Here is a 72,089-nt window from a genome sequence, read left to right on the forward strand (position 1 = left end):
CGCCATCGTGCTGACGGAACTCTCCCTCATCCTCAACTGGATCAAGAGCTCGAGGGACGTCATCGAGCTGAATGTGTGCTGAACACAGAGGTGCCATACGTTCGCTACTTGGATCGGTTGGATCGTGAAGACGTTCGACTACATCAACCGCGTTACTAAACGCTTCCGCTTTCGGTCTACTAGGGTACGTGGACACATTCTCCCATCTCGTTGCTGTGCATCTCCTAGATAGATCTTGCGTGATCGTAGGAAATTTTTTGAAATACTGCATTCCCCAACAGTGGCATTAGAGCCAGGTCTATGCGTAGATGTTATATGCACGAGTAGAACACAAAGAGTTGTGGGCGATAATAGTCATACTTACCACCAACGTCTTACTTTGATTCGGCGGTATTGTTGGATGAAGCGGCCCGGACCGACATTATATAACCGCGTTCATGAGACTGGTTCTACCGACGTGCTTCGCACACAAGTGGCTGGCGGGTGTCTGTTTCTCCAACTTTAATTGAATCGAGTTTGACTACGGCCAGTCCTTGTTGAAGGTTAAAACAGCACACTTGACGAAAAATCGTTGTGGTTTTGATGCGTAGGTAAGAACGGTTCTGGCTAGAAGCCCGTAGCAGCCACGTAAAACTTGCAACAACAAAGTAGAAGACGTCTAACTTGTTTTTGCAGGGCATGTTGTGATGTGATATGGTCAAGACGTGATGAGATATAAATTGTTGTATGAGATGATCATGTTTTGTAAAAGTTATTGGCAACTGGCAGGAGCCTTATGGTTGTCGCTTTATTGTATGAAATGCAATCGCCATGTAATTGCTTTACTTTATCACTAAGCGGTAGCGATAGTCGTAGAAGCAATAGTTGGCGAGACGACAATGATGCTACAATGGAGATCAAGGTGTCAAGCCGGTGACGATGGAGATCATGATGGTGCTTTGGAGATGGAGATCAAAGGCACAAGATGATGATGGCCATATCATGTCACATATTTTGATTGCATGTGATGTTTATCTTTTATGCATATTATTTTGCTTAGTATGACGGTAGCATTCTAAGATGATCCCTCACTAAATTTCAAGGTATAAGTGTTCTCCCTGAGTATGCACCGTTGCTACAGTTCATCGTGCCGAGACACCACGTGATGATCGGGTGTGATAAGCTCTACGTTCACATACAACGGGTTCAAGCCAGTTTTGCACGTGCAGAATACTCGGGTTAAACTTGATGAGCCTAGCATATGCAGATATGGCCTCGAAACACTAAGACCGAAAGGTCGAACGTGAATCATATAGTAGATATGATCAACATAGTGATGTTCACCACTGAAAACTACTCCATCTCACGTGATGATCGGACATGGTTTAGTTGATTTGGATCACGTGATCATTTAGATGACTACAGGGATGTCTATCTAAGTGGGAGTTCTTAAGTAATATGATTAATTGAACTTTAATTTATCATGAACTTAGTCCTGATAGTATTTGCATATATATGTTGTAGATCAATAGCTTGCGATGTAGCTCCCCCTTTATTTTTTGATATGTTCCTAGAGAAAAATAAGTTGAAAGATGTTAGTAGCAATGATGCGGACTAGCTCCGTGATCTGAGGACTATCCTCATTGCTGCACAGAAGAATTATGTCCTTGATGCACCGCTAGGTGATGGACCTATTGCAGGATCAGATGCAGACGTTATGAACGTTTGGCAAGCTCGGTATGATGACTACTTGATACTTTAGTGCACCACACTTTACGGCTTAGAACCGGGACTTCAAAAATGGTTTGAACGCCACGGAGCATATAAGATGTTCCAAGAGCTGAAATTGGTATTTCAGACTCATGCCCGAGTCGAGAGGTATGAGACCTCTGACACGTATTTTGCCTACAAGATGGAGGAGAATAGCTCAACTAGTGAGCATGTGCTCAGAATGTCTAAGTACTACTATCGCTTGAATCAAGTGGGAGTTAATCTTCCAGATAAGATAGTGATTGACAGAGTTCTCTAGTCACTATCACCAAGTTACTGGAACTTTGTGATGAACTATAATATGCAAGGGATGACGAAAACTATTCCCGAGCTCTTCGTGATGCTAAAATCGGCAAAGGTAGAAATCAAGAAAAACATCAAATGTTCATGGTTAACAAGACCACTAGTTTCAAGTAAAAGGGCCAAGGGAAAGAAAGGGAACTTCAAGAAGGGAACCGCGGTATCAAAGGAATTAAGTAGACACAAAAGCTTAAGCTTGGGGATGCCCAAGGCACCCCAAGTTAATATTTCAAGAAGTCTCGAGCATCTAAGCTTGGGGATGCCCCGGTTGGCATCCCACCTTTCTACTTCAACAACTATCGGTTAGTTTTGGTTGAGCCTAAGTTTTTGCTTCTTCACATGATATGTATTATCCTTGCAGTGCCATTTTATTTTGTTTAGCTTGCTATTTGAATAATATCCCTATATCTGAAATTCTTAAATGTTAGAGAGTCTTCACATAGTTACATAATGATTCGACTACTCATTGATCTTCACTTATATCTTTTGGAGTAGTTTGTCATTTGCTCTAGTGCTTCACTTATATCTTTTTGGGAAAATTGCATTTTTACCCCTAGTTGGTTCCTAGCCACGGGTTTTGCCCTTACTTTTCGAGCTTGCTTAGTTTTGCCCTTACTTTTTCCGTCGTGGCCCTCGAATGCCCTTTGACCGTTTGACCAAAACTTTGAAAATTCATAACTAATTCATATGAACTCAGAAAAATGAAAATAAGATATCAAAATGTTCAGATAAACATTACCTTTATGTGCATATCATTTGCATTCAGGACAAAAAGCACCGTTTAAACTACCTGAGGTAATTAATGTTATTAACTTATTAAAAATAAAAAGGTATAAATAATATATTTTTCATGAATAAAAATTACATGCAAATGTAGGTGATGTTTTCTGAACATCCAGATATCATATTTGCATTTTTCTGAGTTCGTATCATCTTGTTAAGAATGTTCTAACGACTTTGACCGTTATTTGGAAACTTCATAACAAGTTGATATGAACTCAGAAAAATGCAAATAATATATCTGGATGTTCAGAAAACATCACCTACATTTGCATGTAATTTTTATTCATGAAAAATATATTTTTACCTTTTTATTTTTAATAATGTTAATAACATTAATTACCCCAGGTAGTTTAAAGGGTGTTTTTGTCCTGAATGCAAATGATATGCACATAAAGGTAATGTTTATCTGAACATTTTGATATCTTATTTGCATTTTTCTGAGTTCATATGAATTAGTTATGAATTTTCAAAGTTTTAGTCAAACAGTCAAAGGGCATTCGAGGGACCTCGACGGAAAAAGTAAGGGCAAAACTGAGCAAGCTCAAAAAGTAAGGGCAAAACCCGTGGGTAGGAACCAACTAGGGGTAAAAGTGCAATTGTCCCTATCTTTTTAGAGCGCGGCGGTGGTTTTATTTTGAAGAAATTGATGAACTCTCGTGCTTCACTTATATTATTTTGAGAGTATTTAAACATCATGGTAATTTGCTTAGGTTATGAATTTAGTCCTAATATGATGGGCATCCAAGAGGGATATAATAAAAACTTTCATATAAAGTGCATTTAATACTATGAGAAGTTTGATTCCTTATGATTGTTTTGAGATATAAAGATGGTGATATCAGAGTCCTGCTAGTGAGTAATTGTCGATTGGTAGAAATACTTGTGTTAAAGTTTGTGATTCCCGTGGCATGCACGTATGGTGAACAGTTATGTGACGAAGTCGGAGCATCATTTATTTATTGATTGTCTTCCTTGTGAGTGGCGGTCGAGGACGAGCGATGGTCTTTTCCTACAAATCTATTCCCCTAGGAGCATGCATGTAGTACTTTGTTTTGATAGCTAATAGACTTTTGCAATAAGTATGTGAGTTCTTTATGATTAATGTTGAGTTCATGGATTATACACACTCTCACCCTTCCACCATTGCTAGCCTCTATAGTACCGCGCAACTTTCGCCGGTACATTACACCCACCATATACCTTCCTCAAAACAACCACCATACCTACCTATTATAGCATTTCCATAGCCATTCCGAGATATATTGCCATGCAACTTCCACCGTTCAGTTTATTATGACATGCTTCATGATGAGGACATCAATACCATTGTTACACCCACATCCCCTGCTACTATACATAATGGACCAATTACTAGAGCTCGCGCACGCCAATTAAATTACCAGGTACTTTCGTTTTTTGGTAATGATTCTAATGTTCATGAGAATATGATGCTACCTAAATTGGATACATTTGTTTTGCTTACAAATGAAGGGCCTAGCTTGGAGAAGGATGAACATTGGAGCAAGAACAAGCATGGAGATGATGGCATGAGCAAGGGAAACAAGAACGGAGTTTCAAGTGATGATTTCAGGACTTTGAAGCCACCGTAATGAGTGCATGAAGGCTTGGACGAAATATACAAGATGCCACTTCACAAATTTCATCCAGAGGCTATTATAGGTGTTGCGTGACCTTATTATTGGGGCAGGCCCATGTAATTTCGAACTACATAAGTATAGGCTATTTTTAGAGTCCGTATGTGTGGGGAAACAAAGTTAGGGTTGGTTTCGGACCCCTCCTACAAGGGGTCATGAAATTCCCCCTACCCCTCCATATATACAGCCCTCAGGTGTCGTTTAGACTTTGGGTTTTGTTTAGATTAAAAGTTCACCATAGCTGCAACTTCGCGTACTTCATTTGTGTTCAACGACCAGACCAAGACGTCACAGAACCCCACCTTCATTAATAAAGCTTTACTCTTATATTCGCAATATCCATATTGAAATTTCAGTTTCTTGCTTGTTCTTCATTTTCTTGCAGAAAATAGACCTTCGTGGTCAGGTTGATCGTGCTCCGGCGTGGTCAATAACCTCTCGGAGTTGGTTTAGCGATTGCTAAGGCGCGACGTCTTCGCACGTTCGTAGTCGGATCGTCAAAGTCTACTACACCAAAAACGATAGCCACCATCTCATCGAAAGATGGAACACCCTCGCCTCTATCAAGTGGTATCAGATTTCCAGGTAGCTCGGTGAGATTTTGCAGTTTTTCGCAGTTTAGATCGAGTCTGTTCTTCATACCTACACTCCACGAAAAGCCAAACAAAAAATTAGGGTTAGTTCATCATATCTGAACCAATCTGAGCCTTTGCATAATCTATTTAGGGTTTTGCATTGTTGAATTTGCGGTTGCATCGTCGTATCTAGTTGCTGGTCTTAGTGTCTAGTCCTTTAGAGTTTCGAGTTTTGTTCACAAGTTGTCACGCCGCCACCGCACCATCGTCATCACCGCTGCTATATACCACCATCGCCATATACCACCATCGTCGTCACCGACGCCATATACCACCATCGTCGTCACCACTGCCATATACCATCATCGTCATCACCGCTGCAATATACCACCATCGTCATCACCGCTGCTATATACCACCATCGTCATCACCGCTGCTATATACCACATATTCACCGCCATCACGATAATCCGAGTCCACCTCCATCACAGATTCGCCACCAGTCCGTGTTCCACCGCCCTACATATATCTGTCACCAGTCCGAGTTTCCACCCGATTCATCTCCGCCACCAGTCCGAGTCCAGTATTTGTTCCTTTGTTTTTGATTTCCAGATCACGCCATACTCCGAGTCATGACCAAGTCGGACTCCCCAACTTTAGTGCTACCCGCAGTAGAATTCTTTTTGTTGTGGAGCAAAAAAAAGAGGAAAAAAAGTGCAAAAAAAGTGAAAAAAAGAAGAAAAAAATTCAGAGTGTGCTCCCCCCTTGTTTACGTGTAGCTTTGTGATTTTGTTAGTGTTCTAGGCTCGCGTCTTTAGCACGGTCTAGCCTAGGACCAGCACAGTACCGTCGTTGAGCGTGTATTCAACTTTGCATCTCTGAATTGATTATTGCTGGCCCTTTTTGCTACCATATTATAAGCCTTCCCAGCTCCACACACATCTACGCCGTGCATTTGACTCTCCCTGGTAATCGCTCTATCCAAGCTTTGAGAGTTCTTGACTACAACGGTTGCCGATCACCACCTGCTGTTGGGTAAGAACTGGTAAGAATTTGATATTTGCTTGATGGATTTGTGACACACTGCCACTTTCTAGTAGTCTGTAGGATCATATTCTTGTGTGTTTCTATTGCTGCTAACCATGGCAGGACCACAAGCCGATGAGATTGACTGGGAGAACATGACGAAGAAGGAGCTTCGTGATAAATTTCAGCAAATGTTGAGTCAACAGGTGGAAGACGTCATGGCCAGCTTTCGAAAGGCACTGGAGAGGATTGATGGCGTTGAGAAGACAATTGACACCAAGTTGGACGCCAAGTTCGATGAAGTACTCGCGTGTCTTCCACGTCGCGAAACAGCCCTCCGCCGAGCGGGCCGTGTTCCTCTTGAGCCAGGACAAAATTCTGGTGCCGCTGCTACTGTTGTTGATGCTTCTGTAGCTCCTGCTGCTACTGCAGAGGTGGTGGACTATTACAAGGATGAGGTTGATCAAAATCAGAACTACGTGCAACCACCAGCACCACTACCACCAGGTCGACCTCATGCATATAATCACAACGGTAGGGCTCCAGCACCACCTCAGGCACGAGATTATGACCATATTCCTAAACTAAAATTGAATATCCCACCATTTGAGGGTAGATACATTCCTGATGTATATCTTACTTGGGATTTAGAAACTGAACAACTTTTCACATGCTTACAGTATCCTGAGGATAGACGTGTTGCTGCTGCTATTTGTGAATTCACTAGTTTTGCTTCTGTTTGGTGGTCTGAACATTGTAATCCCTCTGTAAACTAATATAATAGTGTTTAGAATACTAAAGTAGTGTTCTAAATGCTCTTATATTAGTTTACAGAGGGAGTAGATTATATCATGATAATATCCCTACTATTTGGGCTGCTTTGAAAACTGCAATGCGTACTCGTTGGGTTCCACCATATTATCAACGTGAATTACTTCAAAAACCGCAGCGTTTGAGACAAGGGAAAAATTCTGTAGAGGAGTATTATCAGAAATTACAAACTGGCATGATCAGATGTGGTATTGTTGAGGATAATGAAGCTATGCTTGCACGTTTTATGGGTGGATTAAATAAAGAGATTTAGACCATTCTAGAGTATAAGGAGTATAACAATATCACTCGTTTATTCCATCTTGCTTGTAAAGCTGAACGTGAAGTGCAGGATCGACAGGCGTTGGCGCGAACTAATTTTCTGCAGGTCGATCTTCATCATGGAGACCACATACATCCTCTACTACCACACGTCCTACTGCAGCACCACTGACTTCAGCCGCCAATTCCAACCGAGATACAAGAAAACATGCACCACCACCACCATTTGCCAGGAGTACACCTTCCGGTTCCGCACAAAGCTCTTCTTCATCCATGGCATCAATAGGGCAAACACATGATATTATTTTTCGTCATTGCAAGGCTGGAGGTCATTATGCGAGAGAATGCCCATCTAAGCATGTGATGATTTCTACTAAGGATGGTGGGTATGAGTCCGCTAGTGACTATGATGAGGAGACTTTGGCTCTTATTACAAGTGAAGAACACGGTGGAGATGATTCTGATCATGAGACGCAATACATGGCTGCTGAAGATGCTGACAGGTATGAGAGTTTAGTTGCTCAACGTGTTTTGAGTGTGCAGGTCACACAAGCTGAGCAAAATCAGAGGCATGATTTGTTCCATACAAAGGGAGTTGTGAAGGAACGTTCTGTCCGCGTCATCATAGATGGAGGGAGCTGCAACAACTTGGCTAGCATGGAGATGGTGGAGAATCTCTCTCTCACCACAAGACCACATGCGCATCCTTACTACATCCAATGGTTCAACAACAACGACAAGGTTAAGGTAACACACACTGTTCATGTGCATTTTAGTATCGCTACATATGCTTAATTAGTTGATTGTGATGTGGTACCCATGCAAGCATGTTCCTTATTACTTGGTAGAACATGGCAATTCGATAAAAATTATGTACACCATGGTAGAAACAATCACTATAATCTTGTTCATAAGGATAAACATATTACTTTGCTTCCTGTGACTCCTCATTCCATTTTGAAAGATGATATTAATCGAGCTAGTAAAGCAAAATAGGAGCAAAATAAGAGTGAAAATAGATAGAGGCAAAATAATTTGAGCAAAAAATGAAACCTACTAATAAACCATCTAGTGTTGCTTCTGAAATTAAATTGAAAAGTGGATGTTTACTTGCCACCAAATCTGATATTGATGATCTAGATTGCAGCAAATCTGTTTGCTATGTTTTTGTGTGCAAAGAGGCATTATTTTCATTCGAGGATGTGCCTTCCTCTTTGCCTCCTGTTGTCACTAACATTTTGCAGGAGTTTGCTGACGTCTTTCCACAAGACGTGCCACCGGGATTACCACCTATTCGAGGGATTGAGCATCAGATTGACTTAATTCCCGGTGCATCACTACCCAACCGTGCACCATACCGTACCAATCCAGAGGAGACGAAGGAGATTATGCGTCAAGTACAGGAGCTGCTCGACAAAGGTTATATACGGGAATCTCTTAGTCCTTGTGCCGTTCCTATTATACTAGTGCCATGCGTAGATTGACTGAACGCAGAAAGCCTTCCACTGGCAGGCGATCGTGTTTTTCACAGGATTTCTCGTTACCCATGTCAGCATTCTCACTTCTGATATCTCCATGTCTTGTCACCAAAAACCTTCCCCTATTGACAGAACGTCCCGCTACTGACACTTGAAAAAGCTGCTTTCAAGGTCTGGTACGTCGCGTATGTGTGTTGATTGTAGAGGCATTAATAATATTACTAAGAAGGATGTGCCTTTTGTTTGGGGTACCGCAAAGGAAGAAGCCTTCACGGTATTGAAAGATAAGTTGACACATGCTCCTTTACTCCAACTTCCTGATTTTAATAAGACTTTTGAGCTTGAATGTGATGCTAGTGGAATTGGATTAGGAGGTGTGTTATTACAAGATGGCAAACCTGTTGCATACTTTTCTGAAGAATTGAGTGGGCCTAGTCTGAACTATTCTACTTATGATAAAGAATTATATGCTCTTGTTCGGACTTTAGAAACATGCCAACATTATTTATGGCCTAAGGAATTTGTTATACATTCTGATCATGAATCTTTGAAACATATTAAAAGTCAAGCCAAACTAAATGGTAGACATGCTAAATGGTTTGAATTCATAAAGACTTTTCCTTATGTCATTAAACACAAGAAGGGTAAAGAAAATGTTATTGCTGATGCATTGTCTCGTCGTTATACTATGCTTTCACAACTTAACTTTAAAATATTTTCTTTGGAGACCATCAAAGATCAATATGTGCATGGTGCTGAATTTAAAGATGTATTGCATATTTGTAAAGAAGGGAGAACATGGAACAAGTTCGTCGTTAACGATGGATTTGTGTTTCGTGCTAACAAGCTATGCATTCCAGCCAGCTCCATTCGTCTTTTGTTGTTGCAGGAGGCGCATGGAGGAGGATTAGTAGGACACTTTGGCATGAAGAAGATGGAGGATATACTTGCTACACATTTCTTTTGGCCAAAGATGAGACGGGATGTTGAGCGTTTTGTTGCTCGCTGCACTACATGTCAAAAAGCTAAGTCACGACTCAATCCTCATGGTTTATATATGCCTTTGCCTGTACGTAGTGTTCCTTGGGAGGATATATCTATGGACTTTGTTTTAGGTTTACCTCGAACAAAGAAGGGGAGGGATAGCATATTTGTTGTCGTGGATAGGTTCTCGAAAATGGCACACTTTATACCATGTCATAAAAGCGATGATGTTATTAATGTTGCTGATTTGTTCTTTCGTGAAATTATTCGCTTGCATGGTGTGCCAAATACTATTGTTTCAGATCGTGATACTAAATTTCTTAGCCACTTTTGGAGATGTTTATGGGCTAAGTTGGGGACTAAACTGCTTTTTAGTACTACTTGTCACCCCCAAACTGATGGACAAACTGAAGTAGTCAATAAAACATTGTCTACTATGCTTAGGGTTGTTTTGAAGAATAATAAGAAAATGTGGGAAGAATGCTTGCCTCATATTGAATTTTCTTATAGTCGTTCATTGCATTCTACTACTAAGATGTGCCCTTTTGAAATTGTGTATGGTTTCCTACCTCATGCACCTATTGATTTGTTGCCTCTTCGATCATCGGAGAATGTTAATTTTGATGCTAAACAACATGCTGAATTGATCTTAAAAATGCATGAGTTAACTAAGGAAAACATTGAGCGTATGAATGCTAAATATAAACTTGCTGGAGATAAGGGTAGAAAACATATTGTGTTTGCACTTGGAGATCTTGTTTGGTTACATTTACGTAAGTATAGATTTCCTGATTTGAGCAAATCAAAGCTAATGCCACGTGCTAATGGTCCTTTTAAGGTGTTAGACAAAATAAATGATAATGCATATAAACTTGAGCTGCCTGCAGATTTTGGGGTTAGTCCCACTTTTAACACTGCAGATTTGAAGCCTTGTTTGGGTGAGGAAGATGAGCGTCCGTCGAGGACGACTTCATTTCAAGAAGGGGAGGATGATGAGGACATCAATACCATTGTTACACCCACAACCCCTGCTACTATACATAATGGACCAATTAATAGAGCTCGCGCATGCCAATTAAATTACCAGGTACTTTCATTTCTTGGTAATGATTCTAATGTTCATGAGAATATGATGCTGACTAAATTGGATACGTTTGTTTTGCTTACAAATGAAGGGCCTAGCTTGGAGAAGGATGAACATTGGAGCAAGAACAAGCATGGAGATGATGGCATGCGCAAGGGAAATAAGAACGGAGTTTCAAGTGATGATTTCAGGACTTTGAAGCCACCGTAATGAGTGCATGAAGGCTTGGACAAAATATATAAGATGCCACTTCACAAATTCCGTCTAGAGGCTATTATAGGTGCTGCGTCACCTTATTATTGGGCCAAGCCCATGTAATTTCGAACTACATAAGTATATGATGTTTTAAGAGTCCGTATGTGTGGGGAAACAAAGTTAGGATTGGTTTCGGACCCCTCCTACAAGGGGCCACGAAATTGCCCCTACTCCTCCATATATATAGCCCTTAGGGCGTCGTTTAGACTTTGGGTTTTGTTTAGATTAAAAGTTCGCCATAGCTGCAACTTCGCATACTTCGTTTGTGTTCATCGACCAGACCAAGACGTCACAGAACCCCACCTTCATTAATAAAGCTTTCCACTTATATTCGCAATATCCAGATTGCAATTTCAGTTTCTTGCTTGTTCTTCGTTTGCTTGCAGGAAATATACCTTCATGGCCAGGTTGATCGTGCTCCGGCGTGGTCAATAACCTCTCGGAGTTGGTTTAGCGATTGCTAATGCGCGACGTCTTCGCACATTCGTACTCGGATCGTCAAAGTCTACTCCACCAAAAATGACAGCCACCATCTCATCGAAAGACGGGACACCCTCGCCTCTATCACTTCATTATTGTCATATTGCTTTGCATGATCATGTAGTTGACATCGTATTTGTGGCAAAGCCACCATTCATATTTTTATACATGTCACTCTTGAGTCATTGCACATCCCGGTACACTGCCAGAGGCATTCATATAGAGTCATATATTTGTTCTAGTATCGAGTTATAATTCTTGAGTTGTAAAGTAAATAAAAGTGTGATGGTCATCATTATTAGAGCATTGTCCCATGTGAGGAAAGGATGATGGAGACTATGATTCCCCCACAAGTCGGGATGAGACTCCAGACAAAAATAAAAAAAGGAAAAAAAAGGGGGAGTGAAAAGAAAGAGAAAAACGAGGCAAAGAGCCCAAAATAAAAAATGAGAGAAAAGAGAGAAGGGGCAATGCTACTATCCTTTTTCCACACTTGTGCTTCAAAGTAGCACCATGATCTTCATGATAGAGAGTCTCCTATTTTATCACTTTCATATACTAGTGGGAACTTTTCATTGTAGAACTTGGCTTGTATATTCCAATGATCGGCTTCCTCAAATTGCCCTAGGTCTTCGTGAGCAAGCGAGTTGGATGCACACCTACTTAGTTTGTTTTTGAGATTTCATATCTAGTGCACCCGTTGCATGGCAATCCCTACTCACTCACATTGATATCTATTGATGGGCATCTCCATAGCCCGTCGATACGCCTAGTTGATGTGAGACTATCTCCTTCTTTTTGTCTTCTCCACAACCACCATATTCTATTCCACCTATAGTGTTATATCCATGGCTCACGCTCATGTATTGCGTGAAAGTTAAAAAAGTTTGAGAACATCAAAAGTATGAAACAATTGCTTGGCTTGTCATCGGGGTTGTGCATGATTTAATACTTTGTGTGATGAAGATGGAGCATAGCCAGACTATATGATTTTGTAGGGATAACTTTCTTTGGCCATGTTATTTTGAGAAGACATGATTGCCTTATTAGTATGCTTGAAGTATTATTTTTATGTCAATATTAAACTTTTGTTTTGAATCTTATGGATCTGAATATTCTTGCCACCATAAAGAAGATTGCATTGATAAATATGTTAGGTAGCATTCCACATCGAAAATTTTGTTTTTATCATTTACCTACTCGAAGACGAGCAGGAATTAAGCTTGGGGATGCTTGATACGTCTCCGACGCATCTATAATTTTTTATTGTTCCATGCTATTATATTATCTGTTTTGGATGTTTTATATGCATTAATATGCTATTTTATATTATTTTTTGGACTAACTTACTAACCCACAACCTAGTGCCAGTTTCTATTTTTTCCTTGTTTTTGAGTTTTACAGAAAAGGAATATCAAACGGAATCCAAATGAGCTGAAAAATTACGGTGATTTTTTATGGACCAGAAGAAGCCCACGGAGCATCGGAGTTGGGCCAGAGGAGCCCTGAGGCAACTACAAGGGTGGAGGACGCGCCCCTTGGCTTGTCGCTGCCTCGTGGACCCCCCTGACGTGAAACCGACGCCAAAAATTCCTATAAATCCCGAAACCTCCAGAAAGAAACCTAGATCGGGAGTTCCACCGCCGCAAACCTCTATAGCCACGAAAAACCAATCGGGTGCCCGTTCCGGCACTCTGCCGGAGAGGGAAACCATCACCGGTGACCATCTTCATCATCCCGACGGTCTCCATGATGAGGAGGGAGTAGTTCACCCTTGGGACAGAGGGTATGTACTAGTAGCTATGTGTTTGACATCTCTCTCTCTCGTGTTCATGATTTGGCACGATCTTGATGTACCATGAGCTTTGTTACTATAGTTGAATCATATGGTGTTTCTCCCCCTCTCCCTTCTTGAATTGAGTTTTACCTTTGAAGTTTCACTATTATCGGATTGAATACTATTATGGATTTGAAAACACTTGATGTATGTCTTGCGTGGGATACCCGTGGTGACAATGGGGTGTTCTATTGATTCACTTGTTGTATGTTTTGGCACTCAACTCGCAGATTCCTGAGGTGACATTGGAGTAATCTATGCATAGGGGTTGATGCACGTTTTTGTCCTTGTTTCTCCGGTAGGAATCTTGGGGCACTCTTTGAGGTTCTTTATGTTGGATTGAATATTATGAATCTGAAGTTGTTTGATGCATATCGTATAATTGACCCACGGATACTTGTGGTGACATTGGAATATCTAGGTGACATTATGGTTGATTGATGTGTGTCATATGGTGTTATTTTACTACAAACTCTAGGGCTGTTCGTGACACTTATAGGAATAGCTCAATAGATTGATCGGAAAGAATAACTTTGAGGTGGTTTCGTACCCTACAAGCAATTTCATCTTATGTTCTTCGCGATAGGAACTTTGGGGTGACTTTTGTCGCACGTTGAGGGATTGCCATATGATCTAATTATGTTATCATTGTTGAGAGAACTTGCACTAAAGAAAGTATGAACCCTATGCCTTGTTTCAAGCATTGCAATATCGTTTTTGCTCACTTTTGTTACTAGTTACCTTGCTGTTTTTATATTTTCTGATTACAAAAACCTATATCTACCATCCATATTACACTTGTATCACCATCTCTTCGCCGAACTAGTGCACCTATACAATTATCATTGTATTGGGTGTGTTGGGGATACAAGAGACCCTTTGTTATTTGGTTGCGGGGTTGTTTGAGAGAGACCATCTTCATCCTACGCCTCCCACGGATTGATAAACCTTAGGTCATCCACTTGAGGGAAATTTGCTACTATCTTACAAAACTCTGCGTTTGGAGGCCCAACACGAGTCTACCAGAAGAAGATTGCATAGTAGACATCAGGAGCGGCTGGGGGATGGACGTCTGCAACATGGGCTCAGGGGGTGAGCACGTGGCGCCGGCGGCTCACGCCCCTGGCCATCCACCGGTGAGGAACTCCGCCGCGCCTTGCAGTCCCGGGCGATGTGCCCCCAACCATTGCATCGAACACATAGAGTCTCGTTGGTGCAGTCCCTTGAGATGTGGCGGTCGTCTCTGCAGTTGTAGCATCAGCTGTGGAGGGTGGTTGGGATGGGGGTCCACGGCGGGCGTGTGGTGGGGAGGGTTGGTGACAGCTACCGCCGAACAACATGTGGTGGTGGGGCTTCGGGGGCGCCGGTTGGTCTTGGTCTGCCATGCTCGCCCATCTGGCCGCGGGGGAGGGGGGGAGAGAGCTCACGCCAGCCTCACCCTAAACGATGGGGCCAAACGCCGTCCCAAGCACCTCGGGGACGACGATGACAGAGCGGAGGGTGGACGCCGGCGCCGGAGTGGTGGCCGACGGGGCCGGGGTGGCGGCCGACGCTCAGGGGGAGAGGGGGGAAGCGCTCAGGAGGAGAGGCAGCATCTCAAATGTTGGTCCGGACTGTGTTTGGTTGTCCTGAAAATATGTCTGCTGGCCTGGATCGATTGCTGTGGATCTTGCTTAGCCTGAGTTGTAAATCCTGGCACCTTACTGCCTCGGCCAGGCGTCCGAGTTGGGTAGCCTAGCGCATAAGCGCAGCGGCCTGGCACCCATTCCAAGAACAATCTACTGTTGCATAGGAGATTTGTTGACTTTTGGTCCATTTAACAATATGCTAGGCCAGGCTATGATCAAAATGTTGGAAAGTGCCCACGTCTCGCTCGTCAGGTGGCTAGCCATGCAGCCCGCGTCGTCCGCGTCTCCAACAGACGCATACACTTCGTGCTTATCTTCTCCTGCATGGTAGCGCTAACCGGCTAATGCCGTTGTACTCTCCCACGATCTCACTGCTCTCTCTCATGTAACATGTATAAATTTACCCCTGATGGATGAATAGAAGCAGTGTGTGAGATTGCATAACCTAGCTTGGTATTAGACGCCGAGCCTCTCCGACCCTCGATCCTCCCTCGCTTCCGCCATGAACCGCCTTCTCTGTTGCACCCGCTCGGCTGACCTCGACAAGCCGGCGTCCAACCCCTTCGCCCCGATTCCCGCTGTCTTCCCGACGACGCCCGCCGCCGCGCCTGCGCCACACCGCGCGGCCCTCGCCGATCGTGACAAGGCCAACGTCCCCGCGATGCCCGCTCCCGCTGCAGCGCCCGACGGCGCCTCTTCTTCCTCTGCACCACGAGCGGTGTGCCTCGCTTCCCCGCCTGCGGCCGGTGTCCTCCGCACGGCTGGCAGCACCCCTGTCCCTGCGCCGGGCAGGCCAGGCCGCGCCATCGTCCCTCACCTTGCGCTCGGCGGCCTTTGCGGCTCCGACGCCGGCCCATCTTCCGCGGCCGCGGGTCTCCTGCCCTCCATCGCCCACTTCTTCTCTGCCAAACTCCAGCTTGAGTCGGGGAACTATTCCCGTTGGCGCCAGCTCTTCTACACCATCTGCTGCAAGTACGAGGTCCAGCACCACCTCGACCTCGCCGCCGAGCCGCTCGGCCAGAGCGCCGTTTGGCGCAACGACGACCTGACCGTCGTGCTCTGGATGCACGGCGTGGTCGATGAAGAGCTCCTCGACATCGTCTCCACTCCGGCCAGCACCGCCTACGACATCTGGTCGCAGCTCCACCTCCTCTTCATGGACAACCAGCCGGGCCGCGCCGTCATCCTCGGCGTCGAGTTCCGCAACCTCGTCCAGGGCGATCTCTCCATCGCCGAATACAACAGGCGACTCAAGTCCCTCGCTGACGCCCTCGAGGACGTGGGCGAACGCGTCACCGACCGGTCCCTCACTCTCCAGCTCATCCGCGGCCTCAACCGTAAGTACCACATCATGGCCACCCTCTTGCCGATGCAGTCGTCGTTTCCTTCATTTGTGCAGGCCCGCTCAAGGCTACTCATGGAGGAGATCTCGGCCAACGAGCGGGATCGCCTGGACGGGCGCCTCGAAGCAACGGCCACGGCGCTCCACATCGGCCAGGGCTCGGGTGGCGGTTCCGGTGGCTCCGGCGGTTCCTCCGGGGCTCCTTTGTCGACTGCGGTGGCTCCAGCGGCTCCCACAACGACCGCGGCAAGGGCCCGGCCGCGTCCCCTGGTGACCGCGGTGGGCGCGGGCGCGGGCGCGGCGCCCAGTCCCCTGGTGGCGCCCCGACTGGACGCGGCGCTGCTCCGCCTGCACCTGGTGCGCTAGCGCCTCTCTCCACCGGCTACTTCGCTCCCTACGGGGCCCTTCTTCCTGGCCTGCCCCAGCCTCGCGCGCCCTGGGCCACCCCCAACACCGCGGGTGTCCTCAGCCCGTGCCCGCCACCGCCGCACCAGGCCTACCCAGTTGCTGCCGCTCCCTCCTCCGGCGGGCCGACTTGGGAGCAGTATAACCAGCTCTATGCGGCCCTCCATAGCCTCTCCGTGCAGCAGCATCAGGCCGGCGGCGCGCCGGACTGGTTCCTCAACACGGGCGCTACGTCGCACGTCGCAGGTACGACAGACATACTCACTTCGTACGGTTCCCCCTCTTTGCGTCATTCCTTTGGCATCCTAGTTGGTGACGGGTCTCGTCTTCCTGTTACAGCCGTAGGCTCTACCTCCATCTCTAATTTTTCCTTGCATGATGTCCTTATTTCTCCTACAATCATCAAGAACTTAATTTCCGTACGCCGCTTCACTCAAGATAATTTTTGCTCGATACACTTTGACCCGTTCGGTTTTTCTGTGGAGGACCTAGCAATGGGGAAACTCATCATGAGGTCCAATAGCCACGGGGACCTCTACCCCTTCTTCACCAACTCCGGCGTGTAGCAAGCTCTCTCCGTCGTCACCACCGACCTATGGCATCTTCGACTAGGCCACGCTAGCAATAAAACTGTTTCCCTTCTAGCTCGTAATTTCCTTCCAAGTTGTAATAACGACATGCCTAGCAACACTGTATGCCCTTCATGTAAACTAGGCAAGCAGCCAAGACTGCCTTTTCCTCATTCAGTTTCCAAAACCAGTGCACCATTTCAATTAATACATTGTGACCTGTGGACGTCACCCGTCTATAGTTTTTCTGGTTTTCAATATTATCTTGTGATACTGAATGATTTCTCACACTACTCGTGGACTTTTCCGTTGCGCAACAAGTCTGACACCGCCGCTACCGTCTCACGTTTCTTTATGTACGTTCTCACACAATTCCACGTCCCTATACAGTGCATGCAATGTGACAACGGCGGCGAGTTCCTCACTTCCTCCTTGCGCGACCTCTTCTCTCGCCATGGCTCCTCCTTCCGCCTATCATGTCCTCACACATCACCACAAAATGGCAAAGCCGAGCGACTAATCCGTACCACCAACGACATTCTTCGCGTTCTCCTAATCCATGCGAACTTACCACCCCCATTTTGGGTAGAAGCTCTCCATACTGCCACCTACATCCTAAACCGGCGTCCCTCCTCGGCCATCAACTTTGTGACGCCCTACTTCCTTCTCCTCGGCCATCAACTTTGTGACGCCCTACTTCCTTCTCCTCGGCCATCACCCCACGTACGACCATATGCGCGCGTTTGGTTGTCTTTGTTTCCCTAACACCATCGCCACAAGTCCACACAAACTCGCACCACGGTCATCTCGCTGTGTGTTCCTCGGCTATCCTCTGGAGCATAAAGGATATCGCTGCCTAGACTTGACTACTCGCAAAGTTATCATCTCACGGCACGTCACGTTCGATGAATGGACTTTTCCCTATTCTTCTGCCGAGGCCACACCATCCTCACCCGTTCCCTCCGCCGCAGAAAATCCTGGCGCCGTGATCCACCCCGGTCTCCGCGCGCCACAAATCTCGCAACCATCGCTGCCCCAATCCCCTCCGGGATCCTCGCCTGCTCCCTCCTCTCCGGACGCGCCCAACCAATCGGCACCCAGCTCCCCACCTGGCCAGGCTGACCCCACCACCACACGCACCGCGCCTCCCACTCCCTCCGCGCCACGCTCCCCTAGGTCGCCTCCCCAGCCGACCACCGCGTCAGCCCCGCCTGTCGCTGACAGCCATGCAACCCCGCCCACGCCGCCCGTCTCTCCACCGCATGCACCACTGCATGCGCCAGGGCCCGCTGACACCTCCCATGCACCCACTACATGCGCGCCACCTCTTCCCGCCCTTCCGGCGCGAGCCGTTCCCGTCGCCCCTCCCACAAATCACCACAGCATGCGCACCCGAGGCAAATCTGGTTTCGCCCAACCGAAGGTTCTTCACGCCAGCACTTCAAACATCAGCCCCATTCCCTCCTCGTATCGTGTTGCTCTTCGAGACCCAAACTAGTACACTGCGATGCTTGAGGAATATAACGCACTGATGCGGAATAATACTTGGTGTTTAGTGTCTCGTTCTGCAGGTGCCAACGTTGTCACAGGCAAGTGGATTTTCCGGCACAAATTTCATCCGGACGGCACGCTCGCCCGGTACAAGGCGCGGTGGGTGCTTCGCGGCTTCACGCAACAGGTCGGCGTCGACTACGCCGAGACGTTCAGTCCCGTGGTCAAACCGGCCACCATTCGGACTGTCCTGAGCCTCGCCGCCGGCAAGTCGTGGCCCATACATCAGCTGGACGTCAGGAACGCCTTCCTCCACGGCCACCTTGCGGAGACGGTCTACAGTCACCAACCTTCCGGCTTCGTCGACACCGCCTCGCCCTCGCATGTGTGCCGGCTGAACCGTTCTCTCTACGGTCTCAAGCAGGCGCCTCGGGCATGGTTCACCAGGTTCACGACGTACCTGCGGACCCTTGGCTTCGTCGCGTCATGAGCGGACTCGTCGCTCTTCGTCCTTCGGCGGGGTGCTCACCTCGCCTACCTGCTCCTCTACGTCGACGACATCATCCTCACCGCCAGCTCAGGCGCGGTGCTCGACTCCGTCATCCAGGCTCTTCACCGCGAGTTCTCTATGACCGACCTCGGGGCGCTCCACCACTTCCTCGCCATCAACGTCACCACCACTGCGCGTGGCTTGTTCCTTTCCCAGGAACAGTACGCCCTGGAGATCCTCGACCGTGCCGGCATGCTGAACTGCAAGCCCATCTCCACTCCGGTCGACACGCTGGCCAAGCTCTCCACCGACACTGGTCCGCTCTTCCACACCCGTCGCTCTACCGCAGCCTGGCTGGGGCGCTGCAGTACATCACGTTGACACGACCCGATCTTTCTTATGCCATTCAACAGTGTTGTATGTTTATGCATGCCCCCTGCGACTGCCACTTCCAGCTCGTGAAATGCATCCTTCGGTATCTGCGTGGCACGACTCACCTCGGTCTTCGGATCCACCGCGACGCCGGCACTGAGCTTGTGGCTTACTTCGACGCCGACTGGGCCGGCTGCCCCGACACGCGCAAGTCCACCTCGGGCTATTGTGTCTTCCTCGGCTCCAATCTCCTCACGTGGTCCTCTAAACGGCAGAGCACCGTTTCTCGTTCGAGCGCTGAGGCCGAGTACAGGGCGGTTGCCAACGCCGTCGCCGAGTCGGTGTGGCTCCGACAGCTACTTGGCGAGCTTCACCAACCGCCGTCCCGCTCCACGGTCGTCTACTGCGACAACATCAGTGCAGTGTACATGTCGAGTAACCCGGTGCAACACCAGCGCACGAAGCACATCGAGATCGACCTTCACTTCGTGCGCGAGCGTGTGGCACTGGGTGAGATCCGGGTTCTACACGTACCTACGAGCTTGCAGTTCACCGACATCTTCACCAAGGGGCTCCCGACAGGCGTCTTCCTCGACTTCCGGTCCAGCCTCAACGTCGACGAACCCCACGTGTCGACTGCGCGCGGGGGGGGGGGGGGGGGGGGGTGGTGTTGGAACGTGCCCACGTCTCGCTCGTCAGGTGGCTAGCCATGCAGCCCGCGTCGTCCGCGTCTCCAACAGACGCATACACTTCGTGCTTATCTTCTCATGCATGGTAGCGCTAACCGGCTAATGCCTTGTACTCTCCCACGATCTCACTGCTCTCTCTCATGTAACCTGTATAAATGCACCCCTGATGGATGAATAGAAGCAGTGTATGAGATTGCATAACCTAGCTCAAAACACCTCTAGTCCAGGCTAGCCTGACCAGGCATGAAGACACTCACGTATCAGACAGGCTATGAGGCATCAACTTTTTCACGCACAATGGTCAGGACACCATCCAAACTGACCCTTTATCTTCCGCGATAGGCTGGGCCTGACCTAGACGGGTGCGTGATCCACTCTCCCAGTTTCCCCTGTCCACGAGCCGAAACCCCAGCCACCATCTGGTTCTCATCTCTCTGTTCCACTGAAATTCCCGGGGAACAAACACTCACTTCCCAAGGATAAATCCTCAAGGTTGATTTACACGCTAGTGGCTGTGCCGCGACGTGCGGCGAGAGACATGTCTGTGCAGTGCACCGCAAACTCACTCCGGGCTCTTGCTGCCCTCCCGGCGCCATCCCCCTCCCGCCGCCTGGCGAGAAATGAATGCCTTATGCCATGCCGCCCGAGTCGCACCGGTGCGTTGGTCCGAGCTGCGCATTCTTCGCCTCCTGCCGCACCCGCGTCATCGTCCGGAGCAGCCGATGACAAGGCCGTCATCCCCGACGATGAGTTCACCCTCGCCAAGGTGAGTGGCTTGGTCGTTTTCTTGGTTCTTGAGAGCCAGGAGCAACAAGCAAGCGGTAGCGCTGTTTTTCTTAGAATTTGGCGTGCGTTTGGTGCTGAATACCCCTCCATCTGCAGGTGTCTTTTGGCGTGATTGGACTAGGGATAGGTGGCTCCCTCTTGTCGTAAGTTCAAATGTTGCAGATCCTATTGTGCAAATCAGAGAGATCGAGAATGCTTTTCTATCGGTGGCTCATGCGTTTTTTGCATCCCAGGTATGGATTTGGGGCGTATTTCAATCTTCTGCCTGGTTCGGAGTGGTCTGCTCTGATGCTAACCTACGGATTTCCTCTCACAATCATAGGCATGGCCTTAAAGGCAAGAACTCTCTTCGATTAATATTAGTGCTTCTGTCAGTTATTTGTCTTTTAGTACCAAAAGTTATGCGTCTTGTGGATTTATAGTTGAAAATATGTTTTGAGATGATTGGCCATGCTTAAGGTCCTTGGGAGTTTAGGTTGGATTGTTTATTGATTTATTTGTCGAGGTATGTGTTGATTCTTGAATTATATATGCAGTATGCTGAACTGAAACCAGTGCCCTGCATAACCTACTCTGATGCTTTCGCTCTAAGAGAGAAGTGTGCTACCCCTATCCTCAAGCAGGTAATAATTATTTATGAGCTCTTGGACACACAATCTCTTCTTCCACCGCTGCACTCGATCAAATGTCACCATTTATCAATGATGTGAATATGTGATCAAACTGTCTATGTCGTGTTTTCTTGTTTGGATGAAAACCAGGCCGTGTAGTTGGTAAGTTCGCTGATAGTGAGTTCTAAATAGGAGTGCAACGCGTTAAATGTTGAAAAATAGTAAGTGAAAATGTTAGCAACACACTCTCTATTCCTCACCAATGGAGATTACAGCCATGGATTCCTCAATCTCTACCAATACAGGGAAGAAGATGAACACTAGAGGAAGAGGAAGACAGCAGCAGAGGAGGCCGAAGCCGTCCTGTTCCGAGCCAAGTTGTTCGTAGCCCGTTCACTTGTACTAGATAATACCCCGCGCGTTGCGGCGGGACTTTCTACCTTCTATATGTGGCTTCAAAGTAAAGCGCATTTGGATGAATGAAAATGAAGTATGACATCTATTAAATATCCAGTGAAATATTAATATTTACATTTTAAATATTGAACAAATACACTTTTCTACAAACATACAAAGATTTAGCTCAAACATGCAGGCATTCTTTCCCTCAGTAGTCAACTTGGCTTGTATGAGCATCAAAATAATTAATACACTCAATTGACTGGTAGTGACTTCAAAATATTCCCTTATTCATCTCTATGAAAATGCTCAAATTTGTTGAGCCAAGTCTTTTTTTCCAAAAGGTGTTTCACCAATTGTTAATCACAGGAAAACAAAATATACGTGGACAGAATATAAGATGGGCATAAGAAGAAAATATGGGCATTTGAGAGATGTAATGTGCACCTGAAAGCTAGTCATCATGTTATGAAGCAGCCTTTGAGCAGCCAGCTAATATGTACTCCTATGTTCTGAACATCCTTTCTACTCCAAACAAAACAACAATTAGAAATATCAGCAAGCGATATATATACATATGTTGACAATTACATGAACTATTGGAGCTAGTTAATTTATAATTTCATGACAACATGCCGTTAATATTTCAGGCTTAGTTACAGTGTACATCTATTTGTTACTTACACGGGTTATCCTTGGCAGTGTTTAAAGACACTGAAACTTTGAAACAACTTGAAACACTTCTTAGAGAATGGACTCTTCGTATATGGTTCATAACCACTCCATGAAGATCCGTGGATCGATGAGCGGAGGCCGCAAGATCTCCTGGTCAAACTGAGGCCTAATGGTGAGGCGGCATGTGCTTAGACAATTTGAAGGGAACTTTTAAACATGAAATATATATGATATTTTCGCACAGAGCTAGGAAACACAATCTGCAGTTAATTCTGTAATGAAAATTTCCTACAGTTTCAGTCAAAATTAAAATTATGAAACTCCAACCCTCCATGTACCGTAACAATCTCTTTTCTGTTATTCTATATAGGAAATCAGATAGCAAGATTTAACAACAATTCAGAAAATGAACCAATAAACATTAATTGTCCGTACGATCTGGAAAGGATATGATTCTACTATCAAGAAATAATAGAACAATAGAGCCAACATCCCAGTGCCTAAAATGAAGTAAAGTGCAAAGAAAAGAAAAGAAAAGAGTTCGGTTTCCGCCTAAATGTAACTGAGCACCGCTGCCTCAAATGATCAAATAAACATGCATCCTTGGATGACAAATAATACAAACATTTGTCCATGGCATGGCAATAAATAATAAGAAAATCATGTGGGATTACTTCACGGCTCACCCCGCGGTAGCAAGATAGTAGAGGAAGATTAGGAATGGCCAGCCATGGAGCAATCAGGAACTACCTCCAACGTGATACAAATGCCGTGAGGGAGGAGCAGCAAGTGACGGAGATAGAGATGCATGAAGCGTTAACATATATATCCATAAAGCAAAGTTAACGGCAGGGCGAGGTTAATTTAGGAGACTAATAGGGGATTAACACAATGTGCTAGGAGTAGTTACCTTCTTGTGGGACTTGTCCATGGGACCATGACGCAGCAGCAGGCAACAGAGGTATGGTTCTTTATAGTGCAGATGCTGGAGATGATGCCACTACACCGGCCGTTCAACGAATGTCTTGGGTGGCAGTAGGCGACATGCGGTCCACGACAGGAGTGTTCAAATTCGTCCCCTTCAGCTAAGGCAACAGTATCTGCAGGCGCTTGGAACATAATGGCACAACAGCTCGGGGAAGGCAGGGAGATTGTAAGAGGAAGATGAGGGCGACGCCCTAGGCAACCGGCGATCCGTCCGGATGCCTCAGATCGGGAAGCCAACACCTCTACTTCTGCCATGTTTTTTGTTCTCCCAAGATCTGAAGTCTGTACAACCAGATATTCCAAATCCGTGAGCTGAATTGACTCATTAAAAAAAAGGCTTCATGTTCCTGTTTGTAGCATCAGAACCTGAATCTTGCTTTTCCTTCTTCGATTTGGTACCCTAGTGGTAGATGTGGATGGAAACATAGAAGGAGAGGTGGTTTGGGTGTTCCATGGCCTGGGCTAGGAGAAGATGATACTGCTGCGGATTGATGATAGAACGAAGAAGCAAAGCGATAATGGGACGCTCTGTCTCCATCTGTCGTATTTGTGGCGGAGGCTACGGAAAGGGCAGATCCATAGGTTAAAGGGGCGAAAATCTCTGTCAGTTACTCTAGCGCAGAAGATGAAGAGAGGCATGGATTTCGGTGGGGGAAGTAGTAATTGAGGAGACGATCAGACCGCATTGCTTCGACTTGGAGCGGGGCGGCCGTGCGGGAAGAAATAATTTAGCCTTTTTCCAGCGTGGCTGTAGCCTGTAGGTTAGGCCGGGGATTCAGACTGATTGGTTGGTGCTTGCAAATTGAATGCTTACGTGACATCATGCTGATGTGGATAGTGTGCATGTCGAGAGAATTGCTAGTAGTGGGGATCAACTTCTTAAGAATGTATGATTTGTAGTCGCCGCCTTCCGTTGCTTTCCAGCAGCCCAGGCCAAACAGGTGCACCCAATGGTCCAGTCCATGACGAGAGTCGGGTTGGTCGCTAACATTCCCCCTTCCTTAAAATCCGGCTTGACCTCAAGCCGATGCCATGTCGAACCTCCTGGATCCCATGGTACTTGATGCTTCCTGACTTCACTGAGGTCGTGGTGAGTGCCGTAGTTGAGGCGGAATTTGGCGAGGTTGAGGGAGCAGACGACACCGACTTGCTCAAGGAAGTAGTCGTCGCTGATGTTCACTTGGTCACAGAAAGCGTCGAGGTAGTCGGGTTGGTTGACACAGACATTGTCAGAGTAGAAAGCATGGTCAAGGCAGTGGTGGTAGTAGTAAGTTGGAGCTTGATAAAACTCGAGGCTCCGGAAGCTCCTCATGGCAATGGAAACAAAGAACTGAAATGGTACGGTATTTGCCATGCCAGCACAACATGCTGAGTGAAGTGACCATGTAAATTCCCAAGCAAAACATTCAGAATGATATTGTGTGGCAGCTTCCACAATGAGCCTTTTGCAGTTTAGGCAACTGAACTCCACCAAGAGGATATATTGTACCAGGACATCACCTGGGTTCCACGGAAAATGCAACTCAGGGTATGTTGTGGCAAGAATTTTTTGCTCTGACTGGTTGACGACATCCAAGTTTTTCAAGTTAAGCGACCATGCAATCTTCCATTGGATATGCTTGAGACCACACTGAATAACATGCCCAGTTTTCAACATCATCTTGTCCACACTTAAATATCTCCAGAAGCTCAAATCCTTGTAATGCAATGGCGGAAGCATGCCCAGTTTGAAGTGTGTCCAGAACGTGATGGTAACAATCCCACTGCATAAACAGGCTGATCCAGCACCAGATGACCCCACTGTATACGGCAGGATAGTTGTGCTGCACCCATAGAGTCACACAATGCAGTCGAGTCTGAAGACTTGATAGAGAGATTTGAGAACTGCAAGACCATTCAACTTTCCACTGAAAATTCTGACAACCATATAAGCACTCACATCTAGCAATGCAATACTGGAACCAAGACTTCCTTGACACAAGTATAATTGTCCAGGGAAATTCCCATTGCACCAACTCACAACAAATAAAGATATTATTTCCAGTATTGTGTAACTCAAATTCAGACAATAATAGTGAGTGGTTGATCAACCTTTGCATCAGCTCTGAATTTTCAGTATTACCTCGCAGAATGTGACGTGAAATCTGACATCTGCGAACAACATCAGTTAGGATCCTTGTGCGAGAATAATGCTACTGTACTTCAGCTCTCCCATTGAGGATGGCGAGGAATCCACCGGAGCTGGCATCCTTTGGCACTGTGATTTTCCATGAAAAATACATCCTTGCATAATGACAGTACATGAGCACCCATATCTCTCGAGCAGGAATATGCATACCCCAATGTGTGATAGCCAAATTATTATTTCCAAGAGTACAATGAAGATTATCTAGACAGCACCCATTCCCCACAGTATGTGCAGCTCGCCTCGCCAGTAATAAGTCAAGAGTGCTTCCACTAAGAAAGTGGAAAGAATTCCTTATTTAACACTTTTAAATTTCGTTTCCTTATTTAACACTGGAAAAATGTTTCTTCCCTATCTAACACCAATTTTAAATTTGGTTCCCAATATAACACTTTCGTCCATTTTTTGACCTAACGGTGTTAAATGAAACGTGAAAGGACAAGTTTACCCCTGGTTCTGGTTCATGTCCTGTTTGTACACGTTCAATCACCAAGTTGTAGTTGTACGTAGGTGGTTCGTGTCCTAGCTGCGGCTATATATACATATACTCCTACTTTGTAAAACCGTGGATTGAAGCAATAAAGTAAAATCACCACACACGATACGTACGTGTGGCAATCAGCCGAAGTCTCCTATGCGTGCGTGCGTTTGAGTATCCAGCCAAAGTTTGTTGTGTACATACGTGTTTATTTTTTACTTTTTGCGGGTTGTACGTATGTCGGTACGTGTTTAGGCTTGGAGATCACTAGATTAGCAAGCTGAGGCCAGCTTTGCACTGCGGTGCATTGGACTTCGTAAGGCGCGTCTCGACGTAAAGTATCTCTGTCGGGTTGAGCCGATTCGGGAAAGGAACCAAAACAACCAACTTTGCTTCGCTTAGTTGTCGTTCGTCAACGTCGTCGAAAGGTGGATGGGAGCGGACGAGTGTTGCGCGAGCCCGTGGTGGAGTGTTGGTTTTAGAATGCCAGATCAATTCACCCAAGCAGAGCACGTATCGTGCAATGCTAGCTCAAAAACACATGCAGCTTGATTAATTTTTTCCTAGAAGCTCATCTCTAGGCGCGTATGTACGGACGTACTTGTGCCTTGAGTCTTGCTTGTGCTAGTTTGGTGAATAGAACAAATATGTCAGAGAAATTTGCTGGTCATGTCGCTCTTGCATTTTTGTTATACTTCTCAATCTTTTTTCTATCGTACAACGAAATTGCTTCACGGACGACGGTTTATGCACGACCTGCGAACGACACTTCCACCCCAACAGTGAGCCTCCTTGCATGGTCGCTGTTCACGCTGCCACGTAAGAAAAGTTCAAGCATCGGCTGCATGTTCCGTCGTTTGTATAGCAACACTCATCGTACAAAGCAGTCTTGACGGTGCTTATATACACGTCTATGCACGACCAGAGACTTGATCAGAACTAGGAAACCTAAGCCTAATATAAAGAAAATGATTGAATAGATGTTCAAGGGCAGAATTGTCATTTCACATGCCATTTAACAGTGTTTGCACAAAAAATGGACGGAAGTGTTATATTGGGAATAAAGTTTAAAGGTTGTGTTGGATAGGGAAGAATTTTTTTTTTCAGTGTCAAATAGGGAATAATTTTTTTGGACAGTGTTAAATAAGGAATTCTCTCAAGAAAGTGTGTGTCAAACTGGTGTCAAAACAAAAAAGATCTGACCACTTGAATACGGTTGGCTTCAGCTGTGTTGTTTGAACTTGCATGTTGAAAATTCCAGAAGTTGTGCTCCTGTTTGAGAGAGAAGGTAGCCACGGATTCTTCGCAGCCCCGAACATCAGCTGCGTACTCTGGACAGCAAGGTCATCCACCAGAAACGACTGTGACATATCCTTGTGCCTGTTGTTGTTCCAGAATGTTACGCACCACGGTGGACCACGCCAATTAGCTTGTGCTCGGTGAATGGTTTAGCTGGGATGAGGGCTGCAATTTTAACCTTGTTGGTAATTACAGGGACCACCACATCGACAGAAGTTGGCGACGGCGAGGTGACATCGTCGCTGCCTTCGAGCAGTTCTCCCGCAGCTGGACCCATGAACGCAGCCCAGAAAGTAGCTAGTAATGCTGGTGTTGACGATGATGAAGCAGGCACCACCGTTTGGGAGGATGATGTCGATGCCGTAGACGTGTCGTCTCCCAGGCATTTCCTCGTGCAGATGGCGAGTGTCACGGAATCGAGACACGTCTCGTGCGCTGCAACCTTCGTTGGGACACTGGCCGGTGTAGTGTCCATCAGCACAACAGTGGGACCGTTTGTGGGTGTCGACGCGCGCACAAAGGCCATGGCCGAACCGGTGGTGGAAACGGCGTTGTGCGTGAGGAAGTTCGCCGCGGTTGAGCTGTCGCCCGAGATGTCCAGTGCGGAGGTCGGAGTCAAGGTCACGGCCGCTGACTTGAGGTCGAAGCAGCAGCGCTCGGGGACGACATCGACGGTGACCTTGGACGAAGTTGTTGGTGCGGCGGGAGTGGGTGCTGACACTGATATGGTGACATCGTGGCTTTGGCATTGCATTGAACAGGTGGTGGGCGTCCAGGCAGCGAGGACGCCGTCGACTGTGTTCTCAATGGCTTGGCGCGGTGCCGTGTGAGGCCCTGGCTAGTCTCACGAATCAACAGGTAGTATTTGAGAGGGGATCGGGAAGAACAGGATGAGAAAAAGGGGAAAACCAGAGGAGGAGAAGAAGAACACGGAAGAGAGGAGGTTCAATTACTATTCATTAATCAATAATCCCCTCTCTACAGTCTGTAGCTACAATATATAACCACACCACAGTACACGCTACCAGCCGAACCCATAGTCAGGCACACCACCACGCTTACACCCTTTGACTCTGCACAGTGGGACCCGGGGCCACTTGTCTGTTGTCCGTCAACACCAACACTGGTGGGGACGTGACACTTTCCCCCCCTTGAGATGCAGACTCCTCCCAGAGTGAAGCCGCCGGAAAACGAGCCCGAAAACCCATTGATGCACAGGCACTTGGTACATGTCAAAGTAGGTGAGAGCCATGTCAATCCAAAGTCGTGGATTCTCACCTGTGAACCGTGGAAAATGGTGCTTGGGTGGCTTGATGAACTGGACACGGTCTCTATCCTGTGCCAACACACGACGGTGGTTTGGAACGTGTTCACGCGCCGGCCTGGGATCGTGGCGTGGTTCCGGTGGTGGTGCCCGCCCAAGCATAGGCTCCACAGGTGATGGGGGCGCCGTGGTGAAAACCTGACCCGCCGGCTGTCCATCCGGCTCCTCGAGGAGGGGCGGCTGCAGATTCGCAAGCCGCGGAGCGGGGCGGGTGGCCGATAACGGGCCCTGCTCCGTGACTCCCGACCCTGCCGGTGTAGCCCCCGCCTCCGCCTGCCGGTGACGAATCGCGTCCACATTCTCCTGTGTTGCCTCGAGCTGTTTGCCAAAATTGGAAATCCTCATATCCATGGCTTCAATCTTGGTGAGAAGGGCGGCCAGCGACGCCTGAATACTCTCGGAATTCTCTCCCATGGCGGCGATGACCAACTTGGTCTGGGCGGACGGAAGTGGCGGCTTCGACGGCGCCGTTGCGGCCCGCTCCGAACCCAGCGAACCCCGCTCGGGATTTCGAGCGAATTTTGCGGAAGCAAATTTCGCACCCTTCGCGGAGGAATTTTACCGCCGAATCAGGAGGATTTGGGCGCAGATGAACGCGGATTCAAGGCTCTAGATACCAGTTGTGAGGCCCTGGCTAGTCTCACGGATCAACAGGTAGGATTTGAGAGGGGATCGGGAAGAACAGGATGAGAAAAAGGGGAAAACCAGAGGAGGAGAAGAAGCACGGAAGAGAGGAGGTTCAATTACTATTCATTAATCAATAATCCCCTCTCTACAGTCTGTAGCTACAATATATAACCACACCACAGTACACGCTACCAGCCGGACCCATAGTTCAGGCACACCACCACGCTTACACCCTTTGACTCTGCACAGTGGGACCCGGGGCCACTTGTCTGTTGTCCGTCGACACCAACACTGGTGGGGACGTGACATGCCGCATCTTCCTCGTGCTGCTGCTGCGCTAAGGCTGATGCTGATCTTTGAGTGGCGACCATCATGGATGCATCAAGAACAGAAGCAAGGTCGGAGGAGAGCATGAGGCACGCAGCCGGCTGCCGATCCAAGTCACGCGCGTGAACCGTGGTGGATGGCTGCACGTATGAGGAGGCGGCATCGTCTGCCACAGACGAAGTTGGGGTTGATGTGGTTGTCGGTGCAAGGTTGAGATACTCATGGTGCCCCCCGCGCGCAGCTTGTAACGATGCTGCAACGACAGCCGACACCTCCGAAGCCACCTGCGCCGCGATGGCTGTAACTCGGCGCGACGCCATGCCCTGAAACCCTGGCCTGTCTGCTCGGCGAGGCATCGGTGCGGCGGCTCCTCCACCGGTGCGAACGCTCGATCACGGCGGGCAGCCCAAGCTGATCGGCCTAAAATGGCTAGAATTTGTGTGGATTTTGCATGGAGGAACGATTGGCTCTGATTACCAAATGTTAGCTACACACTCTCTATTCCTCACCAATGGAGATTACAGCCATGGATTCCTCAATCTCTACCAATACAGGGAAGAAGATGAACACTAGAGGAAGAGGAAGACAGAAGCAGAGGAGGCCGAAGCCGTCCTGTTCCGAGCCAAGTTGTTCGTAGCTCGTTCACTTGTATTTGTAGTCGCTGCCTTCCGTTGCTTTGCAACAGCCCAGGCCCAATAGGCGCACCCAATGGTCAAGTCCATGACGAGAGTCGGGTTGGTCGCTAACAAAAAAATATTGTTAAATAATGACACAAAGGACGAATGTATCCAAACTACCGTCGGGCTGATTGGATTACCAGAACCGATGTAGATGAACTTGCCCATCCCCTAGTAGGACCTATATGGGCCACCACTGACGGAACCTAAACCGACAGATCTCGAGGTAGGGATCCTAAGCTAGGCCTCTAGGAGCGATGGTAGCAAGGACACATGATTTTACCTAGGGTCGGGCTCTCTGAGGAGATAATAACCTACATCCTATTTGTGTTTATTGCGTTGGAGTGTAGCACAGGGTACATGTATCTACCAAGAGATTGTAATGTGTAATGTTGTCTATCGACTAGCCCAGCCTCGGCTTATATAAGACACCGGAGCCGTAGGTTTACAGGAGTCCTAGTCGGCTACGTCGGTGGAGAGGAATCCTCCACGGATATGGAGTCCTTGTCTTGAACTGCAAGGCTTCTTGATTCTCCTGGTAGGTCGCCATGGGCCAAGCGAAGTGCCCCAAGACGAAACCGATCTAGGGGTCCTCAGTCCGGCTCACCAGGCCGGGAGTCGATGTGGTGAGAGGTCCCTTAGACGGGACACCGTCACTCTCTTCTGGCCATCAGCAGCGACTTAAGCTCTCCGCTTGCTGGCCGATCACCAACAGGTTTAATGCCACGCTCAATCACAGCCCCCATTCATCAGGACGTCGACCATGCGCTCGATGTACAGGATCCGGTTGTCATCCACCCACCGGCAGACAAACTCCCGTGTCGCATTCTCATTGAGGTGGCCCGAGCCGCTGCTGCAACTCCAGCAGCAGCAAGAACGAACAGAGGCAGGCCGATCGGTGTGTCCTCCGCCATGTACACCACCACACCATCGCCTCCGGGTCGTCCAACCCACCGCGGAAGCAAATCGGAACACGAGGTGTGGGAACCATCCCTTGACGCTGTTGGTGGATGTGCCAGTGATGACGCCGGACTCTACAATTGGACAGAGACCATGCACTGTAATTGATTATCGTGAGCTAACCAAACATGTTTAAAACTTTGCCCATTCCGTTTATGGTGCCGGTGTGACCTCATTACAATTGTGTCTGCATTACTATTCTTAAACCAAATATCTCTGCAGTTCTTTTCTACCTACAGACTAGACATGCCAAGCATTTAACCAATGCAAGTGCGTCGGTTCTAGTTCTGGTGTTTGTGGAAAGACTGCTTGTTTTGCAAAGTATCACAGATTAATTGCTTAATTTTCAATAATTTCTTTAAGTCAATGCAAACATCTACCATGCCACATGTTAATCTTGCTCCTACCTCTAGGTCAGGAGTGATGTTACACGTTATAGATATGGTGATGAGCAGCATCTCGATGAAGCGCTAAAGCGGATCTTTCAATATGGTTTGGTAATTCCTTGTTTTGGTGCTTTGCCATAATCTGACATTATCTCTCCTTTTATTCGTATTATACCTATATATATTCAAGTTCACCTCAGCTCCTGAATATTTTCTAGCTAATCTCTTTCTTTACATTGGAAGGATTCTGCTACTTTATCCTACTTATCTTCTTTCCTTCTATCGAACTGGCAGGGTGGCGGCATTCCAAGACGTAGTGCACCTATATTACAAAAGATTCAAGAAGTAAAAATTTCATTTAGTTTGTTCCTTGGAGTAGTCTTTTCTACAGATGGTTATACTTACTGCAAAGCACACGTTTAATTTCGACAATTTATATTTAGATAGTTACATCAAGTGCCATTAGATCCTATTTTTGTCTCATCAGTGGCCCCGTATTTTATCGCCTTGTCATTGGTCAGCATTACCACAGATCTCTAGGCAACATACTAGATGGTGTTGACTAAGATGGACAATGCGAGGACTATAGCTATAGCTTAAGTAGGACTAGTTTGAAAGGCAGAGTGAGATGTATTCAGGAACAGTGGTATTTCATCCGAATACATGATGTACAAATCTCAGAAAAAAATTTAGCCTTCATGACGGAGTATTGTTATGGGTTGTTACTGATTACATGATGTAGAAATTTTAGCAAGAAATTTGGCCCTTCATGAGTATTGTTATGGCTTGTTAATAAATTCACGATGTAGAAATTGCATAAAGTTTAGCCACTCTTTCAACTTCCCATATGCTTTACGGAAATTTCAGTGGCTTGTCTTTATTGATTGTTTTCATGTTTTTAGTAAAGTTGACTGGTCTTTATCTTTGGTTTATTTACACCAAAATTCTTTACTCCATCAAATCATCACATGATTTAACAAAAGGACATTTCAGTTCACTGGCGTAATTCTCGGTTCTGGGATTCATAGTATATTTTCCATGTAGGTAACTGATGATGGGAAATACTGTTTAGTACTGGAATTCGAAGCCAAATCGTTGGAGCTATCAGATTTTGAGAAGAGGCAGGTTAGCCCCCTCCTTTATTTGTTCATGGTTTCTAAATATACCCCCTCCTTTATTTGTTCTGGGTTTCTAAATATAAAAAGATCACCACTGTGGAGTTAAATAAATGTTGTCAAAAATAAATGCATGCAGAGTGAGCTAGTTACCTTAGTAGTCTCAAAAACTATTTTTATACTAATCTTATAGTATTAGTTTCAGTATGTGAAAAGGACAAGTTAAAGAAGTGAGCCTAACTCACTTGGTTGGGGAGTAGATGTACCTACACACTACGGCCTTCTTCCTGTAGGGGATTAATTCCACCCAGGGGTTGGGTCATCTCCACCCCCTCACCTAACCCCCACAATTCCCTTCACTTCTAATCCCTGTCAGTGGAACCTGTTCAGTTAGCTCCAGCGAACCACCCATACAAACTGTGAACAACTTCAATCGTTGGTACAAGCATGGACTGGTGCTGATAAGCAGTGCTGCACTAAACAGTGAACAAATCTCTGAAGGCTACACACATGACATCTCCATGCAAGCTATTGCAAATTTCAGAACTCCAGATCAGCTGATGAATTTCTTGCAATGCTTCCAGTCTACGTTATGATCCACTGATGAAAACAATTATTCAGCATGCGTACAAGGCCAATTTTTTTCTGAAAGGGAGATTAGAATCTCCGGCCTTTGCATCATTGCGATGCACACAACCATTCTATTTAATTATTAAGCCTAGTATATAACAAAGGGAACCACGGCCGAACCATTACAAGCTATGACATTAATAGTTTAATACCTATAACTAGATCAGACTTCTTCCGCAGCAACACCTTCAAGAAGGGATAAACGTCCTCATGCTATCGTCTCGCCAGGTCTGGCCAGAAACGGCCCGGACAAGGATTTTCGTCATGGTTACCGAGACCAGCCAATGGAGACCAGCACAACAACAAGTAGACAACGACTTCAACAATGTAACGACGCAAGTTTGTTGCTGCTGATACTGACCAATAAAGGCAAGGACAAGAGTTTTCACACTGGACAAGGAACAGTGCTCCTGTCAGCATCTAAATGATGGATCGTTCGATAGTCGCCTCCGCCGGTACTCCACGCAAAGGCCAAAAGGCGCTAGCTAATTGGTGCGATGTCTTCACACTGCACCGACCGTCAGGTGGACGCCCATGTCTCAGCAAGGAATTGGCTACTGCCACTCCACGCTGGCGTGAGTTACAATGCAGTATCCACCATATTGTTGGAGCCGCTGTCCTAGTGCTAGAAGCTGGCGTGTAACCGCTAGTGCGCCCCTTGCTCATGTTACCTATGAATTGAGATACGAGAGTGAGCGAGAGAGGAAGACGAAGACACACGAGTTTTCTGCTGCATAATTCTTTGCAGTTTTTCTAGCTTTCTCCTTTTATTCCGAAAGAAACAGTAAACGTGCCATGTAGCTCACCCAACGACCAGTCATGCCATCCCATGACCCGGGCTTGCACCATGCCATCCTACAATCTTGCCGAGGATCGCACAGACCATGTCCTTCTGCTCAATTATGTTAGAGTTATATTAGTGATGTCTTTTGGCCTTTTGCATTCTAGTCTCTTGGCATCCTTTTTTTTGAGCTAATCTTGGTATCCTTTTGTTGCCTTTTGACATCCTCATGTATGTGTACATACGCTGGTTTTGGTATTCCAATAATACAAGTTGCTTTGATAACATGGTAACAGAGCCCAGGTTTTTGGGTCTCCACTGCACGTTGCAACTCGTCCTGCTCGAATTGAGTTTTTTTCCCGGTCTTCCTTCGATCTCTACATCGATTTCTTGGTCGTTTCTCCTGATCGCTCGCAGCTGCCCTACTGCTGTTTTCGGTCTTCGATCGGTTTGGATCTGCTGCTGTACGCGTGTGACGCTTGCTGATCTGCTGCTCCAGATCAAGCCTCCGTCCGCCATCTGTACAGTTCGTATCCTCCAAGGTCGCCGTCTGTACGGTTCGTATTCTCCTGCTGGATCGTGCCGCACGTCTTCCTCCAAGGTTGCCGCCGAGCCCGTCGCTCTCTGGCCGCCGCTCTGCCGCTGGCTCCTCCCGTTCATTCGACGCCGCCGCCTACATCACTGCGAGCCGACATGCGGCTGCCGGCTCCGATTCCCACCTGTCGCCGGCGCCCTCCCGCGGGTCCTTTGCACACGCGTTGCTCCTTGCCCCCGCTGCATCCCAGGCCGGGACGCCCCGCCGCCTCACGTGCTCCCGTTTTGGCCGCCCTCTGGATCAAGTTGTCCAGCGCTCCACTGGATCGAGTTGTCCGCTTCTCGATTGATTTTTCGAGAAAACGCATGAGAGCGTGCGTTTCATTGCTTCTCGATTGATTGGTCCCCGATCGATTCTCTTGATCTTTTTTTTCCTCGATTGATCTGCCGCTGCTCCTGACCGCTCATGTCCAGGCTCGTCGGGTGTTCTGTTGTCTGTATTAGGCTCTTCCGGTGGTTAAAAAAAAAGAAAAAAGAGTGTAAAAAAAAGAGGCACAATGCTTTCGTCAGGTACGTCACTCCCTCGCTGCCCGGTGTTTTTCTACGGTGTTCCCTTCACTGATCCCATGTTGCACATGCGCCTTTCCTCGGTGCTTGATGCTCGCCCGCTTGAAGGTGGTGGTTGTCACTCTACTTCGACACCTTCCGACTTCCACCGGTGTTGTTGGCCGCTCTACATCAACTCCTTCAACGGCTGCACTGCCTCCCTTAGCTGCTTCTCTGCGGTGTTGGTCGTTCTTCTGCGACTCCTCTCGTGGCTTCCGTGCGCGACGATGACCGTCGCCCTATGTCGACTCCTCTCGGCTTCCGCGCGCGGCGGTGACTGCTTTACTTCGACTCCTCTCGCGGCTTCCGCGCACGGCTATGACCGTTCTATGTCGACTCCTCTAGTGGCTTCCACATGCGGCTGCACGTTGACTCGCTACTCTCGGTCGACTCTACACGCGGCTTTCACAGATGGTGGTGGTTGCTCATTGTCGGCAGGTGTTTCTACCTGGACCGCTTCCGCCGTGCGCGTGAGATTGCGCAACTGCGATGCCTGCTTGCCGCTTGGGATTCTTCACCGACAGGTTCTGCAGTTTCCGTGACCGACTCTTCTGACATTGAGAAACCACCTTTTACTCATTCAGGTACATCCCCATGGATTCTTGATACTGGAGCGTCTTTTCATATGACTTATGATTCTTCCACTTTGACCTCTGTTCGACCTGTCGAGTCTCCTGTTCATGTTCTTACGGCTGATGGCACTCTCCTCCGTCGCTCATGTTCCTCGACTTACCATGCATCTCATATCTGGGGGTCAAATTGTTGACTCTAGTTGTAGGGCATTCTCGACTTTGATTCGTGTTCTGTTCAGGGTCGCCGCACGGGTGCTCTACTTGGTGCTGGCCTTGACGCCCTGATGGTCTCTGGGAGCATGACTGGCTTCGTCTTCCCTCCGCTGCTAGCGCCTTTAGTCTCACAACCCCCATTGATGCATCTACCAGCTCCTTTTGGCAGTGGCATCATCGTCTTGGCCATTATGTGGTTCTCATCTCTCATTTTTGGTTCATCGTGGTGTTCTGGGGTCTGTCTACGGTAATGCTTTGTTGGATAGTTTGGGTTGTAGGCTTGGTAAGCAGATTCAGCTACCTTGAGTCAGTGTCCGAGCGCCATTTTGATCTCGTTCACTCTAATGTTTGGGGTCCGGCTCCCTTCACTTCGAATGGGGGCCATCGCTACTATATTATCTTTATAGATGATTTTTCCCGGTACACTTGGATCTGTTTCATGTCTCTCATAGTGAGGTCTTATCAACATACAAAAAGTATGGTTCATACCCAGTTTTCCACTCCTTTTCGTGCTTTTCGTGCAGATTTGGCTGGTGAGTATATCTCCCATGCAGTGCGAGGATTCCTATTGTTGCCTTTTGGCATCCTCATGTATGTGTATATATGGTGGCTTTGGCCTCCCAGTAATACTCATAACAAATTCTAACAAACAAGCAAAGAAATCGCTAACGGAAATGCTACCTAAGAAGCGCTGCTGTGGCAGCTAAAATGGATTGCCATGGCAGCCAAAAATGCCGCCATGGCATGCTTATTTTCCTGAGCGATGTAGTTCGACAGGCAACAGTCTCCCCCTTCAACCCTGCTGCGAGAGAGTGAAGTCGATGATGCCGATCAAGAGGCGAAGCTCTTGGAAGCGCACATGCCCAAAGTGACTCTTCTCAGGATATCAAACTTCTGCTTGATCGTGCCGATGAACTCCCCGGCCACAATACCGTTGTCAACACAATCCCTGACAAGGTGACAACACAAATCTATATGCTTGTTGTGATCATGGAGAATTGGGTTCTTGCAAGGCGAGATTGCTGACTTGATTTTCGATGTAGAGCACCGAGGGAGCCGTGTCTCGATTGAGCACCTCCCCATGTAGATGCGAGACCGTGTGATTGAGCTTTGAACTTAATTTTGCCACATGTAGTGCATCGGCAAACAATGCGTCCAACGCCTCGGAACATCCTTGGCCAAAAGAACTTGTTCGCGAGCATATCATAAGTCTTTTCGTGTCCAAAACGGCCCATGAGTCTGCTTCCATGTGATTCTTGCAAAAGTAGCAAACACAAAAAACTCGTTAGCACGCATGAGATAGCCATCATTAATGTTGTATTGTTCCCAACAAGTGACATCTTGACAATTAGCAAAGGGAGTCGCAAAGAAAGCATCATACACTTGCAATTCTTTTATATATAAAAAAACCAAAAACATTGAGTTAAAGTTTAGTGGACAACATTCATTTGTTAGAAAGAGCATCCGCAACAACATTTCTTTACCCTTTTTGAACATGATTAACAACAACAACAAAGCCTTTAGTCCCAAATAAGTTGAAGTAGGCTAGAGGTGAAACCCATAAGATCTCGCGACCAACTCCTGGCTCTCGCACATGGATATCAAGCTTCCACGCACCCCTGTCCATAGCTAATTCTTTGGTGATACTTTAATCCTTCAGGTCTCTCTTAAAGATTCCTCCCATGTCAAATTTGGTCTACCCCGACCTCTCTTGACATTCTCCACACGCTTTAGCCGTCTGCTATGCATTGGAGCTTCTGGAGGCCTGCGCTGAATATGCCCAAACCATCTCAAACGATGTTGGACAAGCTTCTCTTCAATTGGTGCTACCCCAACTGTATCTCGTATATCATCATTCCGGACTCGGTCCTTCCTCGTGTGGCCACACATCCATTAGCACGATTGGATCTCCATGCTCCTTTGCACCTCCAACACACGCATTCTCATCAATGGATCGCCTAGGCCTTCGATCTCCCATGCCTGTGGGCTTCGGCGGGTTGATCCTTTATCCCCTATGCTCTTCACTATTGCCATCGATGCTCTAAATTACCTTCTCATGCATGCTCACCGCTTCGGCATGCTGCAGCATCTCACGACACGCCATGCCGCCTCCAGCATATCTCTTTATGCCGACGACGTCGTCATCTTCTGTCACCCATCCTCGCAAGATCCGCGTGCCATCCGCGAGCTGCTTCGCGTGTTCGGTGAGGCTTCTGGTCTATGCACTAACTTTGCAAAATGCTCGGCTACACCTATTCAGTGCGCTGACCCCGAGCAGCTCACCATTGGCAATGAGCTCATGTGCAATTGTCATCTTCCCCATTACCTACCTCAGGCTCCCCCTCTTGGTCCGGAAGCCTTCTGTAGCATCGCTGCAACCCATCATCATCAAGCAGCTGTCAACTTGGCACGCCACGCTCCTCTCCCACGGAGAGCGTCTTGCCCTGGTGCGTCACGTGCTATGTGCCATACCCACCCACATCTTGGTGGTTCTGGCTCTTTGCTCGCCGATTCTTAAGCAGATCAACCGAAGTATCCGTGAGTTCCTTTGGCACGGTTGGAAAGAGACCATTCCGTCAATGGCCACGGTCCCGTGCACTGGCAACGTGTTTGTCACCCTCTCGAGCTGGGTGGCCTTAGGGATCCCGGACCTCCAACGTTCCGGCGTTGCCCTGCGCGTGCGCTGGCTATGGTCTCAGCGGATCGACCCTTGTAGACCTTGGGTTCATCTTCACCTACCAAGCGACCCGGACGCCTCATCCGTTTTCCAAGCATCCATCACCTGGACTGTTGGCAACGGACACACTTGTCATTTCTGGACGGATCCATGGATCGATGACAAGGCCATCTCTGATTTGGCACCCTCTGTTCTACCGCTTGTTGCCCGGCGTCGATGCAAGTCTTGTTCGGTGACCGATGGGCTTCAGGGCCGCAGCTGGGTGGCCGACATTCGTGCGCGCGCTCACGCCAGGTGCTATGATCCAGTATGTGCAGCTTTGGAGGCTTCTTCGGCCCGTATCCCTTTCTACCGCCGCTGATCGCCTCTCTTGGCGGTCGTCCACCGATGTCTGTTATTTTGCCAAGTCATACTACCGTGCTCTCTTCGCTGGCTCTACTGCCACCCCTTTTTGGTGTTTGACTTGGCGTTCCTGGGCTCCTCTTTGAGTCAAGTTCTTCATTTGGCCTGCCGATGTTGACCGCTGCTGAACCTTTATGAGGTTGGCCCGTCATTGCTTGCTGCACAACGACCGCTGCGCCCTTTGCGAGTTCCTTCCTTGGTGCGCGACGGACATTGCCGCTTTTCCCTCTGGCCATCGAATGGGGCTGGCCACGTTGGCAATCCTCACCGCTTGATCCATTTGGCGTCAGCGCAACCGGTGCGTATTCGACAATGAGAGCCCCTCCATCTCGCGGCTCATTGCATCCATCCAAGACGGGAACCAGATCGTCGTAAGTTAGAAGTAATGCAGAGGGACGTCGATCGTTTCCTACCGTCCCTCACGCATCCTACGGTGGCCGGTGGAATTGACCAAGACAACGCTCGACGTTCGAAGGCCTTGCAGCCCACGAGCGAAATCCTCCCATGAACAGCCCATTCACCTCAGGAAAAAACAACAGCGTAAATATACTGCCGCTGCCGCTGCCAACACGTTGACTAGGGAACTTTAGTATATATATATCAAAAGAAAAGAAAAAAGACTAGAGAACTTAGAGCAACGCCACGCGTGTTTTATTCACTTTTTGTTCATTTGGATCAGCCGAGCGGACGAGTGCGTCTGTTTTTTGATTTAGGTCGACCAGTGCGCCGAACGGGTCGCAGACCAATTTTTCCCGTGAAAAAAATATATTTAAAAAACACGCGGCTGAAATAAACATAATTAAACATTAAATGGTCGGTCAACCATGGGCCAAAGTCTACTTAAATATTAATAAAACTTGAAAAAAACTTGCGCGGCCAGCACTCTGACCTAGGCGGCGACGGCGTTCTCGCCGAGGCCGGTGAGGTCGACGACCGCCGGCGCCAGCCCAGGCCAAGGGAAAGCGCTCTTCCATGCCGCACGCGCCGCCTCCTCCGCCAACTGTCCAGCCCCCTGCCGTTGGTGCTCCTTCTTGAGGCCAAGTTCGAGCCGCCATCCACGGAGCCCAACAATGGATGGTGCCCGGGCTGGCGGAGAAGCGCGCCGACAGCGAGCAGCAGATGAAGCTGGAGCGCCGCTTGGCACGGGAGGAGGAGGAGCGCGCCCGCGCAGCAGCAGTGCAGCCGCCGGCGGGACAATTGGCGAAGCAGGCGACGCGTGCGGCGTGGAAGAGCGCTTTCCCTGGCCTGGGCCGGCGCCGGCGGTCATCGACCTCACCGGCCACGGGAAGGACACCACTGCCGCCTAGGGTGGCATGCTGACCGCGCAAGTTTTTTTTAAGTTTTATTAATATTTAAGTGAACTTTGGCTGGCGGTGGACTGACCATTTAATGTTTAATTATGTTCATTTCGGCCGCGTGTTTTTTAAATATATTTTCTTGATGCCGGAAAAATTGGTTTGCCACCCGTTTATCGCACTAGCTGATCCAAACCGAAAAATAGACGCACTCCTCTGCTTGGCTGATCCAAATGAACAAAAAGTGAACAAAAACGCACGGTTCATTTGGGTCATCACGTTAGGGTTGCTCTAAGTTTCCTAGTCTTTTTTTTTCTTTTGATCATATATACGAAAGTTTCCTAGTCAACGTGTTGGCGGCGGCAGTGGAGTATATACGCAGTTTTTTCTCCTAAGGTGAATTGGCTGTTCATGGAAGGATTTCGCTCGTGGGCTGCAAGGCCTTTGAACGTCGAGCGCTGTCTTGGTCAGTTCCACCTGCCACCGTAGGATGCGCGAGGGACGGTAGGAAACGATCGACGTCCCTCTGCAGTACTTCTGCCTTACGTCAGACGATCTGCTTCCCCAAGACGAGGCCGCGTACTGGGCTGGAGCGGGCGCCCATGGTTTAAGATTGATGCTTGAGTAGTTGCTTTGCTTTGTACACGGGCTGAGCAACCCGCCACCAAGGCTCTGGCTTATCTCTGTCTTGCCGTGTGCGCAAGACTACGAGCTGCCATCCCCTTCTTTGTGCTCTGTCCTACCTATGAATGAAATGATACGTCCCTGGTGTAAGAAAAAAATACTTTTAGATTGTACTCTCGTATGTACCTACATTTGGATGTGTGTATTTTCATGGGGCATTTACATTTGTGCCCCTAACTCGAACTCACTACTCAAATTTACCCCTAACTTTTTGATGTGCTCAAATTTGCCCCTAAAAAGCATTTTAGGTCGCTAGAATGCCATTCCATCTGGTCAAATTTGTTTGACCGAAACTTTGAAAATTCATAACAAATTGATATGAACTCAAATGAATGCAAAATAAGATATTAGAATGTTTATAAAAACATCACCTATATGCGCATGTCATTTACGTTCATGACAAAAGCACTCTTTAAAGCTTTTTAGGGTTTATAACATTATAAAACTATTTAGGATGAATGCAAATAAATGCACGTCTAGGCGATAAACATAAATGACATGCGTGTATAGATGATATTTTCATAAACATTTTGACATCTTATTTGCATTCTTCCGAGTTCATATGAATTTGCTTTAAATTTTCAAAGTTTCGATCAAACAACTTTGACTAGATAGAAGGGCATTCTGGCAACCTAAAATGCATTCTAGGGGCAAATTTGAGCACATAGAAAAGTTAGGGATAAATCTGAGTGGGCGCAAATTAGGGGCATAAATGTAAATGCCCATTTTTCTTACAAGGTAATGGCCCTCGTACGGTTAACAAAAGCACACCGAAATTTACGAGATCACGTCGTGAATCTAGGAGATTAAAGGTGAGTATCTCGATCCATAACATCAATAAGTTAAATCACCCTTTAAAACTTCAAAGACTACCTTCAGTCTCCACCGCGGATCTACAGACGACTTTTCTAAAGGGGGTGTACTAAAATACGTCGTGGCTCACGCGTTGCCCTTCTCGGACGACACAGGAGCGACCCAAACCCTAGCATCCACCACCTCTCCTTTCTCCCCCCTCCTCGCCGCCACCCAAGGAGTCTGCCGGCTACTGCGCGTCTTCCGGTGAAGGTGGCGGCAAGGACCTGCTGCCTCGCACCGGTGTGAGTGGCTTTGGAAGCCAGGGTGACGGCCTTGGGTGGAGATGGCCTTCCCTTCCGCCTGCTTGGGCGGTGAGGTCTCGTTGCAGCGGCAGGTGGCTTCTTCTTCCTCCCGGCCCCTTCCCCTCGTGGCGGTCTCCTCTCGCCGATCTGCTCGTCGGCTTGTCAGATCGGGCTGTCGAGGATGGGGTCGTGGAAGTCTTGGAATGGGGGAAACACCTGGTCGATTTCACGTCAACCTCGATGCCGGCGGCGCTCCGGTGCCGTTCTTCCTCTTGAGAGTGGGTCAAACTACCAGGTCCGCCCCTCCTCCCTTCTTCCCGACGAAAGTCGGCCTTTGGCCGGATGGCGGAGGCGTCCTGGTGTCTTGGTCCTCCTTGGAGGCGCCGTTCAAGGGATGGTCGGGGGATGTGGTCCTCGTGCGTGGTGATTGGTGGCGGTGGCGGTGCTCGGCTCTCCTGGTTACCGGCGTTGGTGGTGGCAAGTTTGTCCTTCCGCATCTTTCAGCGGCTCCTTGCCTTGTTTGCTTGTGGGTTGCCGACCGGTGGTGGGCGCCCACGTGTGTGGCACGGTCTGGATGAAGGGGAGATACGGCAGTTGCCTGAGGCGGCGGGCGGCGGAGTCGTCGTTCTTCAAGCAGTCTGGTTTTTCATGTCCACGGCAATTGCTGTTGTCTGGATACTATGGTTCTGCTGTTCTGGCTACACGAGATCTTCGGCGATGCCTTTGTAATTCAACACTATTGTATCCTAGCCGGTTGTTGGCTTCATTAATTTGAAGTCGGGCTTTCGTGCATTTTCTCTAAAAAAACACACCCAAAAAATTGACAAAAATCTTACATCAGATTTTTTTAGCAATTCTAATTGTTGCGATGATGCCAATTTCCTTTAGCAAATATGACAAATCATGGCAAAAACTGATGCCATCCTCACCACAACTATAGTTGCCATGAAAAACATTCTAAGGCCCCGTTTGATAGCTCAACTTTTTCTAAGTATTATGAAAATACTGCAGTTTTTTAAAATACCATGATTTTAATTACCGTGAGCTGTTTGGCACCGATAAAAAACTGTAGTATTCAAACTGTAGTATTGTCAAAACTGTGGTATTTTCTCTGCATTAAAAAAAAAGACCCAGACCTCTTTTTTTAAAACAGAGCACGCGAAGAAAACAAGACTCTTCGTTATGGCCTTCCTCGCTCTCAAGCTACCGCCGCCCGGAAGATCGTTGGCCATTGGACAAGCCAACAGAAGGGAATGGAAAGAAAAATGGTGTCCTTCCTGCTCTCACTTGCGCTCCTCCTCTCCTCGTATGCGCTGTGCATCAGGTTGCCCCCCGGGCAACTCATGCCGTTGTGTGCGATCATAGCCATACCGTACGTGTGCGGCTCTATCATGTCGCGTCCTTGCTCGCCGCGGCTTGCCATGCATGCGCTGCTCCCGAACGCTGCCCCATGCCTAAGTGCGCCGCGCTCGCCGCTGCCGGCCAAGCTGCAGCCGAGCCAGAGCGACACCGCGCGCTTCGTGCCGCGCCGCTGTGCTCCGACCGCCGCTGATGCATAGCATGCCGCCGGGTCTGATTAGGCTGTTCAATTTGCGGTCAGCTAAATTCGTGCATGTTTGCAACTGCCATGAACGGCTAGCTAGCCACTTTACATCGTTGTAAACATGCACCAGCCAAACACTATCGGAGTATTCCCAATACTTGGGAATACTATGAAATACTTTGATATGTCAAAACTGTGATATCTAGTACCTATAGACAAAAATACTGCAGTTTTCCAATACTATAGTTTCTGCGGTACTTCGCTATCAAACACAGCCTAAGTTGTTGCCATGGTAAAAAAATCTGACGGTTCGTTTTGTAGTTGTGTCCAAAATTAAATTAGTAACCGTGTATACATGCATGCACATACAACTTGACAGTAATATTATTTTCAAGATTGATCACAATTAATATTAATTCCAATATTTATTGTGTTTAATGCAACTAATTTTGTTTCAAATCATGATCAATGCAATTATCATGTTTTTTCAAATTATTGATGATGTGATGTATACATCATTGAAGCAATGTGATACAGTGGACATAGGTGGTTGGATGGCACATATCATTTGGATTCATCACTCGTGCTTTTATAAGTAGTAGTATATATGCAGATACTCCTATATGAGTACTGAGCCTTGCAAACTTTTTTCTTACGCAGGCAAAATTCACCTCCTTTTTCGGTCCTGGAATTAAGGCTGAAATTGGTGAGTTGTGCTCGTTATTGTCTAATACCCTATATCAATCACTATCTTACCATTGTTCTGATGACCCAGGAAAAGGTGGTGACGATCTATATGAAGTGCGTCTTATCTCGGAGACCACAGAGGAAGAGTGACAGCGTTTGCAATCCTATTATCTGCTAATATACAACAAAATGATATTTATTTCTTTTCCCCACCAATTTGCATATATAATGTTATTATTGTAATATATATATATATATATATATATATATATATATATATATATATATATATAGTGTTACTATTCATCACCCATGGTGCAGAATAAATTATTCTTCACCCGAGGTAATCTTACGATCATTTCATAATTAAATTACGTTTGGAATTCAAATAGTTAATTCTTATTGATTCACTACGTAAAATTTGGCATAAAAAAAATAAAAATATAGGGTATAAGACAAGAAAATTTGCAGTTTATGTGTATTTTACACTATGTTTTTATGTTTGTTATTTTACATAACATAAAATATTTTTTACGATGATTATATATTTTCTTACGGTCTTTTTTTACGTCAGAAATAAGATAAAACTTACGAAACGTAAAATTACGATGCATTGATGGTAGAATAGAGGGGGGGTGAAGAATAACTATTCCTCATCCAGGGTGACGAATAGTCAATCTAGGCTGGGCCTACCCCCATCCCTAGAGGAGCCGTATGAGGCGGAAGCTCCACGTTATATATATACACACACACACACACACGCACATAAACACTATTCGGATTACGGGATTAGAATATTATTCTGACCACAACATGAACTTCCTGAGTTATATGCCTGAACTTCCCTTTGTAGAAACTGGACCTTCGGGCTATCTTTGCAACCGTGTCTTCCCGCGCGAATTATTCTGGTTAGTCGTGTTCTATATGATGTAAGTATAATCTAGAAGCGGTTTTTAGTAACTAAATGTTCGTTTTAAATAGGAATCTTGCTCGTTGGCGGATTTTGCTCTCGGGTCGTGATGAACTTGCATTTTTTGCAATTTTACTGCCTGAGTTGTTCGACCTGAACTTCCCTCTGTGCTAGGTTGACCTTCCATCAACATTGCCCAAATGGGGCTTGTGATATACCGTTTGAAAGCTATGGACACGAGTGTCATGATTCAAATTAAATTTTTGACAAAATGTAAGCCGTTTAAGAGTAGTTTTGAAATCCGTTTTTTCTTCATACAAAAAAAGGTGAATCGTATTTTCGATTGCATTTCTAAACTGTTTATCAGAATGAGGCAAATAATATGGCGTTGGATAGATGCTGCAAAACCAGTCCTTCCACATGTTGATAGTTTTCTCTAATTCCCTATGGTTAAAAAGTAATTTGAAAAATCGTAAAATTTCACAAATCAAACAACCGAGTTCGTATTTTCGATGCCATTTCTAAACGGCTAATCCAATTGAGACAAATGATATGGCGTTGGAAAGCTTATGAAAATGCGCTACTTTTTCATGTTGAAAGTTTTTTTTCTAATTTTGAACGGTTTAAGAGTAATTTAGAAAATGGTACAAGTTCCGTCGAGTTCGTATTTTTGAGTTAGTTTTTAAATCGTGCGTCTGAATGCAGCAAATGATATGGCGTTGGAAAGCTTGAGGAAATGCGAAATTGTTTGGTATATTTGTTTCTCCCAATTCCTTACGGTTTTAAGTCAGTTTTGAAAATGGCTAAAAACGTTTTCTGGCTGTAATTTCTATAAACTTTATCGGAATGTGGCAAATAATATACCGTTGAAAAGCTACGGAAAATGCAAAACTTTTTCATGTAGATGGTTTTCTCTGATTCCTAGCTGTTTTCAAGTAATTTCGGAAACGACGAGATCATGTGTTTCGCCTTTATCGCGAAACAGATTCTTCGAAAATGCACCGCGTGAAGAACATGAACTTCTCGGCATGTCTACTTGAACTTCACTCTGTTTTTCACGTGTGTTTTTTTGCTTGTAGCTCCCCATCAACTCACTGGAATTGAGGAAGTGATATACCGATGGAAAGCTGCTGTAAACACGCAACTCCCGTGTTGATCATTTTTTCATACTCGCGACGATTTTAAAAGTTTTTCATCTGAAATTCATTTAGTGTAGTAGTTGAACTTCCTGCTGTTTTCACGTTGAACTTCTGTGATGTATTTTCGTTTGCAATATTCTCATCCATTCGTCGGTGTTACGCAAATGATATTCCTTTTGTACAAACCTCTCTCACAATTTTTTTTTAACTTTCTCCGATCGAGGACTTGAACTTATAACAACAACAAAATTGGACCTTGCCTTTTAATTCATTTTTCTCATATTAAACACACACACCATGTAGTACATGAACTTTTTCCATTTTTTATAATTTGAATTTTTTATTTTTCTTTTTTGAAATCAAATTGCTCCCAGATAATAACTGAACTTCTTCGTGGACTGAGAGAATTATTTTAAAACGCAAAAAAACAATTTCTTTTTTGTGTCTTCGAACATGGAAATGCGCTGTGAACCTCTCTCTCTCAAGAATATTTGAACTTCCCCGGACATAGCACTTGGACTTCTAGCAACAACTTTTTTAGACTTCATCTTTTTATTCTTTTTTTCTCATACGAAATGCACACCATGCAGTACGTGAACTTTCGGCGGTTATCAATTTGAACTTCTCTCTGTTTCGCTTTAGTTATGATTTTTTTTATTTTTTTACATATATCGAACCGCTCTAACTTTTTTATTTGAATTTCTTTTATGTATTTTTAGAAATATGAATATTGTAGTTTTGTTAGAAACATCAAACTTCTTTGTTATTTTGAATTGAACTTATTGGTTTTATTCTTTAGTAACAAAAAAATTCGAGTTTTTAATTAAATATCAAACTTCTCCATGTTTTTAAATTAAACTTCTTGGTTTTATTCTTCAGTAATGAGAAAAACCGAGTTTTTAATGTACATTGAATTACTCTGTTTTTTAAAATTGAACTTCTTGATTTTAATCTTTAGTATCGGGGAAAATGTGAGATTTTTATAAACATCAAGCAACTTCATTTTTTAATTAGGAGTTTTTGGTGTTATTCATTAGTAACGGGAAAAGTCAAGTTATACAAACAAAAAAAATCAATAATGGGAAAATCCATGGGATGTTTTTAGTACAGCGATAACATTTTCTTCGAACTCTCTATTTTATCAAATCTGAACTTCTCAAGTTAACACTTTATATCTGAAGCTTCGTTTTTCTTCATGGTATGTAACCATTGACTTCTTGGTTTTTATTATTTAGGAACTTAAGAAATCCAAGTTTCTTTACTAACACTGAACCACTTCGTTATTTTAATTTGAACTTCTAGGTTTTTAGAAACAGGAAACTTTTATATTTAAAAAACATTTTAAACTGCACTATATTTTTAGTTTCACCTTCCGAACTTTCTAATAACTTTTGAACTTCTCCATTATTTAAATTTGAACCTCTAGGTTTTTTAGAAACGAGAAAAATCCATTAATTCCATTTTTTTTAAATGTGCTATTTCTTAAATTTGAAATTCTTGGTTTATTCATTAGTAACAGGGAAACTTATAGTTTTGTAATAACATTGAATCGATCTGGTATTCAAATTTAACTTTAGGTTTTGTTAGAAACGAGGAAAAAATTTCTTATTAAATTTTTTGAACTATTCCGTTATTTCGTTTTAATCTTCTTCGGTCTTTTTAGAATTTGGAAAAATATATGTTTGTTACAACATCAAACATCTCTGTTATTTTAATTTTAATTTTGGTTTTTAAAAATACCAATAATACATGACTCACTACATTTTTTTAAATTGCACTAATTTTACGATATGTGAACTTGCCCTTATTTTATATTCGAACTTCTCACCTGATACCCATGTTCTTTTTGTACAAAGCATGTGTTGCGAGCCACATTGGCGAGACACAAATGCATAATTTTGTGTAGAAAAGCATTGAAACCCAAACCACTCTGTATATATTAAAAGAATGCGCCAGTAACCTTTTTCTCTCACAAAATGTCTATGAAGTAAATAGACAGAAAAGAAACATGAACGATTTCCTCAATGTCTCCGTCTCTCTCATGAAACACTAGCCTCGATAGAAGCACAGAAAAAGAATTTGCACTCCACAGCGGTGACGCATTTTGGAGAAGAAAACTCCTTTTTGCCAATTTTTTTGAAGGACCCATGAAATTGAACCAAAGTATCACAATACCGACTTTTTTGCACCCACATATACACTACTGAACTTCAGATAAAAATTCATTTACAAACAATACATAAGTTGACATAGTACAACCGCAGGGAAGCAAGATTTCTGCTACAGGAGCAAATTCAAAGCAGCAGTGAGCTGAACTTTTGTCTTCAAACTTAGTTGGGTTCACAACATGAACTTCAACAACTCTATACATCATAGATCACAGCACGCAAGTAGCACACCAAGCGCACACACAAATGCCAGCACGCACGCACACATTTTCCCATAGAAGCACATATGATCCTCTAGGCTGACATTCAGAAAATATAAGTTGATAGTGAGACTAGGAAGATTTTGTTATTCATACAACGTTGACTAAAAAACCATATGAAGTACAAAGAGAATTTCAAAGCAAAAACACAACGGGCCTTTGATTATCAATCCTTAAGTGGTCTATCTCATAAAGAGTTATATATGCACAAGATATGAACACCCAGGCACTCACTCAAATTGCAAACAAAAATGAATACCCTTCTGATCAGATTCAGTTAGGAGGATACATGGTACATGCTACCAAATTAAAGTGACATGAACAAATGAAGCATGCCTAACATCTCTGTACAGGTTAACTGTGGGCCTTGTCGCTCCGGTGGGGAGCTGCCATTGCGGAGAAACTACCTCACGAAGTTCAAGGTGGCCGTCGCGAGGAGAACTACATGTGCGTGCTAGTGGCTGGGCGTGACGATGGTGGTGGCGTGGAGCTTCACCAGAAGGGGGCACTGAAGGAGGGATGGCGCACCTCGCCGGAGATGGATGGGCGGGAGCGGCTGCTCCATGGATGAACCTTCCTCCGGGAAGGTCGAGGTGGCCCTCGTGAGAAGGTCAGTGTGGCTGGCTAGGACGGCGCGGGGAGAGGGGGATCCCGGCCAGCGGGGTGATGCGGTAGCCCACATCAGCTCCGATGAGGAAGAAGGGCATGCATGGAGAAGAGGCACCTGGGCAGGCGAGCTCCGAGGAAGAACGCGGGGGGTAGCCGTGGTGAATGAGAAGAGGAAGGATAAGAGGAAGGTTGAGGGCGGGAGGAGGCTCACCGGAGGGGAGAAGTGTGGGGTTGACCAGAGGGGAGGGACGGGGAGAGCAGTGGCGGCGGACGCGGGGGTTCCGGGGAGGGCGCGCGGCGGCGGGGTCTCCGGGGAGGGGCGCAGCGGCGTGGGGATCGGGGGGGAGGGGGGCGCGAAAGCAGCGAGGGGATCGGGGGAGGTGAGGGAGTCCTGTACTAAGGGGTCCTCGGGCGTCCGACCTGTTAGCTATGGGCCGGACTGATGGGTTGTGAAGATACGAAGACCGAAGACTGCACCCGTGTCCGGATGGGACTCTCCTTGGCGTGGAAGGCAACCTTGGCGATCAAATATGTAGATTCCTTTCTTTGTAACTGACCCTGTGTAACCCTAGATCCTCCCGGTGTCTATATAAACCGAGGACTTAGTCCGGAGGGGAGATATTCATTACCATAGTCATACATGCTAGACTTCTAGGGTTTAGCCATTACGATCTCGAGGTAGATCAACTCTTGTAATACTCATATTCATCAAGATCAATCAAGCAGGAAGTAGGGTATTACCTCCATAGAGAGGGCCCGAACCTGGGTAAACATTGTGTCCCCTGTCTCCTGTTACCATCGACCTTAGACGCACAGTTCGGAACCCCCTACCCGAGATCCGCCGGTTTTGACACCGACATTGGTGCTTTCATTGAGAGTTCCACTATGACGTCGACGACAGGATCGATGGCTCGCCTTGTTCTCAAGGACAATATCGCCGCCGGAGGAGCACTGGCCCCAGGCCAAACCCTACAGCTGGGCGGCTTTACCATGACTGCCCGTTCGGTCGTTGAGCCGACGATGACCTCTCGAGTCATCGAAAATCCCCTTCGTATCGACTCCGAACACTCCAAGCAGATGGATCTAGCAGAGCTTTTGTCTTTAAAAGAGCTCCTAGATCGCATCGCCGCCCTGGGGGTCGCTACAGACTATGATCGAATTGGGCTTAAACCCGGTCAGAGAGAAATCAAATCTCCACCGATCACCCACCAGATAGCGGTAGTCGAGGAGCGAGACGACAACTCTTCATCCATACTAAGGACAGACTATGTCCGGATCTCCGGCTTCGAAGAGCCGGACACCCACCTGCGAGGAGATGCATCCTGCCCTCCGAACATAGAATCAGACGACGGGCCTAAGAAATCAGTGGATATCCCGGAGCCCGATCTGTTCGGAAGACCTTCAGACTCCGGATCCAAAATTGGGTCAAGGTTCAGATTTAAAACCACCCACCCACCCAAATATAAGCGCTCTCATGAGCATACAACAGCAGTGTCAGGAAACGGTCCACCACTTCTGGGCCAGATTCCTTCTTGTCAAAGACAAGATTAAAGATTGCCGCGACGAGGAAGTGATCTCAGTGTTCCGCAACAATTGCATGGACGAAGGAATCCTCAACACCATCAACCGCCGTCGCATACTACACTCGCTGACTTAGCAACTATCGTACAGAAGTACAGCGCAATGGAAAGCACCTGGAAAACTCAGGCAGCCCGTTGGGAACCATCGATCCCCACTCAACCCCTCATTTAGGCGAAAAGGGCGCACCCTTGTAACACGCCCAGTCCAATAGTAAAGAAATATAAGTCCAGTATGAGGCGCGGAATCGTTCTAGAAGGATGGCTCGATGGGCCATGCAAAATACACGCAACACCGGTTAACATACCAACACATAGCCTTAGAGCATGTTGGATACTCCGGCAAGTGGCCAAGAGCGGCGAGGATATCCTCACCAAGAATACCCCAGAACAACACCCCCCAGAAGACAACGACCCCAAAGTACTGACGGTCTTCGAGACATTCGCCTCAAACAATAGGCGCAAAAGGGCACTCCGCAGACTCACCGAAGTCTGTCAAATAGCAGCAATAAACCCTTGGAACGACACGGCTATAACTTTTAATGCCGGCGACGAACCAAGATACAGGACAGTCCGAGCACCAGCCGCCTTGGTCCTCAATCCAATCGTGGACGGCTTTCGGCTCACCAAGGTTCTCATGGACGGCGGCAGTGGACTAAACCTCATCTATGAAGATACACTCCACAAAATGGAAATAGACAGGAGCCGCATCGAGCAAAGCAGCACGACCTTCCGAGGAATCATTCCCAGTCGGGAGGCGCGGTGTGTGTGGGAAAAATAACACTTGACGTGGTATTCGGCACGCCGGAGAATTATCGGTCTGAAGAAATAACCTTCCAAGTGGCCCCTTTCAACAGCGGATATCATGCCCTCTTGGGGCGAGAGGCATTTACACGCTTCCAAGCCGTACCTCATTACGGGTACATGAAGCTTAAGATGCCCGGGCCCAACGGCATAATCACTCTCGCCAGTGATCCGGACATAGCACTCCGCGCCGAAAATAAAACCGCATCCCTAGCCCTTGAGGCATTATCTGAAGCCCTCGCGGCCGAAGAATTAACCGCACTGCGCTCCACGGTGGACAGGGACGATGTGATCTTAGACAAACGCCCCAAATCCACCTCCTTCAAGCCAGCGGAAGAAATAGTCAAATTTCAGGTCCATCCAACGCACCCCAAGAAGACAGCATCTATTGGGGCACAACTAGACCCAACGGTCGACGCCGCGCTACGGGATTTTCTTCGCGAAAACTGGGATATATTCGCCTGGCACCCTTCTGACATGCCAGGAATCCCGCGCAAGCTGGCCGAACACAGCCTCAACATATTAAAGGGATACAAGGTCAAACAAACACTGCGGCGCTTTTCCGAACCCAAACGCCAAGCCATGGGAGAGGAGCTAGCCAAGCTAATCGAGGCCGGATTCATTAGAGAAATAAAACATCCGGACTGGCTGGCAAACCTGGTGATGGTACCAAAGAAGGATAAATCCTGGCGCCTGTGCGTCGATTTTAAAGACCTCAATAAGGCTTGCCCTAAGGATCCCTTCCCCCTCCCCCGCATTGATCAAATCATTGATGCTACCGCAGGACACGACTCACTGTGTTTCCTCGACGCGTATTCCGGATACCATCAAATCAAAATGAAGGAGTCCGATCAAGCTGCAACAGCATTCATCACCCCATATGGGCGATTCTGCTTCAACACCATGCCCTTCGGGCTCAAGAACGCCGGCGCCACCTACCAACGCATGATCCAAACATGCCTGGAGAAACAGATCGGAAAGACAGTTGAAGCCTATGTGGACGACGTCGTAATCAAGACAAGGCACGTCGAAACACTAATAGACGACCTACGTCTCACATTCGACAACCTCCGCGCATATGCCATTAAGCTCAATCCGGAAAAGTGTGTTTTTGGCGTCCCCGCAGGAAAGCTGCTGGGCTTCATTGTTTCCAATAGAGGAATTGAAGCAAATCCAGCCAAAATCCGACCTCTGTCACAATTGGCTACGCCAACAGACCTTAAACAAGTCCAAAAACTCGCGGGTTGCGTGGCAGCTCTAAGCTGCTTTATCTCAAGATTGAGAGAAAAGGCACTGCCACTCTATCGCCTTCTACGGCGAACCGATCACTTCGAGTGGACGGACGCAGCAACAGTCGGACTGGAAGAAATAACAACTCTTCTAGCGAGCAACCCAATCCTGACTGCGCCGAACGTCGGCGAACCCATGTTATTATACATATCGGCAACACATCAAGTGGTGAGCGCCGTGCTCGTCGTTGAACGAGAACAGGACGGACACAAATTCCCGCTTCAGAAGCCAGTATACTACGTATCCACTGTCCTTACACCATGCAAATGCCGGTACCCCCATTATCAAAAGATAGCATACGCGGTCTTCATGGCGTCCCGAAAGCTACGACATTACTTCCAGGAGTGTTCGATCACGGTGGCTTCCGAAGTACCACTCAACGACATAATAAACAACTGCGATGCTACGGGCCGGATTGCCAAATGGGCCATTGAGCTCCTTCCATTTGATATTTTTATATACAAGCCACGTCGAGCTATTAAATTCCAAGTACTGGCTGACTTCGTCGCCGAATGGACAGAGGCCGAACTCCCTAAAGAGTACGGCACATATTCCAATTGGGTTATGTATTTTGATGGCTCCAAAATGCTGGCAGGGCTAGGAGCGGGCGTCATTCTAACGTCCCCCACCGGAGACGTCGTTCAGTACGTACTTCAAATATTATACACAGACTCCAATAATGCAGCCGAATACGAGGCCTTATTGCATGGTCTCCGGATGGCTGTCTCCATGGTCATACAACGCCTGGAAGTGCGCGGGGACTCAAACCTTGCAATATCTCAAATAAATGGAGACTTCGATGCCAAAGATCCGAAGATGGCGGCTTATCGTAATGTCGTCCTAAAAATGTCGGCTCGGTTCGAGGGGCTCGAGTTCCATCACGTGGCCCGAGAAAGTAATCAAGTGGCGGACGTTCTTGCTCGTATCGGCGCCAAGCGCGACCCCGTCCCACCTAATATCTTTCTGGAAAGGCTTTTTAAGCCATCCGTGGCGTGGCAGGGGGAAAGCGGCAACACTAGTCCGGATCCGAACACAACCCCAGATTCCGAACACACGATATCATCGGAGGCTCAGCCACCGAAATAACACCGTCGACCCATCTCATTATGGCAGTCATTGACCCATGGACCGAACCATTCTTGGCCTACCTTAATAGGAAGGAACTTCCTGAGGATCAGATGTGGCCCGCCGCATTGTCCGGCGTTCGAAGGCCTACAAGGTTCACGACGGAGAGCTCTATAAGAAAAGCGCTACCGGAGTCCTTCAAAGATGTATCTCCGAGGAGGAGGGGCGGCAGCTCCTGGCTGAGATTCATGCCGGTCTCGGCGGGCACCACGCCGCAGCTCGGGCCCTTGTTAGCAAGGCCTTCCGTACAGGGTTTTATTGGCCGACGGCCCGAGCAGATGCACAGGACCTTGTCCAACGTTGCGTCGGATGCCAACTCTTCGCCAACCAAAGCCATATGCCCCCCACTGCCCTACAAACAATCCCCATCACTTGGCCTTTTGCGGTCTGGGGACTGGATATGGTTGGACCCCTTAAAGGAGGAAGCCATAAGAAAAAATATCTGCTGGTCATGGTGGATAAATTCACTAAGTGGATAGAGGCCAAACCAGTTAAAACGGCCGAGTCCGGGCCAGTGATAGAATTCATATCCGGCGTCGTACACCGTTATGGTGTTCCACACAGCATCATCACTGATAACGGCTCCAACTTCACAGCCGACGAAGTGAAAACCTGGTGCGCTAATCTGGGCATCAAGCTCGATTATGCCTCTGTCTATCATCCGTAGACAAACGGTCAAGTCGAACGAGCCAATGGTCTTATTATGAGCGGCATCAAGCCTAGACTAGTGCGGTCTTTGAAAGAATCAGACAAACACTGGGTTGAGGAGCTCGACTCCGTACTCTGGGGGCTGCGGACCACGCCCAGTCGCACTACCGGATACACACCTTTCTTCATGGTGTACGGCGCAGAGGCAGTGTTACCCTGCGACATTATTCATGACTCACCTCGAGTGCGCATGTACGAAGAGAGAGAGGCCGAGCTTGATCGGCAGGACAGCTTAGATGCCCTGGAGGAGGAGCGCGACGTCGCAAAAGCCCGTTCCCCATTTTATCAACAACAGGCTCGCAGGTATCAAAGCAGAGAAGTGTGGGTCAAGACTTATAACGTTGGCGAACTCGTTCTACGCCTACCGGAGAAGAAAAAGGACAAACTCAAGCCCAAGTGGGAGGGTCCCTTCATCATTGACAAAGTTCTCACCGGAGGAGCGTACCGCCTGCGCGATGCGTCAGACAATCGACTAGAGCCGAACCCCTGGAACGCGGTCAGACTCCGAAGATTCTATGCCTAGTGTCGAACTCTTTGTTCGTCTCCTTCCCCATGTCGTTTCCATCATTTTTCTTTCTTTTTCGTTTTCCTCTTTCGCATTAAAGCTTTCGTGCGGTTAGACCGTGCACCTGTGACGCATACATCTTCAAATATGTACGTCCATTCCACCTGGGGGCTTCTTGTATAGAAGCTTGCTATTATTATTTTCCGAGCATCAAGCTCATCACATATGCGTTTTTTCCCATATGTACCTTTTCTTCGCCATTATATGCATCGATATGACTTAAGTTTTGGCCAAGCTGGGCTGCCTGGCTCCTGTGCTTATGCCCTACGTTCCCGTTAGTTCGGCTAGGGCATAAAGGGAGCACCTCTGCGATTGTTACTGCCGGGTCATTCGGATGTGTACCTCAGACTGGGTGAAGCCGAAAGCTAGCGTTCTTAAGGGAATATTTGGTTGGTGAATTAGAGATGTTTTTTGCATTCTCTCCATTGCGAACCCCCAGAAGATATATATATACTGCGATTTTTTCCAGTCACAGTTCGGACATGCACTCTAACGCATGTGCACCCAAGGAAAGGAACCCTTAACGGAACTATTCTCTCTGGAAGATGTTTCTTACAACCTTAATGTAATATAACATAACTAGCCGGATACAACTTGTCTGTTCAAGCAATTATGACCCCTACGCCTGATTTCCAAGCATGCCCCGGTCTATTTTACCGCTCGGGTATTCGGAAACACTCCGCACCTTCGGGTCCAGAGGTCAAAGCGAAAAGGTTTGCCATGATAATCGTTTTACAATTCAGCTAGACGGAAATACACAGTCATTTCGACTCAAAAATTTCCTCCTCTATACCATCCAGCAGGCTATCTAACTTACAATCCTGCTGGGAATACTTGGCGGCTACTTTTACCTGGTCATATACCAAATTAACGGGAATTTCCTTCCCGTCTGACCCTAGCGGTCCGACCTGTGCCATATGATTCGGATCAAGCTTGGTGTACCGTGTCTTCACCATGGCCCAGGCTTCCCATGCCCCTTCCCGGCAGGCCGATATTTTCCATAATCGGATGCGTCGCCACGCTCCCTTGAATAGCTCTACAAGCTCCTCCATACTTCCTAGAGGGGAGGCGGATGGCCATAAGGCCTTGGCAACACTCCGCATTGCCTGCCGAGCTTGCTCGTGCATTTGCAACAACCCTTGCAGCAGATCGCCCGATAATCCGGACATCTCCTCTTCAGGACGGCCCGTCAGCACACCTGCAAACATAACTCTATCAGTTCCTTTCATCTCCGAACTATTATAAGGTAAGTTCGGCCACATACTAAATATGCCACCTCACAGCCTTTTATTCTTCTTCACGGAGTCGGCCAGTTGGGCCCGCACATCTTTCAGTTCATCGCCCAGCCGGGTGTTGGAATCATGGAGTTTGTTTTTCTCCTCTCCGACTCGGGTCAAAACGCGCTCGCCTGCAGCATGTAGTCTTTTCGCCTCTTTCTCGCCCGTTTGAGCGGCTTTCAGTTTCTCTTCCAGTTGGTCCGACGACCCTGTTATGAGACAAGCAACAATATTAGCACGGCTGGTATATAATTATTGTTTCTCGATGGAGGGAAATATTACCAGAGGACGCCTTCTTGGACTTATCCAGTTCGGCGGTAACAACAGTTAGCTGTGTCTGACACTTTTCCAGCTCTTGGGCTAGCAGGTCGTTCTTCTCCGTAAGAACCTAGTTATACAACGGTCCTTAAATCATTTGTACCAACTGCTTCAAGTCTCGGGGGCTACTGGCACATGGTTATCAAATTCGGACAGGGTAAACTTACCTGCACATCTTTTAAATGCTGCTCTGTAGCTCTGTTAAGCCCATCTCGAGCAGCCCGGATGTATGCATCAGCCGAGCTGAAGGCACCGAACGCCTCTTTTGACAAGCGAGGATTTCGTAAAACGGCCCTCCGGTGCCGATGATTCATGGCGCTGTCCACTTCCGAGTTGGTGACAGGCATATCTTCTGAGTCCTCAGTAGAAGGACAGTCCGGCACCACTCCCATATCGGGCCCCGTCTCCTCGGCTGGGACCGAATCCTGGCTATTGGGAATACGACTGGCCGGGTCCCCGGACACAGTCCGTCGAACCTTTTTCCTGATACAAGACGAACATAGGAGTCACAGTTGGACGCGACTGCTAAAGAACATAGTTGCGAACCCATACCTCTTCGATGAAGGCTCGGCCGTATCTTTGTTTGCCCTCTTCGAAGGCCTGCCCGGCATGGGGGCCGCTCTCTTTGGAGATGCCCCTGGGGTAGCACGACGCACTGAACGCCTCCCCTTTTGAGCACAGGATAGTGTGGTGGGTGAGGAAGAATGAGAAAACTCTCTTGGACAAGGTATCTCCCGATTACTTAGGTGTGAAGCGGGGAGAAGACAGGGATAATCGGCGATGATGGCTACCTTTGTGCCGTCATAGCTCGTTTGGTAAAACACCCATTCTCGAGCACCACAAATATATCCGGATCCTCTTTGAATCCAGGGTCAAGGTCCCGATTGTGGCCCTCGGGCTGCGGGGCGGGGCGGGGCTGTGAAGCCCCTCAGAAATCTTTCGCCAGTGCTGTTATAAATGGACAGGTTAATATTCATTTAATGTAGCTCAGGGAGTGGAATGAGTAGAGCAGAAGAGTTGGGGGCTTACCCAGCTAGGAGGACTGTACATAGAATATCCTTCTTTGTGCTTGATGCACAGGAACTCCTCTTCCTCCCCCTTGAACAGTTCGGCCAATATTTTGGCCAGGGCGGCAGGGGTGTCCGGACCTTTCCTGCCGCAGCGGGAGGCGTCGTCTTCCCCATTGTAGTTCCACATGGGAAGTCCTCTGTATCGGAGTGGCTGGACCCCCCGCACTATGGAGGTCACCATTACTTCGACTATATCCGGACTGGGCAAGCATCTTAATCTTGCTCAAGAGTTGGCGAACTTCCGCACTATCTTCCTCCTCGGGGCTTCGAGGGCGCCAGCTGTGGTGTTTCTTCAAAGGAACACTTGTGAACTCAGGGAGACCTCTCCGGACTGGGTCGGGAAGCATGACATCCTCGATGTAGAACCACTCGGAAGGCCACTCTTCGGACGCCTTCTTGGGTGTGCCGGATAGGTATCCGGTCTCGGCAATGCGCCATATTTCGGCTCTGCCCACTTCAAATATTGATCCCTCGTGGTTACGCGGGACAAGGCAGAATAACCTTCTCCACAGTTCAAAATGGGCCTCACAACCCAGGAATAGTTCGCCTAAAGCGACATAACCCGCAATGTGCAGGATGGAGGTTGGAGTAAAGTTGTGTAGCTGGAGGCCATAATATTCCAGAAGCCCTCGGAGGAATGGATGAATTGGAAATCCCAAGCCCCTTAGCAGATAAGGGACAAAACACACTCGTTCCCCCACGGATGGATTGGGGAAATTCTCCGCCTGGGTTTTGCCGTTGAAGGAGGCCAACCCTGCTCGAACAGGGACTAGATCCGCAGGCGGGAGAAACCCCTGCGTTTGCAGCTTCACCAGCTGATTGTGGGATACGGAGCACTTCTCCCACTCGCCTCTCTCTGGGCCGCAGGGGCGGGAGGAGGGGCTGGGGACGCTAGACATGTTGGAGTGTTCTTTCCTGGTAACCTTTGAGGATTTTCTCCGTGAGATGTTGAATGGATCTGGAATCCAATCTCGTTAAATAGACGTTATCCCTCGTGTGGCTGGGGTGTTATGCGCAAAAATACCCTGACCGCTTGCATTTGCTCAACACGTGGAAACTGAAGTTGTTAATACACATAAGCCGAGGGGTACAACATTAAATAGAGGGCCAGACACACTAATTGGAAGTCATCGGTGGAGGAACCCGCCTTGCAATGCCGAAGACAATCTATGCGCCGAACACCTCGTCATTGAAGACTGGTTCGGGGGCTACTGAGGGAGTCCTGGACTAAGGGGTCCTCGGGCGTCCGGCCTGTTAGCTATGGGCCAGACTGATGGGCTGTGAAGATACGAAGATTGCACCCATGTCCGGATGGGACTCTCCTTGGCATGGAAGGCATGCTTGGCGATCAAATATGTAGATTCCTTTGTTTGTAACCGACCCTGTGTAACCCTAGATCCTCCCGGTGTCTATATAAACCGGAGGACTTAGTCCGGAGGGGAGATATTCATTACCGTAGTCATACTTGCTATATTTCTAGGGTTTAGCCATTACGATCTCGAGGTAGATCAACTCTTGTAATTCTCATATTCATCAAGATCAATCAAGCAGGAAGTAGGGTATTACCTCCATAGAGAGAGCCCGAACCTGGGTAAACATTGTGTCCCCTGTCTCCTGTTACCATCGACCTTAGACGCACAGTTCGGAACCCCCTACCCGAGATCCGCCGGTTTTGACACCGACAGGAGGGGCTCGGCGGTTGGGAGTGCAGGGGAAGATGGTGTTTTTTTCTTCCTGTTTTATCGCGGTTCGGGAGGGAGCTGTCCGGCCCTTATAGGTCTGGTTGTGATCCAAATAACTATTCTAATACCATGATCATAATAGTGTTGTCCTATATATATATATATATATAATTTTGTTTTTGAGCTTTGTATGTAGTTCCAAATCTAGCATCATATGCTTCATGCAAAGCATACAAAAAAGGCTGTTGTAATAAAGATGTAAATTGACTTGATTGGCCAGCATTGGGCATAGTAGTAGTTGCAATATTTTATTTTGGGAACTTTTTGGAGAAGTTGAAAAATCCGTGGACGTTGTCATTTAATTTGGATTTTAGCCTTATCAGCCCAGTAATTTGACATTAGTTGGGAGAGCTACGTGCTCTCACTCAACTGCGGCTCTCATGTACCCTGCTCTGGCCTCCACCTCTCGCAACCCTTTGGCCCCTACTCCCCTGTTCTAACATCCCACACTTGCCACCGAGAGGCCAAAAACACTGTTCTGACATTTGTGACAATCTTTAGAACGATTTGGCCCTGTTTTGATTTTTCTTCTTCTGGATTTGACCTTTTTTCTACCATTGTTGTCTATGGCGGTATGGGTAACACTACCTACGGCCATGGTCAATGGCAGTAGGTGCCGTCATGGCGCTCGTTGACGTGGATAAGCGACCACCGCCAGGGATTGCGGCGGTAGCCTGTTATACCTTACTGCTAGGCTCGATGGTAGTAGGCCCCTGAGAGGTAAGTGGTCGACGGGGCGGTGTAGGGTCTACCCAGCCACCCACCCATTCTCTCGAGCAGGCTCTCCCCTGTTTCCCCCGAACAGAGAGGAGGTGACTCTCTCCTCTGCAATCCCCCCTTCGATCTCCCTCGTTTAGGCATCATTTTGGTTGATCTGTCCTCCCCAACGTAGAGCAAGGTATTCTTCATCCTTTCCTTCAATTATTTTGTATCAAATCTTTGTATTTTGGACGCATTTTATACCACTAGGTGAACCCTAGTTTCTCTTGTTTGGAAGTTTGTCATGTTAAAGTTGTTTAGTATGGATATTAGGTATAGAATGTGTGGATGAATGAATGGATAGATTATATGGATATGTTGGAGTAGTTTTTTTCTAATGTGTATGGACGCATGGATGGATAAGTTGCATGGATATATTGGAGTTGGTTTAATTTCAATGTGTATGGATAGATTGTTAGTGGATGAACGCATATGTATGGATATATATACATTGGAATGTGTATGCAATGCGTATGGATGAACATGATTGTTTGTATATGTATGAATATATAGGTATGTGATGAATGGATATTTATGCATATGTTGTGAATTGACATATAGGTTGTAAACATATTTTTCCTATGTTTGCAATGTATATGGATATAAAGATTGCAATTCATATGTACGGATTAGGTTGTCAAGTATGGATGTTGTCAAATAATTTATTAGAAATGTCAATTGTGTTAGGATGTCCAATGATGAGGACAATGGGCGATGTATCTTGAGCTTGAAGGTGCTCTCGACAAGGGGCATCATGGGCGTGCTATTGAGAGTGGACATGTAATAAGCAAAGGCATCATCCTATTCATGTTATTATTTTTCTTTGAACTAGGAAGGTAGTGATAAATTTGTGCAATTTTGACGGATGCTCCTACCATTCGTTCTCTAGTTCAAGCGTGTACCACCGGCGGTCAACCATGCAACTTGACAACCCTACTGGATCGTTGGCGGCCGGAGACACATTTTCCACCTCCCTTGTAGCGAGATGACCTTCACTCTAGAGCACTTCACAATGACCACTCGCCTTCTGATCCACGGCGAGCCTCCCACCGGACGACTAGACAAGAAACGGTAGCGTCAGAGGGTTACCGCTCTCATCGGTGGTTGGTCCCCCTCTCTTAGTGTCGATGGAAAGATGAAGAGCAGGACATCCAGTGTCCCTTTCAAGTAGCTCATTGAGAATAGGTAGGGATGCTCGGAAAATGCCGCCAAGGAGATCGTGGAGCACTACAAGAGGGTGTAATTGTGGTATCTCCTATTACATGTACATTTTTCAAACTGCTCTGGTGACATTGCACTATGGATGTATCTTGACTTCCTAAGCGACTGGGACACTAAGTAAAGTTGGGGGTCTGCTGATCTCGTGTACTTATACCGTTAGGTAAGAAGTTACTGCAATAGTCGTTTACGGATGTATGGATTTATTTATTAATTGTGCGAAGCTAATCATGAATTGGGATTTGTAGCTCGACGACGCATGTAGGCAAACCAACAAGAAACCGGGTATGGGTGGAGGTACTTGGGACCTCTCGGTGTGGATGTGGGAGTAGTTGCCGGTGGGACGCCTAAAAAATGGATAGGAATCCCTGGGTAGGATTTAACAAAGAAGAAGATGATTATCGACACCCCACCGCGGCGTACTCTTGGACAAAGTCAATACCTTTGGAGGTAAGTCAAAGGTATTGTACAAGAGCTTCACCAACGAGATCGGCAATCTCACATATCACCTAGGTATGGTCTTTTGTAGCATTATTTTATAGACACTTCCCCGATTGCGATGGAACACCTAGCCAACTCGTTTGTTGGTTAATTGGTGGCCATATCAGACTGCTAGGGATTTCCCAGTGAACCACATGTGTAGGTTTTGGGAAAAAAATTTAAGACCCTACTGCCATGGACCTTGGTGGTAGGGTTACATGCCCTACTTCCCAAACAAATGCACACACATCACAATAGGTTTTCACTAAAATTTACCACCCTACCAGAATGGACCTCGGCGGTAGGGTTACACGTTCTTCTTCCTAGAAAATACACACACATTATTGACGGTAGGGTTACACGTTCTTCTTCCTAAAAAATACACACACATTTTCACTAAAATTTGGGAGCCTACCACTAGGGACTTTAGCGGTAGAGTCTCATGGTTTACGGTCGTGGTCCCTGACGGTAGGGTTCCAAAATAGGAGAAGCAAAAAACAGAGGAAAAGCTCAAATTCATGACAATTTATCAATGGAAAATTAAATACACAATAGACAATATTTCATCACAAATTTATCATACATAGCACACAGACATGGTCCTCAAATTTATAGCACACACCACAAGTTCATTAATTAGGACTCAAGTTCACCGCACACACCACAAGTTCATGACATAGTTCTCAAATGCTAGCACAACTCAAATCTCCGTTGAGTCACACGGGGCCATTCCCCCTTCTAGTCACATGCCTGTTTGCTTGCTCTCTAGTAAGAGTGGTTGGGTAACCCCCAAGTGTAAGGGTGAACTAACATAGCAATAAGAATTTTCCTCGATTAAGAACCAAGGTTTATCGAACCAGTAGGATTTTCTGCAATAAACAAAGTCCTTGGTATCTGCACACAAAACACAAGACACTTTTGCCCCAAACGTTTCAATAAGGTTGTCAAACTTCTTATCCTCCTACTTACAAGGGTAAATTCTATGGTATGGCAGGATTTGATAGATAGATAAAATAAATAAAACGAGACAACAAAGCAAAGTTTTTAATGGTGTTTTCAGTAAAAGAAGATAGACCCATAGGCCATAGGTTCACTAGAGGCATCTCTCCAAGCAGCAAATGTGGTGAGCAAATTATAGCCGGGTAGAGATTAAATTACAATATTTATATTTGTGACTATGATCATTCATGGCATAATATTGCATAGGATTACGTTCGTGATATGTAGACTGTTATCCAACTCCATGTACAACTAATACTCCACCACAAGACTGCTATCCAGCATGCATCTCAAAGCATTACGTTTACGACAAACATCCATGAACCCAAATTCTTCTAGGGGAGGTTCATTATCAAGAAACCCTTCATAAAGTATAGTTATTTCGTCTCCTATGGGATTCCTAGCAATATGCTTGAATAAGTTATAATATGTGAAACTAGTTTCCACCCCCCCCCAACGATCCATTCAAATTTATCATTAGTGTGCTCAAATAGATTTCTAACCAAAACCGAGGATGGAACTCTTCTCCTAGCATTCTCACCAAACCCCATAATGTATGGATTTCATCCTTCTCATAGCATCTTGATCATAAAGTATCCTCTCTATAGGAGGGCTTTTTTTAAAATTTTATAATGAGCAAATATATCCCTAGCTCATTTCATTATAAATTCAAATTCATTCATTAAGATAATTATTACCAACTTCTTAGCTCTAGGATCATGTATATTAGGTAGTTCAAGAAACATTCTTTGCGAGGAGGGATGTATGTGAATGAAATTTCTTTCTAAATCTCTTAGCAGCATAACTATAGCATCCACATAGCTACTTTTTCTCTCTAGTATAGATCCCACAATTAATGGTACGACTCCCGAGCAACTAAATAATTCATGAATAACACTTTTCCAATGACATGCACTACAAAAAAAGACACTTCCGTTACACTATGGTCCGAACGAAAAACATTCTGTCATGGATGTGACACTTCTATGACGATAATTGTGACAAAAACACGTATCATCATAGATGTGGTGTGCTCCTATTTCTATGACAAAAAATTATGACAGAAAATGGGCTTTTCATCCTGGGCAGGCTGGAGATGCACATGCATGACATTCTTTGGGCCGTCCATGACTTAAAAAATTGTGGTAGAAGTGAGGGCGAGGAAAATTTCGGGGAGTACCCGGTTACGGTGGGTGGTCTGGGCCTAGCGATATAGTGTGGTTTGCGCGTTTTTGTCGTACACGCGTGTGTGCGAGGCGTTCGCTAACTGAACCCGAGCGAGGCGTTCTCTTACTAAACCCAAGCAATCGATCGATCCCTCGCACTAGCTACGTACTTAACACGAGCAGTTCCTTCGCTGCCAACTGAACCCGAGCGATTCCTTCGCTCCTAACTGAACCTGACCGATTCCTTCACTGCTTACTGAACCCGAGCGATCGACCGCTGCCACTGCTTACTAAAGCCGATCGATTGATGAGTTGCATTGAGCCCCGCATGAGACGTAGCCGGTTGTGTTGCCTCTCGATGAACAATGCATGTTGCTGCCGCGCGCACGATACACGTAGACACGAGTCGAGATGCATCAATCGAGCCAGTCGGTTGGCTGTGGATGAATAGTTCCCGTTGCTGCCGCCCACTCATACGCCCCACCTTAGCCAGTGGGGGTTGGATGAACAAGACCCTGGCCGTGTAGGTGCGCACTTGGCGCTAGATGAAAAGGACCCCGAGGAAGCCATGCCGCGGTACGCCACACCCCAGCCGGTTGGGGGTGGATGAACAAGACCCTTTGGAAGTTGGAGGAAGTTGACGATGGATGAACAGTAGCTGGTGGGGGCTGGAGGAAGTCGACAGTGCATGAACAGTAGCCTATGGAGCCCCTTTTTGCGGTACGCCACACCCTTCCCGATGAATAGGACTCCGTATTGACCGTAGGAGGTTGGAGAGAAGTCTGTTTCCTCCGTTTTGTGGTACACCAGACCCCTCCCGGTCAATAGGACCCCGTTTCAACCGTACACGGTTGGCGCGAAGTCTGTTTTGCGGTACGCTAGACACCTCCCGATCAATATCACTCTGTTTCGACCATACACAATTGGCGTGAACTCTATTGCGTCCATTTTGTGGTACGCCAGACCCGAGCGGATGGAGGGTCGATGAACATGACCCCGTTTCGGCTGTTTCGTTCAAGCTGGTTGGCTCCTGATGAACAAGACGCATTCCGACCGAGTCGGTTGACTCCTGATGAAGATGTTGTTGTTTCTCCATTCCGACCCAGCCGGTTGGCTGCCGATGAACAGGAGGCCGTTGCTACCGTCCATTGCTTCTCCATGTACACAAGCCATGGCCGTACGTATGCATGAGTACGCCTTGGAGATCCCGCCCGTATGTACGCATAATACCTCATTTTCTTGAGTTGGTATGGAACAGAAAAGTGTATCCTGCACCTATTTTCCCAGAGGTGACCCTGGGTTATCGAACCCACGAGAGGAAGATTCCTTATCAAGGTTTTGTCAAAGTGTCAAATCCAGCTTTTGACCAGATCAAGCAAGCAAATAGTGATTCAAATAATTATAATAAAAAGAGGTACGTGTATGATGCCTTAATGCTTACAACCTTGTATTTGCACTAGGGTCAAATAGGATATTAATTTTGCGCTGGAAGTCACCCATTGAGATGTGCTTGTTACAAATCAAAGTGGGGGTGTGTCTAAATAACATCTTTACCGGCATGAGTCCTACATCAAGAATGTCCTACCGCAAGCCCTATCCGTCGCGCGAGATTGCCTTGATAATTAAGATAATGAAATCAGACAAGAGCTTTGGGCATTTAGTGACTACACCTCATTTATACCCAAGGATATGATCCATGTTACCCTACTGAACCTTACTGTCACCGGTGTTTGGTATAACACTTCACAGTCTCCTTGCTCCCAGCCTCACTGGTGCTCGACTTCATGATCCTGGGTACCTGCAGGGATGAACATCGCGGAAAAGACAAGAGACGTCTTCATGGGACAATTTAATTTCACATATACGAGACGTTATGTAAACCCTTCCATTGATTCCCTCAACAAATACCTCGGGTCGCAAGGCTCATGCCTCAACCCATACCTTACCGAACTACTCACACATGGAGATTAGATCGCGAGAAGAAAACATTGAAGAACACACCTTGGGGATTGATTGCAAATATGTCTTACAATGGATTCCTTGTGCGATGCACAATTACAAGTATGAAATAGATGAGGGAGCACTATGGTGGTGGTGATGGATATGGAGATGGAAATGACGGCGGCTAGGGTTTGTGGATGAAGAAGATGATGAAGAGGTTCTGGCTGCTCCCGTGCTCGTTGTTCTCTTGACATTTCAATGGGGTCCCCTTTAGAAAAGTTGTACAGGTGGACGGCCTACCTCAAAATCCACGCCAAACGGGCACTCATACGAGCGTGTGCGCCTATATGGAACACCCTCTTTTGCTCTGATTTCCCGCAGACGTTTCCTATTGATTCCTTCTACTTCTTCTTCCATTCTCCTTCCTTTACATTCCCACACGTGATTTCTTCCCTTTTAGCCCATTTCTCGTGGAAACACATCAAAGCGAGGATTTGTGGTATCCTTTGCATTCATTAGTCATTAATAGCAATATCAGAGCAAATATCTCTTTTAAATGAAATATCTCGGTTTAAACAAAGGTGGGTGGGTGTAAAAATATCACTCATCAACTCCCCCAAGGTTAAACTTGATCATCCTCAAGCAACATAAAGAGAAATCTGAATCATAAGGAACTCAAATGTTTAAATCAAAATAACGAGAAGACATTAACCAGTCGTGGATCACAAAAGCTCATATATTGACTATACAAATTCCTACATTTACAAATAGCCGAAGTACATATTCTCTAGTCGCTTCCCACCCACTGGTCCAGCCTACTTTAAATGGCGTCGTCTTCTCGACGTGCTTATGTTAATCGACAACTGCATCTAAAAACAGAGGAAGCAAGGCTGAATATGAGAAGTCATACTCAGGAAGCAGATACTTCACTATTCAAAGAGAGGAATGGTACAATGGTATGGGTCAACAAATAAACTGAATTCAGAGGATAACAAGGTAATAATCATTGGAATCGTATTTTAATGTAAATGAACAAAAGAACAATAAAACTGGATTTAGTGGAAACAGAAGGAATTTATTGGCGTCACACATGACCGCAAGCTTCCCAACTCGGGAGTCACAGGGGTGAAATTTCACACTTCTATACTCTTAAGAGGGGCACTCCGATGTCAACAGTCTCGACTAGAACCACACATGTTGCGGAAGAGCAGAGCTCTTGTACCCACTAAGACCCGGACACCTTGACCTACTAATGTCGGTCGCTCCTACGGATCCATCACCGACACGTTCCCGAACAAGGGCCGTTCCTAGCGGAGAACTCAGACAATCCCATACCTGAACTGTGACCAGTACAATAAAGTTGTAGTCATGAGACCAATACAAATAGGATATATCATGTGGAGAATAAAGATGTTATACATATGAAGTCAAGATATCCAATCTCACGTCTCTGGGTGAGTCCAAGTAATCATGACGATTTCTCACTTATCATCACCCACTTCTCTCTGGAAGTATCATGGCTAACAACGGATGTCAGGAGGCGATGCCATTCATCTAATGGCACCGCGAGAAATGAAGAGATAGAATCAAATGAATATCTCTTCCATGATAACTAGATCAATGATGATATCAACAAGAGTGTAGTGCTAGTATAAGTACAATCACCACAACTGAAACAACAACAAGATATAGTATAGGAGTAGCAAAGCTACTACTAGGGGGATGTAGGGATTAGCAAAGAAGCTACTTGCCTCGATCGCGAGAATATAAACCACATCGGCAATACTTCGATCGACCGATCACGACTTAAACCGAACATAAGCGCATGTTATGTGTATATGCCTTGGTTATCCTCCATGGCATATGGCTCAACTTTGTCGGCATCTCGGTGCCGCGGTTTGTATTTCTTCCTACATACACGTAACTCGCCGATTCCAGAACCAGCACTCTGAAGCTTTTGCCAGTAGACACGTGGCAGGCTGAGGACCTAGTGACAAATCTACAATGTACAAATCACCTCTCCTAAAGCCTTCGAATGCTTTGGACTTGTCAGATTCCATTAGCACAATGCATCTATATTTGCCAAAGATGACAATCATATCAAGATCACAAAGCATTGAGACAGACATGAGGTTGTATCCTAGGGACTCGACAAGCATCACCTTTTCCATGTGTCGATCATTTGAGATAGATACCTTACCTAGACCCAATACCTTGCTTTTTTCCTTTGTCAGTGTAGGTGATATGCTTCAGATGAGATGGAATAAGGGTAGCATCGGTGATGAGATTCCTGCCACAAGTTGAAAGATAGTGGATGTCGCCTAGAGGGGGGGGGGGTGAATAGGCGCTTTAAAATAATTACGGTTTAGGCTTGAGAAAATGCGGAATAAACCTAGCGGTTAATTTGTCAAGCACAAAACCTACAACAACTAGGCTCACCTACGTGCACCAACAACTTACGCTAAGCAAGATAAAAAACTAAGTGATAGCAAGTTATATGACAAGAAACAATATGGCTATCACAAAGTAAAGTGCATAAGTAAAGGGCTCGGGTAAGAGATAACCGAGGCACACGGAGACAACGATGTATCCCGAAGTTCACACCCTTGCGGATGCTAATATCCGTTTGGAGCGGTGTGGAGGCACAATGCTCCCCAAGAAGTCACTAGGGCCACCGTAATCTGCTCACGCCCTCGCACAATGCAAGATGCCGTGATTCCACTAAGGGACCCTTGAGGGCGGTCAACGAACCCGTACAAATGGCAGCCCTTGGGGGCGGTCACCGAACCCGTACACTTTGGCAACCCTTGGGGGCGGTCACCGGTACCCGACAAATTGCTCGGGGCGATCTCCACAACCTAATTGGAGACCCCGACGCTTGCCCGGAGCTTTACACCACAATGATTGAGCTCCGAACACCACCAACCGTCTAGGGTGCCCAAGCACCCAAGAGGACAAGCTCAAGGGTACCAAGCACCCAAGAGTAATAAGCTTCTCAACTTGTAACTTCCACGTATCACCGTGGAGAACTCAAACCGATGCACCAAATGCAATGGCAAGGGCAAACGGAGTGCCCAAGTCCTTCTGTCCCAAATCCCTCCAAAGCAACTAATGCTAGGGAGGAGAATGAGAGAAAGAACAAGAAGGAGAACACCAAGAAGTCCAAGATCTAGATCCAAGGGGTTCCCCTCACATAGAGGAGAAAGTGATTGGTGTAAATGTGGATCTAGATCTCCTCTCTCTTTTCCCTCAAAAACTAGCAAGAATCCATGGAGGGATCGAGAGTTAGCAAGCTCAAAGAAGGTCAACAATGGGGGAAAAAACGAGCTCAAGAGATAGGGAACCATTGGGGAAGAAGACCCCCTTAAATAGGTCCCCATGAATCTGCCCGTTATGTGCAGAATAACATAGGAGCGGTACAACCGCTATGAGCACCGGTACAACCGGTAACAGGCAATAAGCGGTACAACCGGCCCACAACCGCCCAACAACCGCACCACAACAGAAACTAGTCCGGTGGTAGAGCGGTACATGGCCGGTACAACCTACAGACCAATTCTGGAGCGGTACAACCGCTCCAAACACCGGTTGTACCGGTCAACCGGTACAACCTCTCTATGGGGCGGTACAACCTCTCTGTGTAAAACAGGTAATATTAAAACAGTGACAACTTTCGCATACGAGCTCCGAATTCGACGAAATCAAGTTTGTTGGAAAGCTAAGGACAAGAGCAAACACAATCTTGATAGAAATATCAAGAAATAGCAATTGAGAAAATGCCCAAGATAAAATGGTGAGAACCCTTTCTCAATTAAGACTGGTAAAAACTCCAACACCGAAAACACAAAAGAAGATGCATATGAAATCGGTTTTCGATGAACTCGAGCTTGTCAAGAAGATGACCATGAGATCCAAATCTCACAAGGAGAAGAACCAAACAAGAACCCAGAGAGATGATGCAAGTATGCAATGGTTTGAGCTCTCGATGAACGATACGATCAAGCTAAACACTAGAGAGCCCCCTTGATAGTACGGCAATCGATCCTACAACCCGGTCTCCCAACTACCACTATGAGACCTGTAAAATAGAAAACCTATCAAGGGAAAACCTTTGCCTTGCACATAGTCCACTTGAGCTAGATGATGACGATCTTGACTTCCTCAAGTTGGACCACCTTTCTTGATTGTGTTGGCTCGATGAAGACTAGTTGATTGCTCCCCCATACTCCACTATGGGTGAGCCACTCTTCGGCACATCTTCACAATTCCATTGACACCACAATGGACGGCAAGCTTCAAGCTTGATTGCTCCCCCATACTCCATTATGGGTGAGCCACTCTTCGTGTTGCTCCACTTGAACTTACACACTGCAAACTTGATGACGATCACCACTTGATGTCATCCTCGATGAGTTGTATGCGATCTTCCTCTTGACGCAAGACCATGGAAACATACCATGGGATCACTTGATCCCTCTCGGTACTTCTTCTATGCTTTGTGAGTTGATCAACTTGATTCACTCTTGACTTAGTCTTGATCAACCTTGAATCTTTCCAACTCTCTTCATTTGGATGATGTCTTGAAGGTAAACATGAATGATCACACAATCTTCTTCTTCAAGACATGCTTGCAATAAGCTCAACTCTCACAGGACCAATCTTTGGATAATTCCTTGAAAAGCACTTTGGCCATCTCATAAACTCCTTGAAACCAACACATGGACTTCAAGACAATCCTATGGACAAATCCTTCAAATATAACTCAAGGTCACCGTTAGTCCATAGAGATTTTCATCAATTACCAAAACCACACATGGGGGCACCGCATGTCCTTTCAATCTCCCCCATTTTGGTAATTGATGACAATCACTCTCAAGAGAGTTTATATAAGAAATTATGCATCACCATGCAATGCAACAACCAATAATGCATGTGTATGAGATGCAAATGCTTAGGAACAAAACCAAAGCAAGAAGAAATAACTCTCTAAACTTATCCACAAAACTCTATGAAACTTCTCCCCCATTGGCATCGATTGCCAAAATGGGCGAAAAGTTTAGAAGGCCAATATAAAAAGTGTTCCTCCATAAATTGTGTATTTTCAACAAGAGAGTGTAATGCAA

The 72,089-nt window shown here is 46.7% G+C and overlaps 1 protein-coding gene across 6 annotated transcripts; it reads left to right on the top strand.

The window, feature by feature from the left end:
* The first annotated feature begins 20,625 nt into the window (after positions 1-20,625).
* On the top strand, positions 20,626-45,063 carry LOC123163859 (thylakoid membrane protein slr0575). 6 transcript variants are annotated; one of them, XM_044581249.1, is made up of 9 exons: positions 20,627-21,050; positions 21,167-21,213; positions 21,304-21,406; positions 21,607-21,693; positions 32,033-32,116; positions 32,300-32,350; positions 33,050-33,130; positions 44,815-44,860; positions 44,930-45,063. In XM_044581249.1, exons 1-9 carry the CDS (start codon positions 20,823-20,825, stop codon positions 44,989-44,991), a joined length of 789 nt encoding a protein of 262 aa, XP_044437184.1. In that variant the 5' UTR covers positions 20,627-20,822; the 3' UTR covers positions 44,992-45,063. The 6 variants fall into 6 exon arrangements, with proteins under 6 accessions (XP_044437185.1, XP_044437187.1, XP_044437184.1 ...); XM_044581248.1 differs by having other exon boundaries at positions 33,050-33,126; XM_044581250.1 differs by lacking the exon at positions 32,033-32,116 and having other exon boundaries at positions 20,626-21,050; positions 33,050-33,126.
* Positions 45,064-72,089: the final 27,026 nt, after the last annotated feature.

The sequence above is a fragment of the Triticum aestivum genome, chromosome 7D (genome assembly GCF_018294505.1).
Source record: "Triticum aestivum cultivar Chinese Spring chromosome 7D, IWGSC CS RefSeq v2.1, whole genome shotgun sequence".
NCBI lineage: Eukaryota > Viridiplantae > Streptophyta > Magnoliopsida > Poales > Poaceae > Triticum > Triticum aestivum.

Excerpts from the sequence above, each read along its gene's own strand:
- LOC123163859 (XM_044581248.1), top strand. The coding sequence starts at position 20,823 with ATGTCTGTGCAGTGCACCGCAAACTCACTCCGGGCTCTTGCTGCCCTC. Across the intron at positions 21,214-21,303 it reads ATAGGTGGCTCCCTCTTGTC|GTATGGATTTGGGGCGTATT; the intron begins GTAAGTTCAAAT and ends TTTGCATCCCAG. Across the intron at positions 21,694-32,032 it reads CTACCCCTATCCTCAAGCAG|GTCAGGAGTGATGTTACACG; the intron begins GTAATAATTATT and ends TCCTACCTCTAG.